Raw genomic sequence first — 72,089 nt, 5'->3', positions numbered from 1 at the left:
TGCGAACCTGCCAGGGATGCCACCGGACAAGGATATTGATTTTGGTATTGACTTGGTGCCGGGTACTCAGCCCATCTTTATTCTGTCGTACCATATGGCGCCAGCGGAGTTGAAGTAGTTAAATGAGCAGCTTCAGGAAATCCTTGATAAGGGGTTCATTCGGTCTAGTGTGTCGCCTTGGGGTGCTCCGGTTCTATTTGTGAAGAAGAAGGATGGAACTATGAGGATGTGCATTAATTATAGGCAATTGAAAAAAGTAACAGTCAAGAACAAGTATCCTTTGCCTCGCATTGATGATTTATTCGACCAGCTTTAGGGAGCGAGAGCATTCTCCAAGATTAATCTTCGTTCAGGTTATCACCAGTTGAAGATCAGGGACTCGGATATTCTTAAGATAGCTTTCAGGACCCGATATGGTCATTATGAGTTCTTGGTGATGTCTTTTGTGCTGACCAATGCCCCAACAATGTTCATGCATTTGATGAACAACGTGTTCCGACCTTATCTTGACTCGTTTGTCATAGTCTTCATTGATGATATTTTGGTTTATTCGCGTAGTTAGGAGGAGCACGCGGAGCATTTGAGAGTTGTGTTGTAGAGATTGAGGGAGAAGAAGCTTTATGCAAAATTCTCCAAGTGAGAGTTTTGGCTTAGTTCAGTGGCTTTCTTGGGGCACGTGTTGTCTAGAGAGGGTATTCAAGTCGATCCGAAGAATAGAGGCAGTTTAGAGTTGGCCCAACCCATCTTCAGCCATAGAGATTCGCAGCTTTCATATTTTGGTGGGCTATTATCGCCAGTTTGTTCAGGGATTTTCATCCATCGCATCGCCCTTGACCAAGTTGACTCAGAAGGGTGCTTCATTTGTGTGGTCGGATGAGTGTGAGGAGAGCTTTTAGAAGCTCAAGACAGCCTTGACCACGACTCTAGTGTTAGTTTTGCCATAAGCTTCAGGTTCATATACCGTGTATTGTGATGCTTCGAGATTTGTATTGGTCGTGTATTGATGCAGGAGGGTAGAATTATTGCTTATGCTTCTCATCAGTTGAGGACCCATGAGAAGAACTACCCCGCCCATGATTTGGAGTTGGCCGCCATTGTGCACACATTGAAGATTTGGAGGCATTACATGTATGGTGTGCCCTGTGAGGTGTTTACTGATCATCGTAGCCTCCAGCATTTGTCCAAGCAGAAGGATCTCAATTTGAGGCAGCGGAGGTGGTTGGAGTTGGTAAAGGATTATGATATTACTATATTGTACCATCCGGGGAAGGACAACATGGTGGCCGATGCTTTGAGCTGAAAGGCGGTGAGTATGGGGAGTTTGGCATACATTCCAGTTGGGCAGAGACCTCTTTTAGTTGATGTTCAGGCCTTGTCTAATCGTTTTGTGAGGTTAGATATTTCGGAGCCCAGTCAGGTATTGGCTTGTGTGGTTTCTCGGTCTTCCTTATATGATAGTATCAGAGAGCGCCAGTATGATAATCCGCACATGATTGTCCTTAAGGACAGAGTTCAGCACGATGATGCTAGAGATGTGACTATTGGTTATAATGGGGTGTTGATGATGTAAGGCCGGATTTGTGTGCCCAATATGGATGGGCTTCGGGAGTGGATTGTGGATTAGGCCCATAGCTCGCAGTATTCCATTCATCCGGGTGCTGCAAAGATGTATCAGGATCTGAGATAGCATTATTGGTGGAGGAGAATGAAGAAAGACATTGTGGGATTTGTGGCTCGGTGTCTCAGTTATCAGCAAGTGAAATATGAGCATCAGAGACTGGGTAGACTATTTCAGCGGATGGATATTCCAGAGTGGAAGTGGGAGATGATCATCATAGACTATGTAGTTGGGCTCCCATGGACTTTCAAGAAGTTCAATGCTATTTGGGTGATTGTGGATCGGCTGACCAAGTCCGCGCACTTCAATACTGTGTGTACTACTTATTCATCAGAGCGGTTGGTAAAGATCTATATTCGGGAGATTGTTCGTTTGCATGGTGTCCCATTTTCCATCATTTCAGATAGGGGCACTCAGGTTACTTCGCGGTTTTGGAGGTCTCTGCAGCGAGAGTTGGGTCCTAAGGTTGAGTTGAGCATAACTTTTCACCCTCATATGGACGGGCAGTCCGAGCGCACTATTAAGATATTGGAGGACATGTTGCATGCTTGTGTCATTGATTTCGGAGGGTCATGGGGTCAGTTTCTACCGCTTGCAGAGTTTGCTTATAACAACAACTACCATTATAGTATTCAGATGGCTCCATATGAGGCTTTGTATGGGAGGCGGTGTAGATCTCCAGTTGGATGGTTTGAGCCAGGTGAGGCTAGGCTATTGGGTACAGACCTGGTGCAGGATGTTTTAGACAAGGTGAAGGTAATTTAGGATGCTTCGTACAGCGTCAGCGAGATAGAAGAGTTATACTGATAGGAATGTACGGGATGTGTCCTACATGGTTGGCGAGAAGGTTCTATTGAAGGTTTCACCCATGAAGGGTGTTATGAGATTTGGGAAGAGAGGGAATTGAGTCCTCGGTTCATTGGGCCTTTTGAGGTGATTCAGAGGATTAGAGAGGTGGCTTATGAGCTTGCTATGCCACCCATCTTGTCGAGTGTGCATCCAGTATTTCATGTTTCTATGCTCTGGAAGTGTATTGGGGATCCGTCTCATGTTTTTGATTTCAGCACGACTTAGTTGGATGGTGATTTGACTTATGATGTGGAGCCAACAACTCTTTTGGAGCGTCAGGTTCGAAAGTTGAGATCAATGGATATAGCTTCAGTGAAAGTGCAGTGGAGATATCAGCCCATGAAGGAGGCTACCTGGGAGACCGAGCATGAGATGCGGAGCAGATATCCTCACCTATTTGAGGCTTCAGGTATATTTCTTGATTCGTTCGAGGACAAACGTTTGTTTAAGAGTGGGAGGATGTGACGACCCGGCCAGTCGTCTCATGAGTTACCGCTCTGTTTTCCTTATTTCTTCTTCTTATTGCTTTGTTTATTGATTCTTTATGTGATCAAGTTGGTTAGTTTGGGTTCGGAAAGGTTTTGGTAAGGTTTGAGATATTTAGTCTCTTTTGAGGTAGCTTAAGTTGGAAATATTAACCGGATGTTGACTTATGTGTTAGAGGGCTCGGATGTGAATTCCGATGGTTCGGATAGCTTCGGGAGGTGATTTAAGACTTAGGAGCGTGATTGGAATGTGTTATGAAGGTCCGCAGTAGATTAAGGCTTGAACTGGCAAAATTTGGAATTTTGGAATTTTCCGGTTGATAGGTGAGTTTTGATATGGGGGTCAGAATGGAATTCCGGGAGTTGCAGTCGGACAATTATGTCATTTGGGATGTGTGTGCAAAATTTCAGGTCATTCGGACGTGGTTTGATTGACTTTTTGATCGAAAGCGAAATTTAGAAGTTTTTGAAATTCTTAGGCTTGAATCTGATGTAATTTTGGTGTTTTGATATTGTTTTGGGAGTTCCGGAAGTAGGAACAAGTTTGAATGAGGTTATGGGTTATGTTGGTATGTTTGGTTGAGGTCCCGAGGGCCTCAGGTGAGTTTCGGATTGTTGAACGAACTATTTCAAGTATAAGGAAGTTGCAACTTTTGGTTTCAGCTGTTGCATACATTTTGTTCTTCGCGTTCGCGAAGGGTCCGGAAGGGAAGCATCAGATTGGGCCTTCGCGTTCGCGAGGGGGTCCCCCGTACGCAAACGGTCAAAATGGGAAGCATCGCATTCGCGAAATGCCTGACCGCGTCCGCGTAGGAGAATTTTGGTCAATGGAATTTTTTGTGCTTCGTGAATGCGAGGCATTGACCGCGTTCGCGAAGAAGGAATTGAGGCCTGTGCAGAATGTTTAAATAGTCATCTTGTCCGCGATTTTGGGGTTTATTCCCGCCATTTTGAGCGATTTTGGAGTTTTTTGAAGAGGGATTCAAGGAGAAACACTTGGAGGTAAGATTCATGGACTTAATACTCAATTCTAATGTGAATTCTACCTAATTAATCATGGAATTTAAGCTTAAAATTGAATAACTAAGGCTTGTAATTGGAGACCTAGAATTTGGGATTTAAGGGGTCGTTTGTGGTTAGATTTTGATGCTCTTGATATGAATGAACTCGTGGGGGGATAAGGATTCCATTGATATGATTTTTATTGAGTTTCGAGATGTGGGCCCGGGGGTCGGGTTTGGCCAATTTTGATATTTTTGGTATAATTTGATTATTATTGTTTGAGATTCGATCCTTTAGTGTATTCTAATGTTATGATTCTGATATTGGGTAGATTTGGCGCGATTTGAGGCCGAGGCGAGAGGCAAACGCATCGCGAAGTAGTATTTTCATCTGGTTTGAGGTAAGTAACCATTGAAATTTGGAACTGAGGGCACAACCCCGGTATTTCGAATTGTTTTTGATAAATGAGGTGACACACATGCTAGGTGACGAGTGTGTCAGCGTGCAGCGGTAGGTATTGTGGTTTGGTTCGTCCCGTAGCGACTATTAAGCCGCGTATTTGATTTGAAATCTTATAATATTCCATATTTTAGATATTTACACTGTATTATGGGTTGTATGCCATGTTTGGGGCCTTGTGCCGACCTGTTGAGACCATTAGGGGCATTTTTACTGTTTCTCCTCACTCTATTTGTTTGAAAGCATATCCTCTGTCATGTTTTACCTGTTTATTGTGTTGGCCCAAGTTCAGGTGAAGTTTGGAAGAATGACAAATGAACTCAGTCATGGACCAGGTCCATCATGTGAGGCACAGTATTTATCAACCTAGACATGTGAGATACACGTGAAGGAGATAAGTCTGAGTGATCAAGCAGCAATATCTCCTGAACTGATCGAAAAGGTTGCATATTGGATGAGGAGAGAAAGTCTCCTTATGGGAAGAGGACATAATCCGGATAAAGGATAGGGTTGGAGTTTGTATTGTATAAGGACTCAACTTCGATGGAAGATCAGCAATTTAGTCTTAATCAAACACTGATTACTAACTCATTAAATAACAATGATTGTTCTCTTTTACAGGTGTTGCATATACGCAGAAGTTAAACTAAATTGAGAGCAAAGGAGCAAGGCAATTTTGCGAGCAATTTATGTGAGATCTAAGTGTGCACACCTGAAGCTACTTGAACGAGATAGAAGAACCAGTTCCGTTATGTTTATTCTTATTCTAGTTCAATTGTAGTAGGTGGTTTAAACTTGTACCTTTTCAGCATTCATAAAAGCATTTGTAATAGGTACTTTGAGTGTTCAAGTTATAGGCTAACTTGAAGGTGTTGCAACAGTTGAGGTTGTGTGCTACACAGGGATTAGAGTTAATCCTTAGGTTTACAAAGAGGTTTTGTAAATGTTGTTTTGGCTTAGTGATTTTAGTGGATGTTTGGGAAAATCCTACTAAGTAGTAGGTCGTGATTTTTTCACCTTTTGAGACGGGTGTTTTCTACGTAACAATCTTTGTGTTCTTTATTTTCTGTACTTTTAATTCCGCAACAGTAGTAGTTAGAACACCTAGAAGAACCAGGTTCTTCTATATCAAAAAATTGGGTACCATACAAATCACTCGCCCTCTTGTGTGGTATTGACGTTTAGAACATCAATTGGTATCAGAGTAGGTTATCCTTGAAGAGGCTAACACTTTAGGAAAAGATCAAGATGAGTGCACCACTTGGGAACTGGGAAGGGCAATCCACTGCCAGGCCTCCTTTGTTAAATGGACAGTACTACTCTTGGTGGAAGAACAGGATGAAGGATCACATCATCGGAGAAAACTATGAACTCTGGGACATAGTCACTGATGGTCCTTTGGCAACTACAATGAAAAATGAGGAAGGAGTGGATGTGCCAAAGACAAGGGCTAACTGCACTGCTGAAGACCTAAGAAGTGGAAGAAAAATGCTAAATCCAAGAAATAGCTTGTGTGTGGACTAGGTCCAGATGATTACAGTAGGATCCAAAGTTGTACTACTGCTAAGGAGATATGGGACACTTTGCAAGTGGCTCATGAAGGAACACCACAAGTGAAAAGATCTAGAGGAACATTGTTGTATTCTCAATATGAGAATTTTACTATGAAGGAAGGAGAAACTATCCAAGAGATATATACTAGGTTCACTACAGTAACAAATGAACTTAAGTCTCTTCGAAGGATTATTCTTGAAAAAGACAAGGTTGAGAAAATCCTGACAAGGGTTCTTCTAGTCTCATGGGAAAGCAAAATCACTATCATTCAGGAATCCAAGAATATTGCTACTCTCAGACTGGATGAACTGATTGGAAATCTTACTGCTTATGAACTGAGAAGGAAAACCATGAATATGGATACATCCAAGAAGGAGAGAAGCCTAGCTCTCAGAATTGCTGAAGGTTCAGATCTGGAAGATGATGAGATGGCTATGATCACTAGAGATTTCAAAAAGTACCTGATGAGAGCAAAGGGTTCTTCAAGAGGTACAACCTTCAACAAGTCAAGAGCTCCTGAGAAACAGACCAATGAGGGTTGCTACAAGTGTGGTAAGACTGATCACATGATCAAGAACTGCCCTCAATGGGAAATCGAGTGGAAGAAAGAAAGGGATGAACGAAGGAACATGAAGAAAGAACAAGTTCAACCAAAAAGGAACAAAGGTTCAACCAAGGCTATGGTTGTTGCTTGGGGAGAAACATCAGATGAAGACTCAGAAGATGAAGATGAAGAAGAGCAAGCACTAAAGGCCATCTGAGAATCAGATGATGAACAAGAGGTAAGTATCCTTCATCTTAATGACAAGATTAAATTTTTGTCTAAAGAAAAGTTGGTTGAGCTATTACTAGATTTCATTGATCAGTCTAAGATAATTAACAATGAGAAGGGAGTTCTGTCTAGGGAATGTGTGATCCTAAAAACAAAATACAAAAGTCTAGAGTCTAGGGCTAATGATAGGGATAATACAAATGCTGAGTTGAAGAACTAGGTTCTTGAACTTGATAATAGTGCCCTAGAACTTATGTATGAAAACTTAAAACTGAAACTAGGAACATGAAAGAAGAAAGCTAATCACACATATCTCACTCTAGAAGAAAAATTGGGAAAAATGAAAGATGAATTGTATAAGAAAGATGAATTCATCAAAGTCCTAAAGGAAGATCTAGGGAAGGTGAAACATGAACTAGACAGAACTTGCAAGTGGAACAAGGCTTCTGATGCACTCTCTTGGCTATAAGAGCATCACAGTAGCAACAAAAGAGGACTTGGCTATGGGACTCAAGCTCCAAAATGGGACCCTAAAAGCAAGTACCTCACTCTTCCTAAAGATAAAATCTGAACATACTGTGGCAAGACTGGCCATTACAAAAATGAATATGCAAAAGAAAAGGCCAGTCAAAAGAACAAAGTCTTTGTTCAAGAAAAAAATAAGCTGCCTGGGTGGACAAGAAGGAATTTGATTCATCCTTTTGCCTATAGAAAGGACCCAAACTAGTTTGGGTTCCTAAGACTAACCCTTGATTTCTTTTTGCAGGTCCAAGTGAAAGGGAGGAGCCAAATATGGTATATGGATAGTGGCTGCTCAAAACATATGACTGGGAATAAGGACCAGTTCCTTTCACTTGAGGACTTAAAAGGAGGTAATATCTCCTTTGGTAATGGAAAGAAAGGTGAGATCATTGGGGTTGGAAAGGTAGGCAAAATAGATTCTCATTCCATAGATAATGTCTACTTGATAGATGGCATGAAATATAGCCTAATAAATGTGTCACAATTGTATGACAGAAGTAATCTTGTAGCTTTTACCTCTACCAAATGCTTTGTGATTAACCTTACCACTAACATGATTGTTTTGCAGGGAAAAAGAGTTAACAATATTTACATTGTAGATTTGTCTACTCTCTCAGAAAATGAACTCACTTACTTAAGTGTGTTGGTTAATGATCCCCTCTTGTGGCACAAAAGACTTGGTTATGCAAGTCTAAATTAGCTAAACATATTAGTCATCAAAGACTTGGTGATAGGGTTACCTAATATCAAGTTCAAGGAAGACAATGTTTGTGAGGCATATGCAAGGGGGAAGCAGGTAAGATCATCCTTGAAAATCAAGAAAATGGTAAGTACAACCAAGTCGTTAGAACTGGTCAATATGGATCTATGTGGTCCAATAAGAACCATGAGTAGAGGTGGAAAGAAATATGTAATGGTGCTTGTTGATGATTATTCTAGATTTACTTGGGTTCGATTTCTAACCTCCAAGGATGAAACATTTGACATGTTTATTGCATTTGTTAGAAAAACTCAGAAACAATTAGGAAATCAACTTGCATCCATTAGGTCTGATCATGGAACTGAATTTGAAAATTCCAAGTTTGCTGAATTCTGTGCTGAAAATGGTATAGATCATAATTTCTCTGCCCCTAGGACCCCTCAACAAAATAGAGTAGTTGAAAGGAAGAATAGAACTCTTGATGGCATGGCTAGAACCATGTTGCTTTCTAGTAAATTGCCTCATAGCTTCTGGGCAGAGGCTGTAAAAACTGCATGTTACATAATCAATAGATGCATGACCAGACCTCTGGTAGAGAAGACTCCCTATGAGTTACTTAAAGGGAGAAAACCAAACATATCCCATCTTAGGGTATTTGATTGCAAGTGCTATGTGCACAATAATGGAAAAGACTCCCTAGGGAAGTTTGATCCCAGAAGTGATGAGGGAGTGTTCTTGGGATATTCTTCACATAGCAAAGCATATAAAGTGTTTAATAAAAGAACTCTATGTGTAGAAGAAAGTGTACATGTAGTATTTGATGAAACTAACTTTCTTTCTGAGAGACAGGAACATGAAAATAAAGCCATTGGATTGGTAAATGAATTGACTGAATCCCCAACACAAGTCAAAGTGGCATCAAAAGAAGGAACAGGTAATGGAATAGGTCCTTCAAATCAGGGCAACCTAACAGGGGAACTAATCAAGGAGAAATTAAATCAAACCCCCTAGAGGAACCTGTTCATGAACCTGTGCCTTAGAAATAGAACATGGGAGAGACATCTAGCAGAAACCAGTTGGTTGTGAAACCTCACAAGTATCAAAGTTCTCATCCCATTGAGAACATTATTACTGATCCAACATCTGGAATCAAAACTAGATCTCAGCTAAAAAATCTCTGTGCTTTTGATGCTTTCCTATCTCTTATTGAACCTAAAAATGTTGTTGAGGTTTTGCAGGATGCAGATTGGGTGAATGCAATGTAGGATGAACTCAACCAATTTGAAAGAAGTCAAGTTTGACATCTAGTCAAGTCAAGGACAGATCAGTCATTACTACAAAATGGGTCTTTAGAAATAAACTTGATGAAGATGGAACAATTACAAGAACCAAAGCAAGACCGGTGGTACAAGGATACATCCAAGAGGAGGGCATAGACTATGATGATACATTTGCTCAAATTGCAAGACTAGAGGTAATCAGACTCCTCATAGCCTTTGCAGCACACATGGAATTTACTCTTCATCAGATGGATGTCAAAAGTGCCTTCCTGAATGACTACCTAAAGGAAGAAGTGTTTGTGAAACAACCTCCAGGGTTTGAGAGCAAGGAATGTCCTGAGCATGTGTACAAGTTAGACAAGGCTCTCTATGGGCTCAAGCAGGCCCCAAGAGCTTGGTATGAACGACTATCCAAATTCCTACTGGATCATGGTTACAAAAGAGGTAAAATTGACAGTACTTTATTTTTAATGGAAAAAGGTAAAGATCTCCTTGTTGTGCAAATATATGTGGATGACATCATATTTGGGGCTACCACTGATAGGCTGAGTAAGGACTTTGCAAAACTAATGGGAGTGAGTTTGAAATGAGCATGATGGGTGAGCTTAACTTCTTTTTAGGCTTGCAGATCAAACAAAGTCCAAATAGAACCATGATCCATCAGCAAAATTATACAAAAGAGCTAATCAAAAAGTTTAAAATGGAAAATTCTAAAGAAATAGACACAACCATTGCAACTGCCACTAAATTAGATATTGATGAACCTGGTTCATCAGTTGATGAAAAGTTGTATAGGGGTATGATTGGTTCACTCTTGTATCTTATGGCAAGCAGACCTGCCATTGTTTTCAGTGTAGGGATTTGTGCTTATTTTCAAGCAAATCCAAAAGAGTACCACTTGACTGCTGTAAAGAGGATACTGAGATATCTGAAAGGCACCACTGATCTGTGTCTTTGGTATCCTAAAGGTAGTAATTTTGGTCTATTAGGATATGATGATGCTGATTATGCAGGTTTCTTAGTGGAAATGAAAAGCAACTCAGTTATGGCACACTTCCTTGGTTCATGTCTTGTGTCATGGGCTACCAAAAAGCAAAATTCTGTGGCCCTATCTACTGCTGAAGCTGAGTATGTTGCTGCTGCTTCTTGTTGTGCTCAATTGCTTTGGATCAAACAACAGCTGGTAGATTTTGGAATTGAAGTGAGATGTATTCCAATATTCTGTGATAACACTAGTGCTATAAGTATGACAAAGAACCCTGTTCATCATAAGAGGACTAAGCACATAGATATTAGACACCACTTCTTAAGAGATAACTATGAGAAAGGATTGATTTCAATAGAATTTTGTGCTACTGATAAACAAATAGCTGACATTTTTACTAAAGCACTAAGTAGAGAAAACTTTGAGAGGAGAAGGTTGGAATTAGGGATGATTAATATCACCTAATAGGTCCAGTTCAGAATGCACAATATTAAAAAAAAATTGGTTAGGAGTTCTAACTTTGTGTAAATATCTAGATCAATTCTTACTCAGTTTCATACTTTAATTAGTATACTCCCGTGACATGTGACTCACTAATCTCTTACAAAGTTTCTTCTATTTTGGCATTTGAGGAATGATTCAAGAGAGTTCTATATAAAGAACCTGGTTCATCAGTATGTGTTCATATGAAAAGCTTAGGTATGTTTTCTATACTCCGCACAATTAGAAAGATTATTTTTCCAATTTTGAGCAGAAGTCCTACATTCATCAAATTCCCAGAAATTCTATCTGTTGAGCATTGAACCAGTTTCGTTCCCCTAGAACTCTAAAAGCCTGGATTTTTGCCTAAAATCTAGTGATGCCTAATAGTCACTAAGAGACCAGAATTACACCTTGATTAGACTTCTAATTGACCTCTGAAAAAGCTGTCGTTACTACATTTAATTCTAATCATCTTTAAATATACACCACACCTCTTCTTCATTAGTCCATAACCGTCAAAACACTTCTCAAGTTCTGATCGCGCTTCTTCTCTCCAAAAATTCTCAATTTTTTCTCAAGAAACAATCCACCATGACTAACCCCCAAGACAATCCTGGTACTCCCCCTCCAGTATCCCCTTCTAATACATCCCCATCTACACCCCCTAGTGAAACCCCAAAACCTAGGTTTTGTAGGCAGAAAATGTTGGCCAGAAAAATTGTAGCTTCTGGAGCTCTAAAAAAAGTTCTAAATGAGAAATTGAAGGCTAGCCAGAGGAAGGAAAGTCCTACTTAAGAATCTGACTCAAGCTCTGAGTCTGAAGCTTTTATTTCTGCCAGCGAAGGTGAAGAACACGGGTCTTCTGACACTGACAAAATTCAAGAAACCTCTGGTGAGGTAAGTTCTTGTGTGGTATTCTCTATTGTGGTTCAAAATGTAGAAAATAGGTTTGTCTTGGTTGGCCCTGTCAAAGATGTAAAGGGGGCTGAATCTAGTAGAAGTGGAGGTAAAAAGAAAGAAAAAGAGAGAGAGGGAGCAAGTGGTGATGACAGAGGAAATGGGAAAGAAACATTTCTGGCTATCTGTGGAGGTGTTGAAGAAGGTGGCAACAAGTCAGGGGGAAGTGGTTCTGGGGAGGCGGCTGAAGGGCTTGTGCATCTAAGCAAGCAACAAGATGAACCTAGTTCATCTGCTGAGGAAACACTGGTTGATCTTCTGAAGAAGGTTGGGGCCAGTTATGATCCAAAGAAGCGTAAAGCTTCCACACAAAAGGCTCCAACTGCTTCCAAGCCAACAAAGAAAAGCAAAATATCATCCCCAAAACCTACTGTACCTTCAGTACCTAAGGGAAGAACCACTAGAAGCAGGGTCAAACAAAGTGAAGCTGAGTTACAGAAAGCTCTGGAAGAAAGCAAGAAGAAAAAGAAGGAGAAGGGAAAAGCAAAGGTTGTGGAGAGTTTTGAGGTTGCAAAAGAAGAAGAAGAGGAGATGGAACTGGTCCATCAAGAAAGGGGAACAATTGTGGAAGTTCCTACACCCAAACCAAAAAGGGCCAAGGCTTCTTCCAAGAAGTCTTCCTCTGAACCTGTATCTGCTGAACCCTCTTTAGCCAAAAGAACTAGATCTGTAGTGAAAGGTAAGTAGGTTAAAATTACTGAGGAAGAAAAGTATGGAGTGGAGAAGAAGAAGAAAAAGAGGAATCTGAAAAGGAACAAGATAGGTTTTCCATCTTTGGTAGAAGAAATTTATTGAAAGGAAGACTGTTGAGAGACCTGGATGAGCCAGGAATGAGAAGACTGGTGGATGCCCTAGCTGCACAAGGTTGGAAGGACATGGTCCTTGAAATGGATGAGAGGGTGGCTAGGAAAGAATTGATTGAGTTTATGGCCAATGCCACAGTGAAGAATCGGGTAGTCACCAATCTGGTGAAAGGAGTAAGGGTGCAGTTTGATGCACTCAAATTGGGTAAGATTCTAGACATACCTAGTGAGGGGTATGATGATTATACAAGGCAAAGGTGGCCATGTCTAGATTCTCTCCCTACTGCTCTTCAAATCACTAGTAATTTTTATGATGCCACAACTGCTAAAGATGTGCCTGAAGCCAGGTATGTGTAGAAAAGTGAGATGAGGCCTGAGCACAATGTCCTGTTTGAATTTATTAACAAGTGCCTGCTACCCATACAGTAGAGGAGGAACACTGCCAACTACATGGACCTGGTTCTTATGGAGTGCCTTGTGAGATGAATGCAGATCAATTGGCCTGTCTTTATTGTCAAATTACTGGACAGGGTCATAAATGGCTCCAGGTCTTATGCCATCCCATATGGGTTCATATTGACTATTGTTCTGGACAGGCTGAATGTACCTTTGAAGAAATGGGAGATGGCATCAAGCAAGGAACAATTTTGCATCAAGACTCTTCTGGCTTGTGACTATCAAGTCAATGCCACCCCAGTTGAACCTGGTTCATCTCTGAAGACACCTGTGAAAAGCAAGGTTAGGGCTTTAGTTCAAGAGTGTGGATCTAAGGATGCTAAAATTGCTAGGCTCCAGGCTCGTGTAGTTGAACTGGAAACTGAAAGAGATGGCCTTAGAACTGAGCTAGCAAAAGAAAAGGAGTAGAGTGATAGGATGCTTCAGAATATGCTCAACCTTCTCCAAACCTAGACCTCTAGTTCCTCCAAGCCTTAGGATGTCCAGTTGTTGTCTTCTGAACCAGTCTAGTACCCCTAGTGACCCAGATTAGGGACTTTTCTGTGTTTTTTGCTCATGTTTTGGAAGTTTTTCTTTCTTTTTGTGGTTTGTTGGTGGAAACATATCTTATCAATGATAAATGTTGTTTCTCTTATTCTGTGAAGATTCTGATCTTAATAGTTTGAATATGTTTGTTGATTATTGATGATTTCATCCATGTTTTCACTTTCAGTTATCCAAGTGGCCATGAGCAATTATTAAAATCTAGGATTCACAATGTATGAAACTTTTCGATGATGCCAAAAGGGGGAAGAGATATTGTGTTTACTCTTTATTCTGAATAATGTGAAATTTATAACCTAATTAAACCTGGTCCTTGATGATAAGTTAAAATTCTAAGTTAATGTGTTGATGGTCAAGCTGAGTTCCTACAGGTTCTTTGATTAGTAAAAGCACAAAGTTTGTCATCATCAAAAAAGGGAAATTTGTTGACCCAAGTTCTGGTGAAGTTTTGAAGAATGACAAATGAACTCAATCATGGACCAGGTCCATCATGTGAGGCACAGTATTTATCAACCTAGATATGTGAGATATACGTGAAGGAGATAAGTCTCAGTGATCAAGCAACAATATCTCCTGAACTAATCGAAAAGGTTGCATATTGGATGAGGAGAGAAAGTCTCCTTATGGGAAGAGGACACAATCCGGATAAAGGATAGGGTTGGAGTTTGTATTGTACAAGGACTCAACTTCGATGGAAGATCAACAATTGAGTCTCAATCAAACTCTGATTACTAACTCATTAAATAATAGTGATTGTTCTTTTTTACAGGTGTTGCACATACACAGAAGTTAAACTAAATTTAGAGCAAACGAGCAAGGCAAATTTGCGAGCAATTTATGTGAGATTTAAGTGTGCACACCTGAAGCTACTTGAACGAGATAGAAGAACCAGTTCCGTTGTGTTTATTCTTATTCTAGTTCAATTGCAGTAGGTGGTTTAAAGTTGTACCTTTTCAGCTTTCATAGAAGCATTTGTAATAGGAACTTTGAGTGCTCAAGTTATAGGCTACACAAGGATTGTAATTAAAGTTATTTGTAATTGAGGTTGTGTGCTACACAGGGATTAGAGTTAATCCTTAGGTTTACAAAGAGGTTTTGTAAATGCTGTTTTAGCTCAGTGATTTTAGTGGATGTTTGGGAAAATTCCACTGAGTAGTAGGTCGTGTTTTTTTCACCTTTTGAGCCAGGTATTTTTCACGTAAAAATCTCTGTGTTCTTTATTTTTGTACTTTTAATTTCGCAACAGTAGTAGTTAGAACACCTAAAAGAACTAGGTTCTTCTAGATCGAAAAATTGGGTACCACACAAATCACCCCCCACTTGTGTTGTATACGTTTAGAACATCATATTGGTTAAACTGGTTTTATCACTGTACTTCTTAAAATGTGAGAACTGTTCGGACTAAATTCCGTGATTCCTACTGTTATGCCCGAGTGGATGTGAGGTTAATGACTGAGAGAGGTGGAGGACCTAACTCGGACCTAATGCCCGAGTGGATCGGGCTGCACGCCGCAGCGATATATATATTGGATCGGGCTGCGCGTCGCAACGATATGACGTTTGGGCTGTAGGAGCCCCTCCGGAGTCTGTGCACCCCCAGTGAGCGTAGTCGACAATAAACTATGGATCGGGCTGCACGCCGCAGCCTTACTATGCTTATTACTATTATTGGATATTATTAAGCCTGAGTGCTGAGAGCGAGTATTGAGTGACTGAGAGGCTGCCCGAGAGGCCATATTATGAGTGATACATTGCCCGAGGGGAACATTTATGATATTTTCACTGATTTCACTCTTCTTTTAAAATAAGCCTCTGTTGAAAATTACTAAGTAAATGATTTCATGTATTCCAATTAAAACTGAAGATTTTATGACGAAACTGGTTTTTAAACTGTGGAGTTTGATCTGTTATTCTGTTGTTTACTCCTTTATATGATTTTTCACTGCTCGTCACTGCTTTCAAGCCTTATTTACTTTAGTTACTTACTGAGTCGGCATACTCACATTACTCCCTGCACCGGGCATTTGGGACCGTGACACTGCTGCTATCAAAACATGACAATGCAGTAACAGTAAAGCAAAGCATTGCTCAATAAAAACCAGTGGTGGAATTAAGTGGCCACAAATAAGCTACTGGCATTATGCCTTCCTTCTCCACCGGGGTTGGCCTCCCAGACCAAGATAGCAACGATATTACTTCTGCTGGACATCCATATATACTGAAAATGGATGGAGCTATCACTCCCTTTCACCCTTAAGACTTGATTATCAAAAGACAACTAAGGAAGATGCACAACATTGGCTAGCTCCGAATCAGAATAAACCTCCAAATATTGGCTGATGGGAAAAGGTGAAAAACAAGAGAAAGGGCTTTCATTATTAAAAAATGTTTTGAGAATACAAATGAAAAGGTAGCTAAGCCTCTAATGTGACACCTTATCAAATATGACTTAACAGTCATTTTATATTGAAAGGGGGTCTGCCACGTGCAAGGTTTATTAACCTTATCCAATAAACTAATTAATTAATTAGATATTATTTCGCTCCCCGATAATTAATAAATTACTTGTATAATTAAAAATTATTTTAAATTACTTAAAATTATATTTAGTTTTAATACACTTTATACACCGTACTATTACAGTCATGTGATACCATGTAAAATAAACTCATACACTATTATTTTATTAAAACATCCACGTAAAAATACATATATTTACTCAAATTATAATTTTTCCTAATTTTCGTACACTTAATTGTTAAAATAGTAAAAAGATAACCTCTTTTTCTTGTAAAAAAAATAACTTCTTCAATAAGGAAAATCTTTTTTATAAACATTCTCATATTATGGGTATAATTTACCATATCGGAAAATAGTAATAATGGTAACTATCCAAAATTATACTTATAAAACTTTTACTAAATTATTTGGCTTAAAAGAAAAGACCAGACTAACATAATACCTAACGATATCAAGGTTGTAAACTTGTAGGGTCTCACGATAATAATGTCTTTAACCCTCTATAACTTCCTAATTGACATAATCCTTTCGAACTCCTGTGGATTTACTACGGCACATCCTAATGCTAAGGTATGGGATGTAACATCCTTCCCCCCTTTAGAACATTCGTTCTCGAATGTTAACTCTTAGAGATTTTCAAATTTTTTACTAGGGTCTCCTCTGTAACTTAAACCAAAACCCAAACTATATCTGAAATCTCGACTATTCACAACCTTTTGTACTTAAGTATCTCGTATCTTTTTCACCATTACTTTACCTACTTTTCAATCTCGCATCGTCTCTTCTGTCGCTTTCATAACCTTCCTTCCACATAGGTAGAAATTACATATATGTTTTAAAGCTCTAATATGGTAGCACCTCTGGTGCAACAAAATTCGGTGGAAGCTTTATACTGACTTCTTACGACTTAGCTCTATGGCACGATTTGGAAAGAAAAGAAGGGTAACATTTCCTTAATGCCCTATAGCCTCTCAATTATAAATTTGGCGTGCAACACACCCATAACCGAGACTCTACTTGGCACAGCTTTGTAGAATCCGTATGACACGGCCCGCTTTGATATCACTTTGTCACGCCCCACTTGGGAGGCGTGGCTGGCACCCGTTGCCGCACTGGCCCGAGCGAACCACTCTAAAACTCATTCATTCCTTTTGTAACTATCATGGACCAACATGGCCACAACTCGTACTGTACAATTGCAAGTGGACAACATTGTATCACTGAACCATTTTTCTTAATATATCAATACATATGGGTTGTCAACGCCTCTGACATACTCTACAAAATGAACCTCTGTCTACAAAGCCTTTAGGATTATTCGACATCAAATGAGATAGGGTACCAGCCTACCCACAAGTCTGTAGAAAAATTATGACACGATAACTCATAGACTTGGCTGTACTCCGAATGAGGTGGAGTTTTACCGATCCTTCGCTGAATGCAAACCTCATTTACTGTAAGGGCTTGTCAAAGTGTTTATCTATATCTTCAGGCATGAATGCAGCATCCCCAAGAAAAGTACGTCAGTAAGAATAATGTACTGAGTATGTAAGATAGAACTGAAACCTAACAATAAGTCAATATTAATTAAAGATATATAAGCATCAACCTCTAAGTCTGGATAACTCTGTAAATCATGAAATATTTATAGTGTCATGCATATGTTTATGCGCATGAATGTTATGTCGTGCATACGTACATGTGCTCATAATATCATCAAGCCTCTGAGGGCATCCCATCATATCATCTCGGCAACTGTGGGCAGAATCATCAACGTATACCAGCTGATCAGGTGGTGGTGCGTATATAATGCCGTAACCTTTTCGCATATCTCATATACATATATATACATATATACGCGTATATAACGCTGTCTGACTCATATTTCAGCCTATATGGGCAACATCATCATCGTATGAGCTAGTCAGGTGGTGGTGCGTATATAACGCCATAACCTTTCCCATATCCCATATACATATATATGCATATATAACGCCATCTGAGTCACATTTCAGGCACTATGGGCAACAACATCATCGTATACCAGCTGATCAGGTGGTGACGCATATATAACGCCATAACCTTTCCCATATCCCATATTCCATATATATATATATGTAACGCCATCTGGTCATAGGTCAATGTACATGTATAAATGTATGGAATGCATATGAAATACGTTAATAAAATTTCTCGGTACATCATAAAACTATTATGTCTCTCTCATTGATATCATCAAAATAAATTTTACTAACTTACGTATTTTTGAGACCCATGAACAGATGATAGAATAATAATTCACATGGGGAATCAAAAATATAGACAACCCTAGTATTTCTATGAATAGAGCTCCACCAAGGCTTGGGCAGATGGGAAGAAATCACCATATTTTTTTGCCTCAGAATTCAAACCTCGATCTCCAAGGAAACTCACTGCATTACCATTAGGCCACACCCTTGAGTGTACTAAAACCAAGTAAATTGTACTCCTCCCATTGGCAGAGTTCAATCATGGAAAAGACCATATATATCTTTATATTTTTCCAGTAAAACCTAGACTTACATAAATTGCAAACCACATGTAAGTTCGTAAATTCAAGTCATCCCCGTGATGATACCTGAGGTTCTTATGAGGTGAAGTGACTTCTAAAACTAGATAACAGTTCAACTTATCAAAATACTAAGCTTGTTTGTTAGGAGGTCAAGAATGCAGCATATTCTAGTACTAGCTTTGTTCATTTTGCAACTCTAGTAAAATGTCATTAAATAATTAACCTATGAACCAATTACTCTACCATCTAATTCAACCCCAAGTTAATGAGTTTATAACTGAATTACTGAAGTTATGACTTTCACTAGAAAAAAAAAAGGAATCGATATTTTTTTCTCCTTTTTAACTTTTTGAAATTTGTGCGTTTGCTCGTTTCATTTATATCGTATGAATCATGTCAAAACGAAAAAAAAAAAATAGCCTTAACATACCTCTAAGTACCATGGTCTTCTCCATGTTTAAACCGAAATTTATTTTAATGTCCATTTTACTAATAATATATGTAGCTTGATATCTCCACTACACTTTACTCGCCCAATTCTAGCCCGTTGTCTCATATTTCCTTTCTTAACTTAGACACCACAAGCATCACCCCTTTGTTTTCCTAAACAAAAAACCAAAAACAATGGATAGCTCTTCACTATACTGTACTATGCTTTCTCAAACAAGAATCATATGTCGCTGTTTTTGGACTATTCTTTCTTCATCTTGGAACAGCGGAAAGAGTCTAAAAAGTGATGAATTCAGCTCTGACTTCATTGTAGTTGCTTTTCATCCATATAAACCAACACAACATACTGGGAAAAGTTGCACGCATCGCTTCCTCCATTGACCTGCTGCTATCAAAACTTGACAATGCAGTAACAGTAAAGCAAAGCATTGCTCAATAAAAACCAGTGGTGGAATTAAGTGGCCACAAATAAGCTACTGGCAGCATGCCTTCCTTCTCCACCGGGGTTGGCCTCCCAGACCAAGGTAGCAACGATATTACTTCTGCTGGACATCCATATATACTGAAAATGGATGGAGCTATCACTCCCTTCACCCTTGAGACATGATTATCAAAAGACAACTAAGGAAGATGCACAACATTGGCTAGCTCCGAATCAGAATAAACCTCCAAATATTGGGTGAAGGTAAAAGGTGAAAAGCAAGAGAAAGGGCTTTCATTATTAAAAAATGTTTTGAGAATGCAAATGAAAAGGTGGCTAAGCCTCTAATGTGATACCTTATCAAGTATGACTTAAGAGTCATTTTATATTGAATGGGGGGCTGCCACGTGCAAGGATTATTAACCTTATCCAATAAACTAAATAATTAATTAGGTATTATTCTGATACCCGATAATTAATCAATTACCTGCATAATTAAGAATTGTCTTAAATTACTTAAAATTCTGTTTTTAATGTACTTTATACACTGTACTATTACAGTCATGTGGTACCATGTAAAATAAATTCATACACTATTATTTTATTAAAACATCCATGTAAAAATACATGTATTTACTCAAATTATAATTTTTCCTAATCTTATATAAAGAGTACAAATTTCGTACACTTAATTCTTAAAATGGTAAAAAGACAACTTCTTTTTCTTGTAAAAAAAATATCTTTTATCTTTACAATAAAGAAAATCTTATTTATAAACATTCTCATATTATGAGTATAATTTACCATATCGAAAATAGTAATAATGGTAACTATCCAAAATTATACTTATAAAACTTTTACTAAATTATTTCACTTAAAAAAAAACACACTAACATAATACCTAACAATATCAATGTTGTAAACTTATAGGGTCTCATAATAATAATGTCTTGAACCCTCTATAACCTCCTAATAGACATAATCTCTTCGAACTCATGTGGATTTACTACGACACATCCTTATGCTAAGGTACGCGATGTAACATATTAGTCAGTAGGCAGCCTGCCTGGTGGTATATTTGCTAAAAAAACTAAAATATATCATGACTCGAGCATGTATATATCGTGTCAGAATAGCTAGTTATGATCTACAAGGCACATGAAGACTAAAATTATCTTCTAGCATGATTAAGAAATCTTATGTAGTGAAACCGATAACTAAAGCATGTCATAAGTAACACGTGTTATCAAATTAAAGCTTATGTAGTCTCTCACCGACCCGATCAAGAATAAACAATGGCACCTGCATATATGTTTGTCATCTCACACATACGTTACTCCCACCACATAGCAAACAACATATTGTCCTGATCAAATATCCCACCGGAGCTGTGATGGAACCTAACACCATTTTCTAGGCAATCCAGCAACGAATAAGTAGAAATGAGCTAAAATGACATTAGTAAATAGTTTCAAATGTGTAATAACATAAATAACTGAAGTCAAAATAACGATACAACAGACAACCATCCCAAAATCTTGTGTCACGAAGTATACGAGCTCTACCAAATAAGTGAATACAAGATCTAAGTCAAATACATTAATGCTCGAAGGACTAAACATCAATAACATGAAATAAGGAAACAAACTCCAAGGCCTGCGAACAGACAACAATGCTACCTCAAAAGCTTCGAATAATTTGGACCCAGCTCACTATCAAGTACCATGATTAGTAGCACCTTGATCTGCACATGAAGTACAAAGTGTAGTATGAGTATAACCGATCAGTTGTACTAAATAGGAAGCAAGCCTAACTTCCAGCTGCATCAACAATAACAATATAATAATATCATAAGGAAAAGCAACTCAACAATATCAACTTCAACTCTACAGCATTAAGAGGAAAATAAACATGCTTATCAACTTTAAAGGCAATAAATATCAAGTAGCATGAGGAAAGTACAAATTTATGTCTGCATGACAAGTATTCATGCTAAAATCAACAAATGTCACAGTGAAATTAACAAGTAACCTCAAAACTCAACACAAACACAATGCCTGGCACAATTAACCCTTTTTTATACTCTCAGCACTTTCACAATGCCTGGCTCGAAGACCCTGAATCATCACACATACTCACATGCAGCACTATATAGGTGCTAGTATAAGTCCCTCACTAAGAACATTTCAAGTGTCTGCACTCATAGGATATACCTGACTCCGGAGGGGCAAATCCTAGCCCATGTACTGATCAGATCAAAATCAATAATCAATGTCACAAAGCTCAATATGGGGTGTGGTATAGCGTCACCTCATAATCAATATCAACACGGCTCAATGGCCCAAGATCAGTCATCAATCCGCTCAAGTCTCAATATGCTCGCTTCTTACTGTACCAAACATTAGAATACAACATGGAACATGACAACAAGCCATAACTCATCTAAACCCAATTCACATAAATGAGGACACTAACAACATATGAGATAACATATAACGAGGGTACATAGACAGTGATATAATATGAAGAGATGATATCATGACTGAAAATATGACTACAATTAGGCAAACAGCTTATCATAAGAAAATAGATCTATTCTGTCTCAAACAGTTAAGTACAAAGCCTAGACATTTCTAACATGAAAAATAACTAACATAGTCATACAAGTGGAGAAAACACAGGAACAACAAGCTATGAGAGCAAAATAAGGCACATAATAGCCTAAGGTCTACCCGAATCATGAATAACTATGGTGCATGCATATACACTCTTCACCTTGCGTGCACGTCACTGATAACATATCTATAATCTTCATCAAATTGCAAAAAGTTAACCAAATAGTCAATTGAGGTTCGCTTTTCGGATTCCGACCAAAGTCACAAATCCTGACTACCCATTAAAATACGAGTCCAAATATACAAGTTTCATCCAAATTTGACTCCGAATAGGGGTTCATATATCCATTTTTTACTCTCAAAAATCATAGTCAAAAATCTAAAATATTTCTTTCAAATCCCATAACATATGTGTAGTAATCCATATGGGAAACAAGATACCTATCAAAATCAAGTAGAAATTACTTACCATCCTGCTTTGTGTGGAAATCCTCTTCAAAAATCGTCCCTTTCCAAGTCTAGGGTTCAAAATATGAGAGATTGGGCCAAATCCCGAAATTAGAACTTCATATAGTCTGCCTAGCAGTACCCTTCGCAAAAGCGGCCCAAGATTCACGTTCGTGAAGCACAATATATACAATGTCCAAAACGACCCTTCGCGACCATGGTCCCCATCCAGTGAACGTGATGCACCGGCTTCCTAAGGCTACGCGAATGTGGTCATCTTCCTGCGATCGCTAAGGCCAAACCTCCTTCTAACTCTAGAAGCCCTTACATCTATGAAAATGTGAGCCAACAAGCGTGAACGTGAAGGCCACTGACCACAAATATCACACTCAACAATAAATTCCACTCAACACAATATGTGCCTGGACGCAAACATCTCCTCACAATCAATATCAACACGGCTCAATGGAGCATGATCAGTCATCAATCCGCTCAAGACTAAATATGCTCACATCTCACTATACCAAACTTAATAATACAACATGGAATATGGCAACATGCCAAAACCCAGTTCAACCCATTTCATATAAATGAGAACACTAGCAACATGTGAGATAACATATAAAGAGTTCACAAAGACAGTCATATAATATGCAGAGATGATATCCTGAAAGTATTACTACAATTAAGGCAAACAACTCATCATAAGAAAAATATATCTATTTTATCTCAAATAGTTAAGTACAAATCCTAGACAAAATTTCTAACATGGAAAATAGTTAACTAGTCATACAAGCGGAAAAAACACGGGAACAACAAGGCATGATAGCAAAATAAGGCACATAATAGCTTAAGGTCTACCCGGATCATGAATAACTATGGTGCAAACATATACACTCATCACCTTGCATGTAGCTCACCCACAACATATCTCAAATATCATAACTAACAGGGAAAATTACCCTCTAGCCTAGTTTAGGAAAGATATTTACCTCAAAGCGCGAGAATCAATACTCCAAAAAGCCTTTGCCTCTCGAATCGACCTCTAAATAGGTCAAATTTAGAAAAAACTTACTCAATAGGGACAAACAAGTTTTTAGGAGTCGATTACAAAAAATAAAGCTCCAATCTTTATCAAATTACACAATGTCAACCAAGGTTCGCTTCTTGGGCCCAACCAAAGTCACAAATCCTGACTACCCATTCAAATACGAGTCCAAATATACAAGTTTTATCCAAATCCGACTTTGAATCGGGGTTCATATATCCATTTTTCACTCTAAAAAATCATAGTCAAAATTCCCAAATATTTCTTTCAAATCCCATAATATATGTGTAATAATCCATGGGGAAACAAGATATAATATTAAAATCAAGTAGAAATCACTAACCCTCGTGCCTTGTGTGGAAATCCTCTTCAAAAATTACCCCATTCCAAGTATAGGGTTCAAAATATGATATAATGGGCCAAAATCCCGAAATTATAACTTCATATAGTTTGCCTAGCGATTACTTTCACAAATGCGGCCCAAGCCTCGCGTTCACAAATCATAATATAGCCATGTAATGACCTGGCTGGTCGTTTCATTAGTTGACACTCTGTTTCCCCCTATTTTTGCTTCTTATTGTCTTGTTCAACTGTATTATGCGTTATCGGGTTGAGTGGTTTGGGTTTGGTGAGGTTTTGGTAAGGTTTGAGATATTAAGTCTCTTTTGAGTAAGCTTAAGTTGGAAATGTCAACTGGACATTGACGTATGTGAGAAAGGGATCAGATGTGAATTTTGATGGTTCAGATAGTTTTAGGAGGTGATTTGGGACTTGTGAGCGTGATCAGAATGTATTTTGGAGGTTCGGAATAGATTTAGGCTTGAATTGGCGAAATTGGAATTTTGGCGTTTTCCGGCTGATAGGTGAGAGTTTGATATATGGGTAGGAATGGAATTCCGGAAGTTAGAGTAGGTGTGTTTTGTCATTTGTGATGTGTGTGCAAAATTTCAGGTTATTCGGATGAGGTTTGATAGACTTTATGATCAAAAGCGGAATTTGGAAGTTTTTGAAATTCTTAGGCTTGAATCCGATGTTAATTTGGTATTTTGGTATTGTTGTGAGCATTTCGAAGGTTGGAACAAGTTTGAATGATGTTATAGAATATGTTGGCATGTTTGGTTGAGGTCCCGAGGGCCTCGGGTGAGTTTCGGGTGGTTAAACGGACAAAATGCATGTATGAGAAATTGCATATTTGGCTTCAGTTCTGTTGTAGACATTTGTTCTCTGTGATAGCGTAGAAGGGTCCGCGATCGCTTAGGCTTTGTGGGGCAGAGGTGGAAGTTGGTCAATGCAATCGCGTAAGTCAGAATGCGATCGCGTTTAGTCGAGAGTTTGTTCTTCACAAAAGCGTGATCAATGTAGCGTTCACGTAGGAGAAAAAGGGCTAGAGTGAGAGGTGAGGTTTGTTCTATGCGGTCACGTGAGTTGGATCGCAATCGCGTAAGGAAGCCAAGGCAGTACTATGCGATCGCGTCAAGTGTTATGTGATCGTGTAGGGTTAATTTGGGCATTTTCCTCGATCGCGATTAAGTTATTTTAAAAGCTGGGCAGAATGTTTAAAAGACCCTTTTCACGATTTTTGGCCATATTTTCACCATTGTTGAGTGATTTGGGAGCTTTTTGAGGAGGATTAAAGGGGGAATCAAGGGAAAACACTTGGAGGCAAGATTTGTGGACTTAATACTCGATCCCAATGTGATTTGTACCTAATTTAACATGGAATTTATGTAATCTAAGGCCTAAAGAATGGAAGTTAGGGCTTGGAAATTGGAGACCTAAACCTAGGGATTTGAGGGGTCTTTTGTAGTCGGATTTTGATGTATTTGATGTGTATGAACTTGTGGGAGTGTAAGGGTTCTAGTTTTGTGATTTTTGTCAGAATCCGAGACGTGGGCCTGGAGATCGGGTTTGGCCAATTTCGGTACTTTTGATGTAAATTGGTTATCGAGTGAGTTTTGTTCCCTTAGCATATTTTGATGGTATACATCTATTTTTGGTTAGATTTGGAGCATCCAAAGGCCGATTCGAGGGGCAAAGGCACCGCGGGCTAGAGTTTGGATCGGATAGAGGTAAGTAATGATTGTAAATGTTGCGCTGTGGGTATGAAAGCCCGGATTTCACATCGTTGTGCCACTTTGAGGTGACGCACACGCTAGATGATGAGCGTGAGCTCATGCACTGTTGGGGATTGCGACTTAGTCCGTCCCGTATGACTGTTAAACTGTGTATTTGATTGAAAACTGTTTGCTATCATTGTGTTTTGGAAAGTATTATCCTGTTATGGGCTGAATACCATATTTGGGCTTCGTGCCTACTATTTTGGACCCTTAGGGGGTTTTTACTACTATTTCTCACTATTTTGACTTTGTATTTGTACTCAGTCATGCTATATTCTACTGTTTTCACAACTCAGCCAGCTTTACTCATTTTTGATATTTTAAATGATATTTTGGGTTGAGCATCATGTTTTACTGTTGCCCGAGTGACTTGTGAGATTTTTGAGTGAGTGAGGCCGAGGGCCTATGTTATGAGGATACTATGGGATAGGGTTGTGCGCTGCAATAGTGTTATACTGATTCATGATTATGAGGCCGATGGCCTAATTTTTATGCCATAAGGTGGCTTGATATGAGGCCGAGATCCTGTATGATTATGCCACGAGATGGCTTGTTATTATGCTTGGGCTGTAAGGAGCCCCTCCAGAAGTCTGTACACCTCTAGTGAGCGCGGGTAGCCAGTGTGAGATGTGATATTGCCCGAGGGGCTGTTGTTGTTTCATGTTATTGGTCGAGGGGCTGATACGAGTGATTGTGAAATAGCCCGAGGGGATAGTTCTGTTGGTATTTATTTAAGTTTCATTACTTACCTCCCTATTTTCATCACTAGTTTGAATTATTAAAAGATGTTTTAAAGAGGTTTTTCTCTGAACTAAGGAGTTTTTACGAGCTTTTACTGTTTTATTGCATTGTACTAGTTTGATATTGTTTTGTTGTAGCATTTTGCTGTGTTTTACGTGTTTTCTCATTGCTCAGCTACCTTTACTTTTATTACTTACTGAGTTGGTATACTCACATTACTCCATGCACCCTGTGTGCTGATTTAGGAGTCTCGGGTCATGCCAACGATCACTGATTTTCTTTCTAATAGGCTTGTTTAGAGTTGACTAGGTAGTTGATCGGCGTTCGCAACTCAGTGCTTCTCCTTCCTATCTTTACTTTCCTTTGTACTAGCTCTGTATTAAACTGTGTAGTCTTTTCATACTCATAGATGGACTTTTAAATGCTCATGACTGGTGACACCCCGATGTCGGGTTGTGTTTGTATCCGCATTGTTCTATTCTACTCTATGTGTTGGGATTTATGGCTTCTTAATGACTTAAAAATGAATTATTATAACTGTTTAATTGGTTTGGGGGGTTTGTGTCGGTTGGACTTGTTTCACGATAGGCTCCATCACGATCAGGTCCGGTTTAGGGTTATGACAAGTTGGTATTAGAGCCTAGGCTACATAGGTCTCACGAGTCATGAGTAGGTTTAGTAGAGTCTCGCGGATCGGTAGGGAGACATTTGTATTTATCCTCGGGAGGCTACAGAACCCTTAGGAAAACTTCATATTCATGAAATTCTTGTCGTGCAAATCTGTTGATCCGAATACTAAACTTCTTTTATTTTATTGTCTCACAGATGGTGAGGACACGTGCTAACGATCAAGATGGACGACCACCAGTACCACCAGTTGGGGCCACTAAAGGTCGAGGACGCGATCGAGTCCATGGTAGGGGGAGGGGCACAGTATCTAGGGCAGCACCTGCAGATCTACCAGTCGCCCCAGTTCATGATCAGGCCCCAATTGTGGACTCTCCAGCAGAACCAGCTGTGCCCATTGTGATTCAAGATCATCAGGAGGCCCTGGCCCAAATTCTATCAATATGCACTGGCCTAGCTCAGGCGGTCACAGTTACTACAGCTGCAGCTATATCTCAGGCCGGGGGAGGTACTCAGACTCCCGCCGCTTACACACCTGAGCAGGTCGTACAAGGACTTCAGACACCGGCGGCACCTCCAACCCAACCGGTTTCAGCTGTTCAGGACTATGTACCTCCTACTATACCAGAGGACGAGCAGCGCATGTTGGAGAGGTTTGGTAGAGTTCAGTCTCCGACTTTCAGTGGTATAGAAGGCGAGGATGCCCAGGGTTTCTTGAACAAATGTTAGAGGATTCTTCGTACAGCAAGTATTCTGGATACCAGCGGGGTTGCATTTACCACTTTTCAGTTTTCGGGAGCTGCCTTCACTTGGTGGGAGGCTTATGAGAGGCGTAGGCCTGTTGATGCAGCACTCCTTACTTGGAAGCAGTTCTCCGTTCTCTTTTGGAGAAGTATGTGCCATAGTCCCGCAGAGAGGAGTTGCGTAGGCAGTTTGAGCAGTTGCGTCAGGGAGATATGACTGTGATGTAGTATGAGATGAGGTTCTCGGATTCCTATGGAGAGAGATAGGATTAGATGGTTCATTTATGGCCTCACGTATCAGCTTCGGATTCTCATGACCAGGGAGAGGGTGTCTGGTGCTACTTTTGAGGAGGTTGTTGACATTACTCACGAGATTGAGTCAGTTCATTGCTAGGAGTGAGATGAGAGGGAGGCCAAGAGGCCTTGGGGATTTGGTAGTTATGGTGGTGCTCCTTCGAGAGGTCAGTTTTAGCACGGTAGAGGCCGTCCATTCAGACATGCTCAACCAGCTCGCTCAGGTTATCGTGGGGCATCATCGGGTCATCGTTCTCATAGTTCTCATAAGGTTATTCATGAATCAGTGCCCTTCCAGCCTAGAGTTTGTCTCGTGCTCCATCAGTTTAGGGTTTTTCTATGCTAGGTGCATCTGCTAGTCATTCCGGTGTTAGGGGTTCCCTTCAGTCCCCGTCTCCAGCACTAGGGAGTTGATATGAGTGTGGAGAGTTGGGTCATATGTGGAGGTAGTGTCCTCGTCGTCTTGGGGGTTCATCTCAACAGAGGAGTCAACCATCGACTTTAGTGCCAGTTACTTCACCACCACCCTCCTAGCCAGCTAGGGGTAGAGGTCAGTCAGCTAGGGGTTGCTTTAAAGGGGGAGGTCGATTAGTTGGCGGTCAGGCCTATTTCTATGCACTCCCAGTTAGACCCAATACTATTGCTTCAGATGCTATGATTAAAGGTATTGTCACAATCTGCCACAGAGATGCCTTTGTGGTTTTTTGATCCCAGATTCACTTTTTCATATGTGTCATCGTATTTTGCTCATTATTTGGATACGCTCCGTGAGTCTCTTATTTCATCTGTTCGTGTATCTACTATAGCGGGCCATACTATTGTTGTGGATTGTGTGTACCGGTCATGTGTGGTGACTATTGGGGGTCTGGAGACCCGAGTGGACTTGTTATTGCTTTGTATGGTGGACTTTGATGTGATATTGGGCATGGATTGGCTATCTCCGTGTCGTGCTATTTTGCACTGTCAAGCTAAGACAGTGACACTGGCTTTGCCGGGTGTGCCACGGATTGAGTGGCAAGGTTCGACTAATTTTGTCCCAGTAGGGTGATTTCGTTATTGAAGGCCCATCGAATGGTTGGGAAAGGTTATCTTTCATACTTAGCCTTTGTGAGGGATGTTGGTGCAAAAACTTCTAGCATTGATTCTGTTCCTGTTGTGAGGGATTTTCTAGATGTGTTTCCTACAGACTTGTCGGGCATGCCATCAGACAGGGATATTGATTTTTGTATTAATCTGGTACCGGGCAGTCAGCCCATTTCTATTCCACCATATCGTATGGCACCAGCAGAGTTGAAGGAGCAATTTTAGGAACTCCTTGATAAGGAGTTTATTTAGCCTAGTGTGTCGCCTTGGGGTGCGCATGTTCTATTTGTGAAGAAGAAGGATGGCACGGTGAGGATGTGCATTGATTACAAGCAGTTGAACAAAGTCACAATCAAGAACAATTATCCTTTGCATCGTATCGATGATTTGTTTGACAAGCTTCAAGGAGCGAGAGTGTTCTCCAAGATTGATCTCCGTTCCGGTTATCACTAGTTGAAGATCAGCGACTCGGGTATTCTTTAGACACCTTTAAGAACCCGATATATTCATTATGAGTTCCTGGTGATGTCTTTTAGGCTAGCCAAAACCCAACAACATTCATGCATTTGATGAACATCGTGTTTCGGCTTTATCTTGACTCATTTATCATAGTTTTCATTGATGATATTCTGGTGTATTCGCATAGTTAGGAGGAGCACGCAGAGCATTTGAGAGTTGTGTTGCAAAGATTGAGGAGGAGAAGCTTTATGCAAAGTTCTCCAAGTGTGAGTTTTGGCTCAGTTCAGTGGCTTTCTTGGGGCACGTGGTGTCCAGCGAGGGTATCCAGGTTAATCGAAGAAGATAGAGGCATTTCAGAGTTGGCCCAGACTGTCCTCAGCCATAGAGATTCGCAACTTTCTTGGTTTGGCGGGTTATTACTTCCAGTTTGTTTAGGAATTTTCATCTATCACATCACACTTGACCTAGTTGACTTAATAGGGTGCTTCATTCAGTTGGTCAGATGAGTGTGAGGAGAGCTTTCAGAAGCTAAAGACTGCCTTGACCACAACTCTAGTGTTAGTTTTGCCATCAGCTTCAGGTTCATATACCATTTATTGTGATGCTTCCAGAGTTGGTATTGAGTGTGTGTTGATTCAGGTGGGTAGAGTTATTGCTTATGCTTCTCATCAGTTGAATCCCCATGAGAAGAACTACCCTATTCATTATTTGGAGTTGGCTGCCATTGTTCACGCGTTGATGATTTGGAGGCATTATTTGTTTGGCATGTCTTGTGAGGTGTTTACTAATCATCGTAACCTCCAGCACTTGTTCAAGCAGAAGGATTTGAATTTGAGGCAGCGAAGATGGTTGGAGCTGCTAAAGGAGTATGATATTACTATTTTGTACCATTCGGGGAAGGCCAATGTGGTGGCGGATGCCTTGAGTAGGAGGGCGATGAGTAAGAAGAGTTTGGCATATATTCCTGTTGGGGATAGACCTCTTGCAGTTGATGTTCAGACCTTGGCCAATTGGTTTGTGAGGTTAGATATTTCGGAGCCCAGTCGGGTATTGGCTTGTGTGATTTCACGGTGTTCCTTATTTGATCGCATTAGAGAGCGCCAGTATGATGATTCTCATTTACTTGTCCTTATGGATAGAGTTCAGTACCACTATGCCAGAGATGTGACTATTCAAGGTCGGATATGTGTGCCCAATGTAGATGGACTTCGAGAGTTGATTCTAGAGGAGGCTCATAGCTCGCAGTATTCTATTCATCCGGGTGCTGCAAAGATGTATCAGGATCTAAGACAACATTATTGGTGGAGGAAAATGAAGAAAGACATTGTGGGATTTGTAGCTCGATGTCTCAATTGTCAGTAGGTGAAGTATGAGCATTAGAGACAGGGTGGCTTGCTTTAGCAGATGGATATTCCAGAGTGGAAGTGGGAGCGGATCACCATGGACTTTGTAGTTGGGCTCCCACGGACTATGAAGAAGTTCGATACTATTTGGGTGAGTGTGGATCGGCTGGCCAAGTCCGCGCACTTCATTCTTGTGCGTACTACCTATTCTTAAGAGCGGTTGGCAGGGATCTATATTCGGGAGATTGTTCGTTTGTATGGTGTCCCAGTTTCTATCATTTAAGATAGGGGCACTCAGTTTACTTCACAGTTTTGGAGGTTTGTGCAACAAGAGTTAGGTACCCAGGTTTAGTTGAGTACAACTTTTCACCCTTAGACGGACGGGCAGTCCGAGCGTACTATTCAGTTTTTACTGCTCGCAAATCTTAGATAGATCTGAAAGAAAATTAAAAGATCTTAAAGCTAGGGTTTCAAAGAACCCAGCAAAGGTGAGAAAGACTTTGAAAGTTACCGATCTAACCAGAAAAAGTCAAGGATCTGACTTGAACGGCCAAGGGTGACCGGAGAGAGGCCGAGGATGGCCAGAGAAAGGCCATGAATTGAAGTTGAGCAAGGACTGGACCAGATTTCTTCGAGGTCTGGCCATGAAATCACACAAACTGGCCACCAGAAGATGTAGGAGGCCGATATACATCTCAATCGGCCATGGAAAGCCATGGATTAGGCAGGGATTGAGGTGGATTAGGGTGGAATTAGATGGCGGCGGCTAGGGTTCATGTGAAGTTGCAGAGAAAATTGAGAGGTAAGGGATTCAGAGGCGGCGGGTGGTGGAAAATGAGTTAGGATAAGGGGTCATTTGGGGTTAAAAATGGAAAGGGGGAATGGTGGCCATTGATCTGAATGATCAACGACCCAAATTTAAAAAGGTAGGTGGGGAATCCAGGTTAGGTTTGTTTAATTGGGTTTAGGTTCAAGTTAAAATTGAATTTGGGCTGGGGAAATTGGGGCCTGATTTGGGTTATAATTGAAACCCAATTTGGGCTAAAATTTAAATAACCACTTTTCCCTTTTAATTTTTTAAAAATAGTAAATAAATTTTTGAAAACAAATTGAAAGCACTAAAATGATTTGTAATATATAATTAAACATGAAACAAATTTAAACCTAAAAATGGCTAATATTGCAATTGTGTGCAATTAGCTTTAAGAAATACAAAATAAAACTGTAAACTTACCTTAGCCATATTTTGGCATAAATATAAGAATAAAATAAATGAAACATCAAAAATAATAATTTTGGAAATAATTATTGGGATTTTATGGATGAAAAAAGGGGAATAAATTGATTTTAAAACCTTTTAAAATTATGGAAAAATAATAAAACATTTGGACATGCTTATGTATGCATTTATATGCTATTTTGAAGTTATTTTGTAAATTAAAAATATATAGGGAAAAATTAGGTATCAACAACTGCGTTTCTTTACCCGGGAAGGATGAAAGAGTTGTCGGGTAAAGATATGATTGCCAATTTTGACCGAGCGAAATGGTTTGAAGAGGTTTAGGCCGCACCCTGGCTTCCGAGATACCTACATATCCCTGGTTTTACAGGAATCAGGTTGTATGTAGTTCATGATCCATCAACGGAGTATGCCGATGGAGACTTTTCAAGAACAGACGCAATATCTAGGGCGGGGTAAGTGGATGACTTACGGGAATGGTTAGGTTTGATATGGCTGCGGGAACTGGAGTGGGATTGCTCCTTCCAAGATGGCCATTTGTCACCGGTTTACCTGCAATTACACAATACAAGTGTATTCTGTGCATAAATTTAAACATGATGCAAATTCCCGTCGGACCATGAATGTTGTCTTTGGACGGTTAGGATGACGTCCTGGGCCATGAAGTGTATGATAAAGGATTCACAGGCCATGAAATGATCCTCTCGGGCTATGCGAATGGTGACTCCGAACTATGACGCCTTTGAATAATGATATGCAAAAAGATTGAAAGGGATCCTCAGGCCATGACATGGTGTTCTCGGGCTATGAAGATGGTGTCTCGGAATGATGACGCCTCCGGATGAGTTGGCGATATTTCAGCCCATGAATGATGTAGTAGCATGATGCAGAGAAGACAGAGCTTAGTCTTGCGAATTGAAGGGCAAAGCTTAGCCCGCAATTAAAGCAAAATAAATAGTGCTTGGGATAGTTCTTAGTTCCAAAGAAAGTAGGAGGCAAAGGTTAGCCTCGGAAGGCAAAATGATAGCCTTATGCAAAGGTGCGAATGCAGATGGAGGTAGATCTTAACCTCGGAATGCAGAATGGCAGAGTTATGCAAAAATGCAGATGAAGGCAGCGTTTAGTCTCAAAATATAGAACAATAGCCTTATGCAAGAATGCAGATGGAGACAACGTTTAGTCTCAGAAGGTAGAATGGTAGCCTTATGCAAAAATGCAGATGGAGACAGCGTTTAGTCTCGAAAGGTAGAATGGTAGCCTTATGCAAGAATGCAGATGGAGACAGCATTTAGTCTTGGAAGGCAGAAAGGTAGCCTTATGCAATGCAAATTCAGATGGAGATAACGTTTAGTCTCGAAACGCAGAAATGTAGCCTTATGCAAGAAAAATAAAATAACGAATGACAGTAGAGTTTTCTTAGCTGATAGTAGATTGCAGCATTGTGATTACTAGGAGCATTGTGACTGCGGAGCATTACTTGTGTGTTGATAGCAAATGTTGGCAAGTGCAACAGTTCAGAGAGTCGTACTCAAGGGCGTACAGTATGTTTAATGATTTTGCGATTCTAGTACCTGCATCCAAAAAAAAATCGTGAGTTTTGTAAAGGGGGAAGGTTAGTTTGTATCCCCACTGGCTCTGCTTGACCTGCTCAACTTTGATCTGGTGATATTGTATGTATCATTGGGGTAGTGTTGATAAACAAAGCAGTTTCGATAATAAACATGCATAGTATTGTAAATATATGACATAAATGTATAATTAAAAATAGCTTCTAGATGAATCGATGACTGTGACGTGGTTCGGGACATTGCAACCTTTATTGAATTGTGACCGAACCCATAGGGCTGCCTACGTATCCCCTCTTAAATGGGAATCAGGTCAGGCGTAGTTCAATTTACATCATATAAGGAAAACATAAAGATTACACATAGTAACGCTTGACTACATATGAATTGATTGGCTTTGGCCAGACTTCTCCGTCCATTTCCACAAGTATTAGGGCTCCTCTTTTCAGAACCCGGTGAACCATGTATGGACCTTTCCAACTGGGAGAGAACTTCCCTTTGGCTTCATCTTGATGCGGAAAAATTTTCTTTAACACCAGCTACCCCGGTATGAACTGTCTTGGCTTGACTCTTTTGTTGAAGACTTTGGACATTCTGTTCTGATAGAGTTGACAAAGGCAAACTGCATTCATTCTCTTTCTGTCTATAAGAGCTAGTTGCTCATAACGACTTTTTACCCACTGTGCGTCGTCGAGCTCAGCTTCTTGTATGATACTTAGGAAAGGAATTTCTACTTTAGCGGGAATGACAGCCTTCGTAACATAAACCAGCATATAGGGGGTTACGCTGGTTGATGTGCGGACTGTGGTGCGATACCCCAATAGAGCAAATGATAACTTTTCATGCCACTATTTATGCTTCTCTATCATTTTCCTCAATATCTTCTTGATATCCTTGTTGGTGGCTTCTACAGCTCCATTCATTTAAGGCCTATAGGCTGTGGAATTCTTGTGTCTGATCTTGAAAGTTTCATACATAGCTTTCATCAAGTCATTGTTGAGGTTGGAGCCATTATCAGTAATGATTGGCTCTGAAATCCCGAATAAACAAACAATGCGGTTGCGGATAAAGTCTGCCACAAATTTCTTAGTTACTGCTCTGTAAGATGTTGCTTCGACCCATTTGGTGAAATAGTCTATGGCTAGCAAGTTAAACCTGTGTCCATTGGAAGCGGCAGGTTCGATTGGTCCAATAACATCCATCCCCCAAGCGGCGAACAACCATGGTGAGCTTGTTGCATTAAGCTCTTTTGGAGGTACCTTTATCATGTCTGCATGTATCTGACAACAGTAACATTTCTGGACATATGGGATGCACTCCGTTTCCATAGTCATCCAAAAATAACCAACCCGGAGTATCTTTTTTGCTAAGATAAAACCGTTCATATGTGGACCGCAAGTCCCAGCATGAATTTCCTCTAGTAGACTGGAAGGTTCCTTTGCGTCGACAAACCTTAGTAGTTCCAAATCGGGAGTCCTCCTATACAGGATTCCTCCACTATGAAATAAGTTGTTGTCCAATCTCCGAAGTGTGCGTTTCTTAGTAGGATTTGCAAGCTCTAGGTACTTTCCTTTTGCCAAATACTCCTTGTTATCATGAAACCAAGGCTTTTCGTCTGCTTCATCTTCAACATGGGCACAGTAAGCTGGCTAATCATGGATCTTTACTGGAATGGGATAAATGAAATTCTTGTCTGGATGCTGTAGATGACAGGGTAGCCAGTGCATCGGCGAATTCATTCTGGACTAGGAACATGCTAAAATTCCGTCTTCGTGAACATCTTTCTTGATTCCTGTAAATGATGCAGATACGGGAGTATCTTGGAGTACTTAGTTGGCCATTCTTCTCGCACATGATGTATAAGTAGGTCTGAATCTCCAATCACAAGCAACTCTTGAACGTTCATGTTAATGGCCATTTTGAGTCCTATGATGCAGGCTTCATACTCGGCCATATTGTTGGTGCACGGGAACCTGAGTTTGGCAGACACCGGATAATGCTAACCGATTTCTGATACTAGGACTGCTCCTAGGTCAACTCCTTTGAAATTTGCTTCTCCATCGAAAAACATTCTCTAGCCGTCATAGGATTCTGAATGTCCTCTCCTATGAATGATACCTCTTCGTCTAGAAAATACGTTTTCAGGGGTTCGTATTTTCCATCCACGGGATTCTCAGCGAGGTGGTCTGCCAGTGCTTGTCCCTTGACTGCTTTTTGAGTTACGTAGACAATGTCAAACTCACTCTGCAGGATTTGCCACTTGGCTAGCTTGCCAGTAGGCATGGGCTTCTGAAAGATGTACTTTAAAGGATCCATCCTTGATATGAGATATGTAGTATAGGCACATAAGTAATGCCTCAGCTTTTGAGCTACCCAGGTCAAAGCACAACAGGTGCGCTCAAACCGAGAATACGGAGCCTCGTACGGGGTGAACTTCTTGCTGAGATAATAAATGGCCTGCTCCTTTCTCCCCGTTTCATCATGGTGCCCCAGAACATAACCGAAAGCTCCATCCAATACTACAAGGTATAGTAATAAGGGTCTACCTGGCTCGGGTGGGACTAAGACTGGTGATGTTGATAGGTACTCCTTGATTCTGTTGAAGGCCTTTTGGCAGTCATCAGTCCATTTGGTAGCGGTGTCCTTCTTCAACATCTTAAAGATTGGCTCACAAATAACCGCATACTGTGCTATGAATCGGCTGATGTAATTGAGCCTTCCCAAGAAGCTCATCACATCTTTCTTGTTCTTTGGTGGTGGAAATTCTTAAATAGCTTTGACTTTCGATGGATCCAGTTCTATTCCTCGATGACTCATAATAAACCCAAGCAATTTTCCAGTAGGAACTCCAAATGCGCACTTTGCGGGATTCAGTTTCAGGTTGTACCTTCGCAATCTATTGAAGAACTTCCTCAAATCTTCCATGTGATCAGTGGCCATCTTGGACTTGATGATGACATCATCAACGTATACCTCAATCTCCTTGTGTATCATATCATGAAAAATGATAGCCTTGGCCCTCATGTAGGTGGCCCTTGCATTCTTCAGGCCGAACGACATCATCTTGTAATAGTACATTCCCCACGGCGTAATGAAGGCCATTTTCTCAGCATCTTCTTCATCCATCAAGATCTGATGATAACCAGCAAAACAATCTACAAATGACTGCAGCTCATGCTTGGCACAATTCTTAATCAGGATGTGTATATTCGGCAAAGGGAAGTCGTCTTTTGGACTGGACCGGTTGAGATCCCGGTAGTCGACGCTGACTATGACCTTCCCATCCTTCTTTGGCACTGGTACAATATTGGCTAACCATGTCGGGTATTCTACTATCCTGAGAACCTTAGCTTTGACCTACATGGTGACTTCTTCCTTGATCTTCAGACTCATATCAGGTTTGAACTTTCTGAGCTTTTGCTTTACCGGTGGGCACATCGGGTCGGTTGGTAGTTTGAGAGCTACAATAGACGTTCAGCCCAGTCATTTCATCATATGACCAAGTGAATATGTCCTCATATTCCTTTAGAAATTCAGTGTATTCTTCCTTTTTTGATGGCGGTAGGTGAATGCTAATTCGTGTTTCCTTGACGTTTTCTACATCTCCCAGGTTAACAATTTATGTCTCGTCCAGGTTGGACTTAGGTCTGTTCTCAAAGTTCTCAACTTCTTTGAGAATCTCATCTGGTATGTAATCTTCCTCTGAATCAATATCCGTTTGTTGTGTTGTCTTATTGCATGTCACAATCATTGATTCATCAAGATAAGTAATAGTAATGTTGTATAAGTAAAGTAATGAGAGAAAATGATTATGAGTGTTGATTCAAAAGAAAAGTCAAAATGATTTGATAAATTGCATAACCATTTTGAACATTGAAGATCTTATTGCGGGAATAAAAATGCGAAAAGAAAATCATTTAGTAAATAAAAACAGTGCATGATGCTTGTTTTAGCCTTGCTACCCTGAGGCTTGTCGGGCTCTGGTTGTTCTGATGGTCCAATTGTTGAGGCGTGCCCCTCTGCTCACAGCCTGTATAGAAGGGCCTTCCTCCCCCTCCTCCTCGAGAACAACATGACAATCCATGTCATTGTCTTCTAGGAATAAGTTCTTCACCGCTGTAAGTGCTTCTTCTTCATCTGACCCATAAGAAATGTCACCCTGTTGGAAAGTCTGCTCCAGATGCAGTATTGGTTGCTCTAATAGATAGTAAGGACTGCGCCATGGGAGCGACCAGTTGTTGAATTCCTCCCACGTATATTCATATCCCAAACCAAAGGTAGTGCCATGCTTCTTGAGTTTTATGGGCTTAGAGATTCCCTGGAGGTTCTTGCTGAGCCCCTTGCCAGGTTCGTACCCACTCCAATTCATTATACTCTTGATTTTGTTATCCCACCATTTGTCCTTGTCAACAACGTTTACCCGTTCAATGTGATGGTAAGTCTCTCCATATAGCTTCCTTATTCCCTCGATTGCCGGAATGTTCTGTAGACTGTATATAGGGTTCATACCATTGCCATGAATGATCACCTCTTGGTGATTCCATTCGAATTTTACTTCCTGATGCAGAGTTGATGGTACGACACCAGCAACATGAATCCATCGCCATCCCAATAGCAGGTTGTAAGATGCTGGCGCGTCTATCACATAGAAATCGACATCGAACCATGTTGGTCCCATCTGCAAGCATAGGACAATCTCACCAATGGTGGACCTCTGATAACCATTGAAGGCTTTCACATTGATAGTTTCATATTTTATCTCGTGTAGCCCATTACCCAACTTCTTAAGTGTTACAAGTGGACAAATATTTAGACTGGAACCTCCATCGATCAGGATTCTGGTGATGAAATAGTCCTCGCATTGCAGGGTGATGTGTAGTTCCTTGTTGCGCTCCAACCCTTAAGGTTGCAGCTCGTCCTCATAAAAGGTGATCTTATGGCTCTCCAAAACTTGTCCTACCATGTTAACCATTTCCCCGCCAGTAATGTTGCTTGGTACGTACGCTTCACTCGGCACTTTTAATATAGCATTTTGGTGTGCCTCGGAGTTTTGCAGCAAGGAGAGGATGGAGATTTGTGCTAGCGTCTTATTTAACTAGTCTATGACCGAATACTCCTTAGCATGTATCTTTCTCCAAAGGTCGTCTGGACCCGTCTCAATGAGGGGTGGCCGATTGGATGCCTGTTTACTTGACTCAGCTATATGTTCAGGGGTATAGACTCTACCAGTTTTTGTCATACCCTGTGCTGCAACAGTTTCTTTGAACCTAACCTTGCCTTTCCTTCTCGCTTCGGCCATATCGTCCCAGGGTACAGCCTTTGTATGGAATGGTGCCATGGTCGACATTGCCACTGGGATCAGCGTGGCTATCCTCACTCCAAACGGAGCATGTGCCTTGGGTGGTAAAACTGCAACCTCAAATAGTGCGGGTGTATTTGCTGGAGACATGATTTCAACCTCAATCGGTGCTGGTGTCTTTGTGGATGATGTTGCTTCAAACTCAAGTGGCATAGACATATTCACCTCAGCGCCCTCAGACAGTTGAATCTGGACTATGATTGGATTGAGGGTAATTATTGGCTTCTTTGGGTCATCACCTTCTATGATCAAACCGATTGATCCCTCGGGATCATAGTCATCTTCTATTTCAATCATGTGGATACCCCCACCCTTGTGGTCTGGTAGAGGGTTGTTGCGGATATTTGGAGTGGGTTCCTTTGCTACAATAATCTTCTTATCAATTAAGGACTGTATTTTGTCCTTCAAGGACTGGCATTCATCGATGGTGTGCCCTTTCATGCATGAGTGGTATGCATATGATTTGTTTGGATTAACCCACTGAGAAGGGTTCTCAAGGGTTGCAGCAGGGATAGGGGTGACATAACCAGCGGCTTTGAGTCTCTCAAACAACTGGTCAATGGGTTCAGCAATGGCTGTATATTATTGTGGAGGTCTGCGATCAAAATTAGGTCGGGGTCTAGGGATGTTTTGGCGTGTATGATTTGATTTCTAGTGGGATGGTTAAGCATTATAGGTTTGGTAGACATTTGCGGGTTGGGAATATCTAGGTGAAGTAGGCTGATATGTAGGAGGTGGAGGTGACTAATAAGTTGGCGGTGGAGCTTTGTATGAGGGTGAAGGTGCTTGGTAATTTGGGGTTGGCTGATATATCAATGGAGGTATTAGGCAAGTTTGGTATTTGAGGGGAGACTTGGTCTTTTGTGCAACCATCACGGCCCCTACGTCCCTTTTCTTGGACACACCACCGGATTGTAAGGCCTTATTTATAGCTTACAAGGCCTCGAATTTTGTAAGCATACCACTCTTGATACCTTCTTCAATTCTTTCACCCACTTTGATAATGTTGGAGAATTTATTGTTCTCAATCATCATCAACCGTTCATAATACTGCGGGTCCTGAGCCCGAACAAAGAACTTGTTCATCTGTTCCTCTTCTAAGGCAGGTCTAACCTTAGCAGCTTCGGACCTCCAATGAGTAGCATACTCGCGAAACATCTCTATGGGATTCTTCTTGAGATTCTGAATATAGAACACATCTGGCATATTCTTTGTATTTAACCTGAACCTGTCCATAAAGTCGAACGCCAGGCTTACCCAGTTTGACCACTTCTTTAAATCTTGGTTGATGTACCAAGATAACGTATCTCCTTCCAAACTCCTCATGAATGGCTTCATGCAGATTCTCTCATCTTTCCCTACTCCAACTAGCTTGTCGCAGTATGTCCTTAGATAGACCCTTGGATCACCTGTACCATCAAACATTTCGAACATAGGAGGTTTGTACCCCTCGGGAAGTTCGACATCAGGCTGTATGCAAAGATCATCATAGTTTAGCCCCTCGATTCCTTTACTTCCTTCAACGCCCTGAATTCGGCTAGTCAATTTCTTAATTTCCTCAGCCGGGTTTCTAATAAGAAGATTTTTTTCATCAAACTCGGGTGTGCTTGAGATAGGTTGGGTGGAGTGTGGCATGGTCTCCATGTAGATAGGGGTGTTATGGTGGGTGTGAACTTGTCATTTGTGGAGTTTTGGGGTTCTGGGATGAGTAGTGGAGTGTTGTTTGGGATATGGAAGGTGTTTCATTGGGCCTTTGGTGGAATAGTGTCATGGTGAAGAACAAGATGATTCTATTGCTTTAGGATATTTTGAGGAGGTGTAGAGTTTTGAGTGTGGGGAAAGTTGATATCTGGGGTGCTGAGGGAAAATGACAGGCTTTCCAGATTCCGAACCAGATCGAGCTCTTCTTAGAATTTCAGCAACTTCTATTCTAGTTGTGACACATTCTCCTTAGGAACCTGAGTGCCATGGCCATTAGTGGCCTCTATCCATTCAGTTGAATTCTCCTTCCTGACGTTGTTTAGATCTTCCATCTTGCTTTTGTTCTTATTTTTGATGGGACAAAGAGGCGGAGTGGGTGGAGGGCCCCTGGATCTGGTTGAATAGGATAATGATGCCAGAATATACGAACTAAACTTTGGGGAGGGGAATAATAAAAACAAAAACAAAGAATAAAACAAAAAGGTAACAAAGTTAGTGAAGATCATAAAAAGTATTGCAATATTTAAACACATAGTGCGGGAATGTAAATCATGTCCTAATTTGGGGACCTTTTTGTGCCCGAGGTAGGCCTAGCGACAAATTGATTTGGAGAACTTAGAATGTTAAATTCCTCATTCTATTGATAAAGAAATAAGACGAATCCCAAATTGATACTAAATAAACAGGAAATAAAAGTCACTAATGGCCATTGGCCTTATTACATTTATAAAATGAAAAGATAAACTCCTATCTACTTGGTCCCTGAAGGACCTTCCCCAGATTCGACATCCTTGGCTCTGTCGAACAGCTTCCCCAACTCGCGAAGTCCCAGCAATAGGTATGCTCTGGCTAGGTGTCCACCTTTGGTCCCTTCAGCACTTTGACAATCTTTGACACTCTTGAGAAATTTTCTCTCTAGTTCCACTATGCCTCGCTCCAAGTATCCTAGCCGCTTGTTGGAACTGATAGCCATGTCCTTCCATTCCTCAATCAGCTTCTGGTTGGACTCTTGTATCTCGTGGTGTTCGCTTTCGTGCTCCCGGATTCTTTTGCACAGCTGGTTGTTCTTGACCTGTGCCTCGACCATTTCATCTATAATTCTGTGACCTCGAGCAAACCTTGGCTGGCCTAGACCATCATGATTGTCTTCCAAACAACCCTAGTATAAAGGAGCACAACCTACATGATACCTGTCTGGCTCAATGGTATCTCTCCCCATTATGATCTTGCAGTGCCACATATGCTGAGCTTGGCACTTGTAGGGACTATCATCCTTTTGGAAGTCAGCCCGAAAATGACTCATCTTGTCGACCCTGGATATAACTTGTTTCCTACTAGCTTGCCTCAGAACTCGAAGAGGGACGTAAGGGTAGGTTCCTCTCAGACCGATCAGTATCAGGAAAGGTGCATCTCTGGATCGGGTGATGAATTCCTCGGTTGGAAACCACTTGAACATCCATTGAACATGTTCTTCAGTCAGGTTATCAAATAGCTCAACCCATCCTTTGGCATTCTCAGGCTGAGCGAACATATCGGGGATGTAATTCATTTTCTTTGGATGATAGAAAGGGATGTGATCATCCCAGTCCCTTCGTTGAATCTCTTGTCGGTATTCGCCCTTTTGGAGATGTTCCATAAGCCAGAGTCGGAGTAATAAATTGCATCCTTCGAAGTGTTTTGCTCCTCGTTGACACTTCTCCAAAGCTCGACATATGTCTGAAATGATCATGGGCACGATGTTGAATGGCTGCCCACCAATCCCTTCCATTAGGGTCTTAGTTACCATAGCCATGCTGGTATGGATTCTCCCTTTCTTCATCGGAAAACGATTAGCTCCAGGAAACAAAGCATGAAGATGAAAACCCTTCGATGGATGTGCCCCAAGGATGTGATGGAAAACTCGTCAGGGTAGGTACGATAGGATTTGTTGTGACCGTACCTTTCATACAAGTAGTCAAAAGGGATGTATGACTCCTTCAGGCATGTCAATTCTGTGCTCTTCTTCAGACCCATCATTTTGAGGAAACCCCTGCCTTTGCGATTCTCAGGCATTAGCTATCCCGGAGTCTCTCATACTAGACCGGCTAGTCCTCTTATCTCCTCCAGTAAGGGAATCATTTCAATGTCCCCAAAGCGGAACATGACCCTCTCAGAATTCCAGAACAGTGTGGCAGCTTCTATGATCATGTTGTTAGGTTGGATCTCCAGGAGGGATAGTAGATTTACCAGATATTTGCGGACGAGAGTTTGGTAGCTAGAGGGTAAATCCCTCCACCAACTTAGTAGTCTTGGGTGGATTTTGGTGACTATGTCGAATCTAGGGACTTCCTACCTCATATTTCTGCAAAACAAATGATGTTAGGCCCTTACCCCCAACAGACTCGACTATTTAATACCAACAATTAGCATGAAGCATTTAGTTCTCCAAATAAATGCACAGAACATGGTAATGTCCGTTTGGGTTCAGGGAAACCCGATGGATTTTGGACAAGGCTATCTTAAAGGATCATTATGTGGACAACATAACTGACCCGGATAGGTTTGACCATAATGCATGCACAATTTGAACAGAGTGAGGTTTTTATGGGGTTTTAGACTAGTACCCTTGAGCTGACAACTCAAGGGGGGAGGCATGAAACTGTCGACTGTACCGCTGATCGACTAGTTTTACCGCAAATATGTCTTTCCGAATTTAGGGGGTAATGATATAGGAAGGGCACAACCACTCATTATAAGCATTACTATAGTATTTGTTTGGCACGAGGGGAGTATGATGTTTAGCATGATTACGCAATAATTAAAACACATGTTGACATGTATTTGCATGTTAAGAAAGCAATAAATACAGCAGTTTTATAATTTAAAGCGGCAATAAAGGAAAAAAACAAGGATGACATGTCAGTTTTGCAGTTTGAAAGGAAAATTAAATGTTTAAAGAAATTTAAACAAGTAATTGCACATAAGGGAGGTACAAATTCACAATAATAGTTTGAAATGGTAAAATCCTAAAGATACCCAACAGAGTTGCCATGTTGTCGTGCCCCCTTTTTTCCCCTTCCGGACGGAGAGGAGTTTCCGAGTTTTGACATTCATGGGGTGTAATGACACATTTCCTATTTGGGAATTGGGTATTTTGACGGGTTGCCACTGTCAACGTCCCCTTTTTCTCTAACCATGGGGTCAGAAATCGGGTATACGACATTGGGAAGAACAACTCTATTCCCTTTCGAGAATTGGGTTTCGGAATTTGAAGAGTCGCCACCTAATAATTATAGTGCATTAAGACACTTTTTAGAAGAGTTTGAGTTGGATAACCAGAGTTCGGGTAAGGGCTAGAAATTGTCTCGAGGGGAAGGTGTTAGGCACCCCTCAAGATCCACTAGTGTGGTTCCCGGCCATATTACAATTGTGACTTTACAAATAAACAATCAAGGCTCAAATAAGGATTCGCGTATAACATTGCAATCAGGTTGAAAACTTTCGAAGGTAAGTGGAGAGGGCAGAAATTTATAAAAAATCGATTTGAATAGTTTTACAAGAAGAGATCAAAGCAAATAAAGGGAGGGGAGTCCTAAGTTTATAATCAATATGGATCACTTCAATGCAATACCCAGCAATCACTCCTCAGAAGAGGGGTCGCACGTGATATTAGCGCATCGGTCATCATATCCATATCTACCCTTCCCACCTGTTAAGGTGTTAAAGCGTAGAATGGTATCGTTACTTATTGCATGCTATTACCCGTCCCAATCCTATTAGTCCCGGAGGCATATGGGACTACTAATCCTAAAGGGGAGGGAGTTGGGCTTTTGCGGAGTTTTCAAAAGGATAAAAATCTAGGCGACAAGCAATAACAGATAACAGTTTAAAGGGAAACAAATAGAAGTTAAGGCTTAAGTCGGCCTCCTCATTCAAAGCAACAAATTATTTAGCATGACTTACAAATACTGGTTTGGTCTGTATTAAACTTAACGTATGAAGGGTGGCTAATTTATCACATATTTTTCAGATAAGAAGTCCGAATTAGGCCTGCCTGCTGGTTGTAATTATCAAAACTGATGCAATTATAAAATTTTACCCTAAGGCTTGCCTAGGCGTTAAACAGAACCTACAGGCATGATATCTATTAGTTTTGGAAATAAAGAAGTAAACTGATTGCAGAAAAAGAATTTTCAATTACAGGGACATAAGATCTGCAGACCTTAAACATTATTGCTACTGATTTTAGGCTTATAAGCGAGTTGACGATTCAGGTTTAGTTAAGAACTCCTATAGACATGCTTTCTAGGTGTTTCTGATTTGAGCACTATTATTGCTTATGCAGGAATCTTATAGGCAGGTTGTCTACATTCAATTGATTAGGTATTTAAATCCTATAATAGGTTTGCCTAATGACAGATGCAAAATGCAGAAAGTCCTATAGGCATGGTGTCTATATGAAGATGCAGAATTTCAGAAGTATAGTAATTCCCTATGAACATAGTATCTATATGAGAATGCATAGTTTCAGTGATTTGCAGAACTTTAGAGAAAAAAAAAAGTAATCCCTATGAACATGGTATCTGCATGAGTGCAGAATTTCAGAAGTATAGTAATTCCCTATGAACATGGTACCTACATGAGTGCAGAATTTCAGAAGTATAGTAATTCCCTATGAACATGGTATCTACCCATTGCATGCACAGTACCCTACCCTTTTCCACTAGCCGACCCCAAATGTTTATTACAAGATTATTACAGACCAGAATGAACAAGAAAAAAATATATTAGAAATTAAAGATTCCAACCAAGGAGAGCCTAGTTCAGACCCCATTTTTGAAATATGAAATAAACCAACTTCCAAAGATCACATTCCAAAGCCTTTCTCTTATTTGGGATGTGTCAAAGTTCCAAGGAGCTTCAAGAAATCCAGGCAATGCTTACACCCCAAATATATTGCAGAATTAGATTATAGTGTAGTGTGGAAGTGCCAACCCTCAAATGTCCAAGTTCAGAGGGAACACAAGGTCCCAAAGCAAGGCTCAAAAGTGTTACAACCCATATCCACATGTGTTATTTCATGCCATATATTAGTTAACATAAATCCAAGAAGGAATTATCATTGAGATGATAAGATGTCAATCATATTGGTCTTAAGTGATACAAGAGTGTATAAGGGTGATTAACAAGTATTAGAAGTTAAACGAATCAAGGATGTTGTAACTCGTATTTTCAGGTAATCTAGCGGTGCTTAATACACTCAAGAGGTCATTTATTAAGTTATTTTAATCATATAATATCCGTATCATAAGTCTTGAAGTCAAACGAGTTATGAAACAAAAGTCGACAAAAGTTGTCGCAACTTAGGTTCATAATTTTACTTAAACATTAGGTCAAATGTTTCTAATCTTTTCTCATAATTTACAAGGAATTATGGGGTGATCTACCAACCAAATTAAATATCTAGGAGTCTAGTTTCCAACGCATTAAACCGTTCATCGATACGATCTCGGAGTAGAGAGATATTAGCGTTTTCGCGAGACTGCGCCAAGCACCTCTCTATGGGGCCCACTAAGGCGGTTTAAGATATTTGGACCTATATAGGATGCCTCCAACCCGTTTTAGGTCATTTATTCTCACTATTTTCAGACAATAGAACCCTAGGAACATCCTCTCAAGGTTCTCTCAAGATTCAAGACCCAAAAAAGAGGCAAACAACACAAATCAAGTGTCGGGAATTCCGTGGCGCTAGTAATTCTCTTGTTCTTCTTGTTGTTACTCATTTTTTGTGTCGTTCCAGCTCGTGTGGGAGATTGTTTTAAAGGGTTTATGTTCTGTAAATACTCCCTCATGTTCTTAATATCAATCCTAGGTGATTTCAAGCCTTCTAAAGTGATTCTAGTGCCGAAAAACACTAATTGATCGCTAGTTTCGCTTTTTGTTGTTGTGGCAGCATTGGAGGGATATTTCATGGAAATTTAAGGTCAAATTGGAGTTGTTCTTTCTGTATAAAGGTAAAGAACCTCTTACTCTATATGTATTTAAGATTATCCAAGTTGCGGCTAAGACATTGAAGCTAGAACTTGTGAAATATATATCGAAAGGCTTGGTAGTAATGTTATTATTTTGTGGACTGTTTTGCGTTGTTGTTGGGATGCGTATTTTGCTACTATCTTGTGGAATTTTGGAGGAGGAAGGGTGTGGAGAAACACCATATATATGTAGGGTTATGGGCTGATAGTTATTCATAACATTTCTAGGTTGTTTGACACGACTACGGTGGTCATCGTATGTATGGAGTGATTAGGCTGTGTGTGGACTATTTTGGGAGGCTCAATATGTTTATTATTGATGTTGTTTGGGCTGTTTGGTGACTGTTTTGAATGGTGTGAGGTCATATATATAGGGGAGGTGTTGTCCGTTTCATCGTAAAATAGGTTGTGGTCGATACATAATAGTTATGACGCTTAAATGATAACGATAGTATCGTTTCTCTTATTGTAGACTAAGGAGTTTTGACAATTGCATAGCTTGAGATTGGGGCAGTATATACAAGGTATGTGAGGCTATCCCTTTCCTTCTTTTGCACGACTCCGATTGTACATAATGTAATGAACGAGCTTCCAAGATACTCTACTCTTAGAAGCTAGCAGTACTTACATTGTTTTCCCTCTTATGGAACGATTGATGTTAATGTTGCTTCTCTTATTCTTATGTTATCAATGTTGTTCGTACTTCCTAAATCTTATAAGGTTCATAGTGAAGAGTTAGTCCTAATAACGTGTACAGAGGATACCGACCTTACGTCACTCCGAAAGGTTTAGAATGTGATTCCATGAGTCGAGCATGCATTATATATATGTATCTATTTTACTCTACCGAGCCACGCTATAGTTGGCCGGGTACGACACCTATTGTGCAACCACTGATCAGTTGGGTTTTACCGAGCTCCACGTGGCCGGGTACGATTCTACCGAGCCTATTATGGCCGGGTACGATATGATGATGATGATGCCCACAGAGGCGAATGCTTTAAAGGTTTATGATGCCCACAAAGGCGAATGTTTTAAGGGTTTATGTATTTATACATATGTATCATGCATTTCATATAAGTAGCCCTCAGAGGTACTAAGATGTTACAGGTTGTATATTCTCTATCCTTGCTTACATTACTGATCGTATTTATGGTTCCCTGCCTTACATACTCAGTACTTTATTCGTACTGACGTCCTTTTATTTGTGGACGCTGCATGTCGTGCTGCAGGTCCTGATAGACAGGCAGGTGCAGCTCCCCACCACAGTAGGCTGTCCAGTTCAGCGGTGATTGGCGAGATCCCTTCTCCGGACTTGCCTTGGTCTTGGTATGCATTTTTGTTATAGACATTATGGGTATGTCGGGGCCCTGTTCCGGCTATGTTGCAGCACTTATGTTCTGTTAGAGGCTCATAGACAGGTGTCGTCTCATGTATAGTTTGGTATGCCTTGTCGGCTAGTTTTTGTTGTATAGTCTTTCATAGTAGCGAGGTAGCTCATACCTTATACGTAGTTTCTTGATTGTCTGGTCATCCCCTGCTATGTATGTTCATGCCGTCATATTTTATTGCTGGTTGTCCATGATCTAGGTCTACCATTTATATTGATCTCGTCAGCCTTAAAAGATAATAATGAAGGTTAGATGAAATGTACGTTGGTGCTCGGCAAGTGTGGTCGGGTGCTAGTCATGGCCCTTCAGTTTGGGTCGTGACAAACTTGGTATCAGAGCAAGTCTGTCCTAGGGGTTGTCTATGAGCCGTGTCTAGTAGATTCTTGATTATGGATGTGTAGCGCGCCACATTTATAATCAGGAGGCTACATGACATCTAGGGTTGTTACCTTCTTCCTGAATCTAGATCGTGCGTAGAGTTGAGTCGTAAGTGTTCGTCTCTAATATTCACCTTGTTTTTTTCAGTGATGCCTTCGACTAGGAAGCAAACGATTAGTAGACGGCTTGATACAGCAGCGGGAGAGGGTACCAGTCAGGTGCCCCAAGTCAGAGCAGGACAAAGTGAGGCTCAGAGTGAGATGCCCTCTCATACCTCATCTACTCCATCTCCTCCAGAGGATATTAGAAGGCACCCAGCGCCTCCAGTTCCTCCGTCTGGCACTCCAGACCAGGATATGCGGAGTGCTTTGCAGTTATTGACTAGCTTGGTAGCTGCTCAGGATCAGAGGCAGAATACAGGTGCTGCTGAGAAACCAGTTAGTACAAGAGTTCGTGATTTTATTAATTTAGACCCTCCAGTGTTTACCGGATCAGACCCGAAGGAGGACCCACAGACTTTTATTGACCAGGTTCATCGTACACTTCGGGTTATGCATGTTAGTGATACAGAGGCAGTAGAGTTGGCTTCTTATCGGTTACGGGATTTAGCGGTTCTCTGGTATGATAGTTGGGAGAGATCCAGGGGTCCGAACCCTCCTCCAGCTGTGTGGAAGGAATTTTCTGAGGCCTTTCTTCGTCACTACTTGCCAGTTGAGATACGACGAGCTAGAGCTGATAAGTTCTTGAACCTTAGACAAGGTAATATGAGTGTGCGAGAGTACAGTATGCAGTTTGATTCTTTGGCAAGGTATGCTCCCCATATGGTGGCCGAGATGAGTGATAGGGTGCATATGTTCGTGAATGGGTTGGGACCACATCTGATAAATGAGTGTACGACAGCCTCCTTGGTGGAGGGCATGGATATTTCCCGTATTCAAGCTTATGCCCAGACCCTAGAGGATCGTAAGCGCCAGCAGAGGGCAGTTAGGGAGCAGGATAGGGGCCAGCATAAGAGGGCGAGATTTGCAGGGTATTCTGATGACTTCAGAGGCCGCATCAGGCCACAGTTTTCGAGGAGTTCGGCGCCACCTGTAGCTAGTGCTCCTCCACAGTTTCAGAGGCCTCGATATGATCGATCCTATTCTGGTCCAGGTCAGAGTTCGCGGGCATCTGGCTCGCAACATCACAGGGATACTAGTCAGATGAGACCCCCAACACCACATTGTGATCAGTGCGGCAAGGCCCACTTTGGACTGTGTCGTCGAGGTTCTGATGCATGCTATTCGTGCGGGCAGCCTGGCCATATGATGCGGGATTGTCCTAATAGAGGAGGTGATGGTATGGCTCAGCCGACTGGATCTGTGTCTGGTTCTTCCTCATCAGTTCGACCTCCAGCACGGGGTTTTCAGCAGTCGACAGGTCGTGGTAGGGGTAGAGGTGCAGTGCCGAGTTCGAGTGGTGCTCAAAATCGAACCTATGCTCTAGTAGGTCGACAGGATCTCGAGTCGTCTCCAGATGTTGTTACAGGTATTATATCTGTGTTTTCTTATGATGTATATGCGCTGATTGATCCGGGATCTACATTATCATATGTTACACCCTTTGTGGCTAATAAGTTTGGCATTGAACCTGAATTGATAAGTAAACCCCTCGCGGTATCTACTCCGATAGGAGATTCTGTGATTGCTAGAAGGGTATATAGAGGTTGCACTGTGATGATTTGTAGTCGTCAAACCTCGGCAAATTTATTTGAGTTAGAAATGGTTGATTTTGATGTGATAATGGGAATGGACTGGTTGGCCTCATGCTATGCAAATGTTGACTGTCGTACGAAGATGGTTAGGTTCCAATTTCCGGGTGAACACGTCATTGAATGGAAAGGGAACATTGCTACACCGAAAGGTAGGTTTATTTCCTATCTTAAGGCAAGGAAAATGATCTCAAAAGGTTACATTTATCATCTCGTTCGCGTTAGGGATGCGGAGGCGAAACCACCTACTTTACAATCAATCCTTGTGGTCAACGAATTCCCAGATGTTTTCCCAGATGAACTCCCAGGCCTTCCTCCTGAAAGGGAGATTGAGTTTAGCATTGATGTGTTGCCTGACACTCAACCGATCTCTATTCCTCCATACAGAATGGCCCCGGCAGAGTTGCGAGAGTTGAAGGTGCAGTTGAAGGACTTGCTAGATAAGGGCTTTATTAGGCCTAGCACTTCACCTTGGGGTGCACCAGTCCTATTCGTGCGGAAGAAAGATGGGTCGTTACGGATGTGTATCGACTATCGACAGTTGAATAAGTCTACTATAAAGAACAAGTATCCACTTCCAAGAATTGATGACCTGTTTGACCAACTCCAGGGTGCCAAGTATTTCTCTAAGATTGATTTACGTTCAGGGTATCATCAGGTGAGGGTTAGGGAGAAGGATATTCCAAAGACGGCCTTCCGGACAAGATATGGGCACTTTGAGTTCTTGGTGATGTCGTTCGGGCTAACAAATGCCCCAGCAGCTTTTATGGATCTCATGAATACTATATTCAGGCCCTATCTTGATGTGTTCGTGATTGTATTCATTGATGACATTCTAGTATATTCTCGTTCGGAGGCGGAACATGCGGGCCACTTGCGGATAGTATTACAGATGCTTCAGGATCGTAAGTTATATGCTAAGCTCTCCAAATGTGAATTCTGGCTGAACTCAGTAGCATTCCTTGGCCATGTGATATCTGATGAGGGTATTAGTGTCGACACTCAGAAGATCGATGCAGTAAAGAATTGGCCGAGACCTACAACACCATCAGAAGTCCGCAGCTTCCTAGGACTAGCAGGATATTATAGGCGGTTTGTAGAAGGATTTTCCTCTATATCATCACCATTGACTAAGTTAACACAAAAAGCTACCAAATTCCAGTGGTCTGACACTTGTGAACGTAGTTTTCAGGAGCTGAAGAATCGATTGACATCTGCACCAGTGCTCACTCTTCCTGAAGGAACAGAAGATTATGTGGTATATTGTGATGCCTCAGGTATAGGTTTGGGGTGCGTATTGATGCAGCGTGGGAATGTGATTGCTTATGCATCAAGACAATTGAAGAAGCATGAAAAGAATTATCCAACCCATGATTTGGAATTGGCTGCAGTAATATATGCTTTGAAGATATGGCGGCACTACTTATACGGCATCCATGTTGACATCTACACAGATCACAAGAGTTTACAATACATCTTCAAGCAGAAAGAGTTGAATTTGAGGCAGCGTAGGTGGCTTGAATTATTGAAAGACTACGACGTCGAGATATTGTATCATCCCGGTAAAGCCAATGTTGTGGCAGACGCTCTCAGCCGTAAATCAATGGGAAGCTTAGTACATATTGAGGCAGGTAGATGGGGGTTGATTAAAGAGCTTCATCAGCTAGCCAATATGAGAATCAGATTGTTAGACTCTGATGACGGAGGTGTTACTGTACAGAATACATCAGAATCATCTTTGGTAGCCGAGGTAAAAGCACGACAATATGAAGATCCTATCTTAGTACGATTAAGAGAAAGCATTCAACAGTGTAAAAGTATGGCTTTTGGGATCGGAAAAGACGGGGCACTGAGATACCAGAGCCGATTGTGTGTGCCTAATGTGGCAGGGTTGCGAGAGAAGATTATGAATGAGATTCATCAATCCCGATATTCCATCCATCCCGGCTCGACAAAGATGTATCATGATGTCAAGGAGCAGTATTGGTGGGATAATATGAAGAAGTCTATTGCAGAATTTGTAGCCCAGTGTCCCAATTGTCAACAAGTAAAGATAGAACATCAGAAACCCGGTGGATTGCTTCAAAATATAGAGATTCCGACCTGGAAGTGGGAGGTGATTAATATGGACTTCATTATTGGATTACCTCGCTCTTATCATAAGTTTGACTCCATCTGGGTGATAATTGATCGACTTACAAAATGTGCCCATTTTCTGCCAGTGAAGACAACTTACACGGCTGAAGATTATGCGAAGTTGTATATCAAGGAGATTGTTAGGCTTCATGGTGTGCCCGTATCTATTATATCAGATCGAGGAGCTCAATTTACGGCTAAATTTTGGAGGTCTTTCCAGAAGGGTTTAGGCACACAAGTAAATCTCAGCACTGCATTTCATCCGCAGACTGACGGACAGGCTAAACGTACCATTCAGACACTGGAAGATATGCTACGAGCATGTGTTCTAGATTTTAAAGGGAATTGGGATGATCATCTTCCGCTCATAAAATTCGCCTATAACAATAGCTACCATTCCAGTATTAAAATGGCCCCATACGAGGCACTATACGGGAGGAGATGTAGATCACCAGTTGGATGGTTCGAAGTCGGTGAAACAGAATTATATGGGCCAGATTTGATTCACCAAGCTATTGAGAAGGTGAAAGTGATACAGGAGCGATTGAGGACGGCACAAAGCAGGCAAAAATCTTATTCTGATGTCCGACGTCGTGATCTAGAGTTTGAGGTTGGTGATTGGGTTTTCCTGAGGATCTCACCAATGAAGGGTATTATGCGTTTTGGGAAGAAAGGTAAGCTGAGTCCAAGGTATATCGGGCCGTATAAAATTCTTCGACGGATTGGACAGGTTGCTTATGAGTTAGAATTGCCATCCGAATTGGAATTTGTCCACCCGGTATTCCATGTATCTATGTTGAGAAAATGTATTGGAGACCCTTCTCGAGTCATCCCTATCAAAGATGTACAAGTTACAGAGGACCTATCATATGAAGAAGTGCCAGTGGCGATATTAGATCGGCAAGTCCGCAAGCTGAGAACAAAAGATGTAGCTTCCGTCAAAGTATTATGGAGGAACAAAAATATGGAAGAAATGACATGGGAAGCAGAAGAGGAGATGAAGTCTAAATACCCTTACTTATTCCAGAATGAAGATAACAAGGATGCTGGTGGAAGACAGGATACATTGGAAGAAGAAACGGCTCTATGAGGTAAGCAATAATTTGAGAATACTCCTCCTTAATACAAAATGGTGATATGTAGATAATGTAAATACGCATAATGCTTTGTGTAGCCTTGTGAAGCCATATGTTGGGCTTAATTACTTGCAAGTTTTGCTAGTGACCATTTTATAGGGGAAAATTGATCGGAAATTTCCATTGGAATCCACGATGATTTAAACTCCCCATAAACCCTTACATTCGAGGACGAATGTTCCTAAGGGGGGGAGGGTGTTACAACCCATATCCACATGTGTTATTTCATGCCATATATTAGTTAACATAAATCCAAGAAGGAATTATCTTTGAGATGATAAGATGTCAATCCTATTGGTCTTAAGTGATACAAGAGTGTATAAGGGTGATTAACAAGTATTAGAAGTTAAACGAATCAAGGATGTTGTAACTCGTATTTTCAGGTAATCTAGCGGTGCTTAATACACTCAAGAGGTCATTTAGTAAGCTATTTTAATCATATAATATCCGTATCATAAGTCTTGAAGTCAAACGAGTTATGAAAAAAAAGTCGACAAAAGTTGTCGCAACTTAGGTTCATAATTTTACTTAAACATTAGGTCAAATGTTTCTAATCTTTTCTCATAATTTACAATGAATTATGGGTTGATCTACCAACCAAATTAAATATCTAGGAGTCTAGTTTCCAACACATTAAACCGTTCATCGATACGATCTCGGAGTAGAGAGATATTCGCGTTTTCGCGAGACTGCGCCAAGCACCTCTGTATGGGGCCCACTAAGGCGGTTTAAGATATTTGGACCTATATAGGATGCCTCCAACCCGTTTTAAGTCATTTCTTCTCACTATTTTCAGACCTTAGAACCCTAGGAACATCCTCTCAAGGTTCTCTCAAGATTCAAGACCCAAAAAAGAGGCAAACAACACAAATCAAGTGTCGGGAATTCTGTGGCGCTAGTAATTCTCTTGTTCTTCTTGTTGTTGCTCATTTTTGTGTCGTTCCAGCTCATGTGGGAGGTTGTTTTAAAGGGTTTATGTTCTGTAAATACTCCCTCATGTTCTTAATATCAATCCTAGGTGATTTCAAGCCTTCTAAAGTGATTCTAGTGCCGAAAAACACTAATTGATCGCTAGTTTCGCTTTTTTGTTGTTGTGGCAGCATTGGAGGGATATTTCATGGAAATTTAAGGTCAAATTGGAGTTATTCTTTCTGTATAAAGGTAAAGAACCTCTTACTCTATATGTATTTAAGATTATCCAAGTTGCGGCTAAGACATTGAAGCTAGAACTTGTGAAATATATATCGAAAGGCTTGGTAGTAATGTTATTATTTTGTGGACTGTTTTGCGTTGTTGTTGGGCTGCGTATTTTGCTACTATCTTGTGGAATTTTGGAGGAGGAAGGGTGTGGATAAACACCATATATATGTAGGGTTATGGGCTGATAGTTATTCATAACATTTCCAGGTTGTTTGACACGACTACGGTGGTCATCGTATGTATGGAGTGATTAGGCTGTGTGTGGACTATTTTGGGAGGCTCAATATGTTTATTATTGATGTTGTTTGGGCTGTTTGGTGACTGTTTTGAATGGTGTGAGGTCATATATATAGGGGAGGTGTTGTCCGTTTCATCGTAAAATAGGTTGTGGTCGATACATAATAGTTATGACGCTTAAATGATAACGATAGTATCGTTTCTCTTATTGTAGACTAAGGAGTTTTGACAATTGCATAGCTTGAGATTGGGGCAGTATATACAAGGTATGTGAGGCTATCCCTTTCCTTCTTTTGCACGACTCCGATTGTACATAATGTAATGAACGAGCTTCCAAGATACTCTACTCTTAGAAGCTAGCAGTACTTACATTGTTTTCCCTCTTATGGAACGATTGATGTTAATGTTGCTTCTCTTATTCTTATGTTATCAATGTTGTTCGTACTTCCTAAATCTTATAAGGTTCATAGTGAAGAGTTAGTCCTAATAACGTGTACAGAGGATACCGACCTTACGTCACTCCGAAAGGTTTAGAATGTGATTCCATGAGTCGAGCATGCATTATATATATGTATCTATTTTACTCTACCGAGCCACGCTATAGTTGGCCGGGTACGGCACCTATTGTGCAACCACTGATCAGTTGGGTTTTACCGAGCTCCACGTGGCCGGGTACGATTCTACCGAGCCTTATGATGGCCGGGTACGTTTTTTTTACCGAGCCTATTATGGCCGGGTACGATATGATGATGATGATGCCCACAGAGGCGAATGCTTTAAAGGTTTATGTATTTATACATATGTATCATGCATTTCATATAAGTAGCCCTCAGAGGTACTAAGATGTTACAGGTTGTATATTCTCTATCCTTGCTTACATTACTGATCGTATTTATGGTTCCCTGCCTTACATACTCAGTACTTTATTCGTACTGACGTCCTTTTATTTGTGGACGCTGCATGTCGTGCTGCAGGTCCTGATAGACAGGCAGGTGCAGCTCCCCCACCACAGTAGGCTGTCCAGTTCAGTGGTGATTGGCGAGATCCCTTCTCCAAACTTGCCTTGGTCTTGGTATGCAATTTTTGTTATAGACATTATGGGTATGTCGGGGCCCTGTTCCGGCTATGTTGCAACACTTATGTTCTGTTAGAGGCTCATAGACAGGTGTCGTCTCATGTATAGTTTGGTATGCCTTGTCGGCTAGTTTTTGTTGTATAGTCTTTCATAGTAGCGAGGTAGCTCATACCTTATACGTAGTTTCTTGATTGTCTGGTCATCCCCTGCTATGTATGTTCATGCCGTCATATTTTATTGCTGGTTGTCCATGATATAGGTCTACCATTTATATTGATCTCGTCAGCCTTAAAAGATAATAATAAAGGTTAGATGAAATGTACGTTGGTGCTCGGCAAGTGTGGCCGGGTGCTAGTCATGGCCCTTCAGTTTGGGTCGTGACAAAAAGAGAGGTGCAGAACTTAAGGTTCTAGGAATAGGTGTAGGTGCAATAGAGGGGAATTAGGGAATGCCTAGGCAGGTTGGTGGTCATGCCCAGCAATTAAGAGTGCTGGCACACCCCTGACCAGCATGTCAGCTAAAAATTAGAGAGTTAGGACCTATTGAAGGTCAGGTTTAGCCCTGGACAGCAACTTGGATGCTGCCAGGCTATACCTCAACTCAACACACCTGAGGGAATGGAGTATGGGAAATTGAAAGAGCCTAGGATCCAGCTTTAATCCATGGACAATAACTTTGTGTATTTCCATGTCTTAAACCACATCTAAAGCACATAAAGAGGTATGGGGAATGGGATTCATTGCAGTAACAGATAGCAAGACATAAGCATACTATCATTGAAATTGAACTCTACAAAGTAGTAAAGTAGGCATGGACATAAAAACGGGTAAGTAAACACATTGGGGTTGATGCTAGAATCAAAACTAGCACATACCAGTTTTAGGAAAAACAAATAAAAGCAGAAGGCTTGAGAAAGCCAAAGTACAGAAAGTTTTAGAAGGGGTTGTGAGAATTAAGTGAAGCTCTGAAAATGTATTCCGTCCCGTGAAAAGAAAAAGAGTCGAGTATTTATAGCTTGGAAAACAGGTAGAGAGTAAATGAAGAATCATCGTAATTATGGAACTATGTATTAATTATAATCAATCAACATAAGAACTTCCTTTAATTAAGGAGTTCAAACTCAAACGGTAATGGACAACAATCAGTTAAGGGAAGAGAATCAAGTAAACATCTTGTGTAAATTAGGAAATTAGGGGTAAATACATAGGGGTTTAACTAGGGAAAGAAAATTTTAAAATACGCGGTTAGCCCAAATAAGGCAAGAACACAGTAAATCAATTAGTACCTAGTAAATCAAGGAATTAGGGATTCGACATTACCAATGAACCAAGTCAGAAAGAGAGGAAAGATTTTAACTTAAGGAAAATCAGTAGCAATCAATTAGACCTATTAAAAGGGATTCTCAATCAATCACAAGTTGGAAAGCCCTTTTACAGAAAGGTTCATCACATATAAAGAGCATACAGACACGTTAAGTATGAAAGAAAAATTGTCATGCCATCGCAAAATCAGTGGAAAATCCAATAACAGCGTTTAGAAGAGTTCAAAGAAACAGAGTAAAGAAACTAATTCGAAGCGTGACGAGAAAAAACTGATAAGAACAGTAGAAGGAAGCATGCTTAAGAAGATCCTTTTAGAAGAGGCTTAAACAAAGTCCAGTAGAAGGGAAAAATACTAAGAGCACTTAAGAACACGATAGAAGAATATAGTAGGTGAAACATACCAGAACATAGTAGAAGAAAATAGTAGACCATAGTAGAAAAACATACAAGGACTTAGTGTAGAAAACACAATAGCAGAACATACAAGAACGGAATATAGAAAGCACGGTGTAGGAACATACGTGGTAGAAGGAAAACATAAGAACACAGAAGAGGCAAATACATACAAAAGAAAAGGAGAAGAAAGTCAGATAAACACTTACGTATTTTTAGAAAATCCTAGATGGTAAAAGAGGCTTCAGAAAGTAATTTTTGAAAGAAAAGTTAGGGAAATCGTTTGAACACTCAAGTAGAGCATAGATACACAACAGATCTAAAAGAAAAAATCTGGGAAAACCTCGACGGGTTAGGGTTTCAGAAGAACCCTAGAAAAAGCTTTGGAAAGGTCACCGATCTGAGTCGGAGAGGTCAGAATCAGGCTCAAAACACCATGGTATGCCAGAGCAAGGCTGGAGATGGCTGGAATCTTCGAATCGGTGAAGGTTTGAGTGAAGACCTTCGAGGTCTGGCCTCGAACCTTCGAGCATCAGGCATGCCAGAGCCGGAGGAGGTGAGTGTAGGTTGTCCATGGCCTAAGAAGCCATGGACTCCGGTGAAAACATGGTGGAACAAGGTAGGAGGAGGATAGGGTTCCGAAGGACCTTGAGAGTCTTGAGAGAGTTTAGGGATTCAGAGGCGGCGTTATAGTGCAAATGGGGTTAGGGGATTAAAAAAGGAAAGGGTGAATCAGGGCCGTTGATCAAAATGATCAACGGCCAGGATTTAAAAGGAAAACCGGACGGGTTTGAAAACGGGTTAAGGGGTCGGGTAAAAATAAGAACTGGGTCTTCTGAATTTGAGTTTGAAATTGGGTGACTTCTAGGCTAAAATTGAAATGTAATGGGGCTATAATTGAAATGAACTGAGGCTACATGTTAAATAGCCAGTTTTACCCTTTTTTTATTTTAAAAACAAATTAAAAGCACAAAGCTACTTAATAATATATAAAAATTAATCTAAAAATGCTGGAAATGATTTTTTGATTGCAAAACGCTATTAATTGTAATATAGGCCATAATTGCAATTTTATGTAATTTAACTTAAAAAATATCAAATGAATTTGTAAAAATATGCAAAAATCACGTTAATTATGTTTTGGTGTAAATATGAGGATAGAAATAAATTATTCACCAAAATGATAATTTTGAAAATAATTATTGGATTTTGTACTATTAAAATAGACAATAAATTGGTTTTGAAAATCTTTAAAAATTTGGAAAAAATACCAAAATACTTGGGCATGCTTATATATGCATACACATGCTATTTTGAAAGTATTTTGAGTATAAAAAATATATAGAGAAAAATTGGGTATCAACAGCTGCCCCTCTTTACCCGGGAAGGATGAAAGAGTTGTCGGGTAAAGATAAGATGACCAATTTTGACCGGAAGTGGCGATTTGAAAGGAGTTTTGACCAAGATCTGGTTTCTGAGCCGCCTACATATCCCTAGTCTTACAGGAATCAGGCCATATGTAGTTTAGGAACCATTGACGGAATCTGCCGATGGAGATTTGAAGCAAACGAACACGATGTTTAGATTGAGAGAGGTTTCTGAAAATCGATAGGCTGCGGGAAATGGAGCGGGATCGCTCCTGCTGAGGCGGCCGTTGCCAGCCGGTGTACCTGCAAGTAAGAAATACGAGCGTATATCGTGTGTAAATTTAAACGTGATGCAAATTCCCATTGGACCGTGAATGTTGTCCTCGGATGGTTAGGATGACGTCCTCGAACCATGACGTCCTGGGCCATGAGGCCTATGGTAAAGGATTCATAGGCTATGAAATGATGTTCTCGGGCTTTGAGAATGGTGCCTCTGAACCATGATGCCTTTGAATAATAATGTGCAAAAGATAAAATGGGTTCCTAAGGCCATGGCATGGCATTATCGGGCTATGAAAATGGTGCCTTCGAACAATGATGCCTTTGGACAATTTGACGATCTTTCAGCCCATGAAATGCAGTAGGTAGCGATCTTTCAACTGATGCAAGACGTAAATAAAAGGTGGCGATATTTCAGCCATGCAAGAAAAATAAAGTGGCGATATTTCAGCCATGCAAGAAAATAAAGTGGCGATATTTCAACCATGCAAGAAAATAAAGTGGCAATATTTCAGCCATGCAAGAAAATAAAGTGGCGATATTTCAGCCATGCAAGAAAATAAAGTGGCGATATTTCAGCAATGCAGGATGGAGACAGAGCTTAGTCTCAGAAGGCAGAAAGGTAGCCTTATGCAGAATGCAGATGGAGACGGAGTTTAGTCTCGAAAGGTAGAAAGGTAGCCTTGCGCAATGCAGGAAATGTAGATGGAGGTAGAGCTTAACCTCGAAAGGCAGAAAGGTATCCTTATGCAAAATGCAGATGGAGACAAAGATTAGTCTCGAAAGGCAGAAAGGTAGCCTTATGCAGAATGCAGATGGAGACAAAGCTTAGTCTCGAAAGGTAGAAAGGTAGCCTTGTCAATGCAGGAAATGTAGATGGAGGTAGAGTTTAACCTCGAAAGGCAGAAAGGTAGCCTTATGCAATGCAGAGAAATGCAGATGGAGGTAGAGGTTAACCTCGGATGGTAGAAAGGTAGCCTTATGCAATGCAGAGAAATGCAGATGGAGGTAGAGCTTAACCTCGGAAGGTAGAAAGGTAGCCTTATGCAAAATGCATATGGAGATAGAGCTTAGCCTCGAAAGGCAGAAAGGTAGCCTTCTGCAATGCAGGAAATGCAGATGGAGGTAGAGCTTAACCTAGGAAGGCAGAAAGGTAGCCTTATGCAATGCAGAGAAATGCAGATGGAGGTAGAGCTTAACCTCAGAAGGGAGAAAGGTAGCCTTATGCAATGCAGAGAAATACAGATGGAGGTAGAGCTTAACCTCGGAAGGCAGAAAGGTAGCCTTATCCAAAATGTAGATGGAGACAGAGCTTAGTCTCGAAAGGCAAAAAGGTAGCCTTATGCAATGCAGGAAATGCAGATGGAGGTAGAGCTTAACCTCGGAAGGCAGGAAGGTAGCCTTGTCTAATGCAGGAAATGCAGATGGAGGTAGAGCTTAACCTCGGAAGGCAGAAAGGTAGCCTTATGCAATGCAGAGAAATGCAGATGGAGGTAGAGCTTAACCTCAGAAGGGAGAAAGGTAGCCTTATGCAATGTAGAGAAATGCAGATGGAGGTAGAGCTTAACCTCGGAAGGCAGAAAGGTAGCCTTATCCAAAATGTAGATGGAGACAGAGCTTAGTCTCGAAAGGCAGAAAGGTAGCCTTATGCAACGCAGGAAATGCAGATGGAGGTAGAGCTTAACCTCGGAAGGCAGGAAGGTAGCCTTGTGCAATGCAGGAAATGCAGATGGAGGTAGAGCTTAACCTCGGAAGGCAGAAAGGTAGCCTTATGCAATGCAGAGAAATGCAGATGGAGGTAGAGCTTAACCTCGGAAGGCAGAAAGGTAGCCTTATGCAGTGCAAGAATGTAAAAGGATGATTAGTAGTAAGATCTCTTAGCTGATAGCCGATTACGACAATATGACTACTGGGTAGATTGTATATGGATAACAATTGCGGGCAAGTGATGATTCTGGAAAGTTGCATTCTTGGGAAAGTATGCGTACATAAATATACCTGACGATATTGCAAGTTGAGTGCCGACATCCAAAGAAAATCATTAGTTCTGTGAGGGGAAAGGTTAGTTCGTCTTCCCCGGGCTCTTGACGTTGTGTGTCATTGGGGTAGCATCGCTAAACAACAGCAATTCGGATAATAGTTATGCATGATTTAGTAAATATAACGTATATAATCGAAAATAGTTTTCTTTAGATGAACCAACGACTGCGACGTGGTTCAAGACATTGCAACTTATTTTTCTCCGGAATTTTGAGGGTCCTCCTTAAAATTCTGCCCCAGTTTGCTGAGCGGACATTTCTGACGGCTGTGCTGAATGACTAAAAAAACATCTTTGGAATTTTGAGGGTCCTCCTCAAAATTCTGCCCCAGTTTACTGGGTTGGCGCTTCTGGCGATGCATGAACTAAAATTAACTTCGGAATTTTGAGGGTCCTCCTCAAAATTCTACCCCAGTTCCAATAGCGGGAAAAATGGAATTTTTATTAAATTTTGACTGAACCCATAGGGATGCCTACGTATCCCCTATTAAGCGGGAATCAGGTCAGGCGTAGTTCAAATTACATCGTTAAGGGAATCATAAGTGGTTACACATAATATCGTTTCACTGCATCTGAATTGATTGGCTTCGGTCAGACTAATCCATCCATCTTTGCAAGAATAAGGGCTCCTCCAGTTAGAACCCGGTGAACCATGTACGGACCCTGCCAATTGGGAGAGAACTTCCACTTGGCTTCATCTTGATGTGGGAATATTTTCTTCAACACCAGCTGCCCCGGTGTAAACTTCCTTGGCTTAACCCTTTTGTTGAAGGCTCTGGACATTCTGTTCTGATACAACTGACCGTGGCAAACAGCATTCATCCTTTTCCCATCTATAAGGGCTAACTACTCGTAGCGACCTTTTACCCATTCTGCATCAACCAACTCTACTTCTTGTCTGATCCTTAAGGAGGGAATTTCTACCTCGGCGGGGATGACCGCCTCTGTACCATAAACCAGTATGTAGGGAGTTGCTCCGGTCGATGTGCAGACCATAGTGTGGTATCCCAATAAGGCGAATGATAACTTCTCATGCCATTGTTTACGCCTTTCGACCATCTTCCTTAGTATTTTCTTGATATTCTTGTTGGCTGCTTCCGCAACTCCATTCATCTGAGGTCTGTAGGCTGTAGAGTTCTTGTGTTTGATCTTGAAAGTTTCACACATTGCTTTCATCAAGTCGCTATTGAGATTGGAACCATTACCGGTGATGATTGATTCCGGAACTCCGAACCGACAAACAATGCGGTCGCAGATGAAACCCGCCACAACCTTCTTAGTGACCGCCTTGTATGATGTTGCTTCGACCTATTTGGTAAAATAATCGATTGCCACTAAGATGAATCCGTTCCCATTTGATGTGGCAGGCTCGATAGGTCCGATAACATCCATTCCCTAAGCGGCGAATGGCCATGGTGAACTTGTTGCAGTGAGCTCGTTTGGAGGCGCCTTTATCATATCTGCATGTATCTGACAGTGATGGCATTTGCGAACATACTGGATACAATCTGTTTCCATAGTCATCCAAAAATACCTGCTCGGAGTATCTTCTTTGCTAAGACAAAACCATTCATGTGCGGCCCGCAGGTCCCTGCGTGCACTTCGTCCAATAGCCTGAATGCTTCTTTTGCTTCGACACACCTCAATAAACCCAAATCGGGATTCCTCCTATACAGGATTCCTCTACTGTGAAATAAGTTGTTGGATAGCCTACGAAGTGTGCGCTTCTGAGTAGCGTTGGCAAGTCCTGGATATTCCCCTGTTGTCAAGTACTCCTTGATGTCGTGGAACCATGGTTTTCCATCCGCTTCTTCATCAACGCGGGAACAATAAGCTGGCTGATCATGAATCTTTATTGGGATGGGATCAATGAAATTTGTATCTGGATGCTGGATCATTGACGATAAAGTAGCTAATGCATCAGCAAACTCGTTTTGGACTCTGGGGACGTGCTAAAATTCTGTCTTTGTGAACCTTTTCCTCAACTCCTATATATGATGCAAGTAGGGGAGTATCTTAGAGTTCTTGGTTGCCCACTCTTCTAGAACCTGATGTATGAGCAAGTCTGAATCCCCGATTACTAGCAACTCCTGAACGTTCATGTCAATGGCCATTTTGAGCACCAAGATGCAGGCTTCATATTCGGCCATATTATTAGTGCAAGGGAACCTGAGCTTGGCGGATACCGGGTAGTGATGGCCGGTTTCTGATACTAGGACTGCTCCTATGCCAACTCCTTTGAAATTTGCAGCTCCGTCGAAAAACAACCTCCAACCATCATAGGACTCTGCAATATCTTCTCCTATGAAAAATACCTCTTCATCGGGAAAATACGTTTTTAGGGGCTCATATTCTCCATCCACGGGATTCTCGGCGAGATGGTCCGCCAAGGCTTTCCCTTTGATTGCTTTCTGGGTCACGTAAACAATGTCGAATTCACTTAGCAGGATCTGCCACTTGGCGAGCTTGCCAGTGGGCATGGGCTTCTGGAAGATATACCTCAGAGGGTCCATTCTGGATATGAGATAAGTAGTGTAAGCACAGAAGTAATGCCTCAACTTCTGCGTGAACCAAGTCAGAGCACAACAAGTTTGTTCTAAAAGAGAATACCGGACCTCGTACGGTGTGAACTTCTTACTGAGATAGTAGATGGCTTGCTCTTTTCTCCCTGTTTCATCATCTTGTCCCAGAACACAACCAAATGCTCCATCCAATACCGCAAGGTAAAGCAATAGGGGGCTTCCTGGCTCAGGCGGAACCAAGATCGGCGGCGTTGACAGGTATTCCTTAATTCTATCAAAACGCTTTCTGACAATCATCAGTCCACTTGGTAGCAGCATACTTTTTCAACATTTTTAAGATAGGTTCACAAATGACAGTGGACTGAGCTATGAACCGGCTGATATAGTTGAGTCTCCCCAGGAAACTCATCACGCCCTTCTTGTTCTTTGGCGGCGAAAATTCTTGGATAGCTTTGAACTTTGACGGATCCAATTCTATTCCTCGACGACTCACGATGAAGCCCAATAATTTTCCAGCAGGAACCCCGAATGCACACTTGGCAGGATTTAGTTTTAGATTGTACCTCCTCAGTCTGTTGAAGAACTTTCTTAGATCTTTCATGTGATCCCTGGCTTTCTTGGATTTGATGATGACGCCATCCACATATACCTTGATCTCCTTGTGTATCATTTCATGAAAGATGGTAGTCATGGCTCTCATGTAGGTGGCACCAGCGTTCTTCAAACCAAATGGCATCATTTTGTAACAGTACATTCCCCACGGTGTGATGAAAGCCGTTTTCTCTGCATCTTCCTCATCCATCCATATCTGATGATACCCAGAGAAATAATCAACAAAAGACTGCAACTCGTGCTTGGCGCAGTTGTCGATAAGAATGTGTATGTTAGGAAAGGGGAAGTTTTCTTTGGGACTGGTCCGATTAAGATCCCAGTAGTCAACACAAACTCTAACTTTCCTATCCTTTTTTGGTACTGGCACGATGTTGGCTAACCATGTCGGATACTCTACTACCCTGAGAACCTTGGCTTTGACTTTCTTTGTAACCTCTTCTTTAATTTTCAAACTCATGTCGGGTTTGAATTTCCTGAGCTTCTGCTTTACCGGCGGGCATGTTGGATCCGTTGGCAATTTGTGAGCTACAATGGATGTGCTAAGACCAGTCATATCATATGACCAGGCGAATATGTCTTCATATTCCTTTAGGAACTCAATGTACTCTTTCTTTTCTTATGGTGACAGGTGAACACTGATGCGCGTTTCTTTGACATTCTCTGCATCTCCCAGATTAACGACCTCAGTTTCATCCAAGTTAGACTTAGGACTATTTTCAAAATTCTCAACTCTTCTAATGACCTCTTCTGGTATATCATCCTCTGCTGAGTCCATATCCGTTTGTTGCGTTGTCTCGTTGCAAGTCACAATCGTTGGTTCATCGTTAAGGCAAGTAATAGTAATGCTGTGTAAAATAAAATGAATGATAGAAAAATAATAAGAGCGAGATATATAATAAACTGAAATGCTTCGATTAAATTCGCAATTGTTTTGAGTATCAGAGCTTTTTTCAGAATTAAAGACAATGCGGAAATAAAATCAGCTAGTAAAAAGTAAAATGTGATGCATAATGCTTTTGTTTAGCCTTGCTACCCCGAAGCTTTCTGGGTCCTGGTGGTTCTGATTGACCAATTGCTGAGGTGCCAGAATGCACGAACTAACCTTTGTGGAGGGGAATACAAAATAAAGAAAAAACAAAAAAGGTAACAAGTTAGCGCGAATTATGAGGAAAAATATTGCAGTATTTAAACATATTGTGCAAGAATATAAATCGTGTCCTAATTTGGGTGCCTCGTTGTGCCCGAGGTAGGCCTAGCGACAAGTTAATTTGGAGAACTTATAATGCTAAATGCCTCATTTTATTGACAAAAAATAAGACGAATCCCAAAACGACACTAAAATAGCGGAAAGCAAAAATGTCACTAATGGCCATCGGCCTTATTACATCATTAAAGAAAAATGAAAGACTCCTAACTACTTGGTCCCAGAAGGACCTTCCCCCGATTCGGTATCTTTATCCTCCTCGAATAGCTTCACCAACTCGCGCAGTCCTAGCAGCAGATAAGCTTGGGCCAAATGTCCGCCTGCATTCCCTTCAGCGTTTCGACAATCTTCAATCCTCTTGAGGAACTTTCCTTCTAGCTCCACTAGACCCCGCTCCAAATACCCTGGTCGCTTGTTGGCGCTGACAGCCATATCCTTCCATTCCTCGATCAACTTCTGATGGGCTTCTTGTATTTCCCGATGCTCACTTTCACACTCTCGAATTCTCTTGCGCAGTTGATTGTACTTAACCCGTGATTCAGCTTTCTCGTCGAAAATTCTGTGTCCGTGAATGAACCCGGGCTGACCCATACCATTGTGATTATCTTCCAACCAACCCGAATAGTGTGCCACGCAACCAGTATGATACCTGTCTGGCTCAATAGATTATTTCCCCAAAACGAGCTTGCAATGCCACATGTGTTGAGCTTGGCATTTGTGAGGGCTATCATCGTCTTGGAAATCTGCCCTAAAGTGACTCATTTTGTCGACCCTTGGTATGATTTGCTTTCTTCCCTCCTGCCTCACGGCTCGGAGGGGAACGCAGGAATAAGTTCCTCTTAGACCAATGAGTATGAGAAATGGTGCGTCTCGAGATTGAACAATGAATTCTTCCGCAGGAAACCATTCGACCATCCACTGTACCTGGTCTTCTTTTAGATTCTCGAATAGCTCCACCCATCTTCTAGCGTCCTCTGGCTGAGCGAACATGTTAGGCGTATAATTAATATGCCTTGGCTAGTGAAAGTCAATGTGATCATCCCAGTCTCTGCGTAAGATCTCTTGTCGGTATTCTCCTTTCTAGAGGTGCTCCATGAGCCACAGCTGAAATAATAAATTGCATCCCTCAAAATGACTGGCCTTTCGCTGATAGTTGTCCAGAGCCCAGTATATCTCAGCAACAATCATGGGCACTATACTGAAAGGCTGTCCACCAATTCCTTCCATCAGAGTCTTGGTCACCATGGCCAGTCTGGTGTGGATCCTAGCCTTCTTCATAGGGAACACTATCATCCCCAGGAAACAAAACATGAATACGAAGACCCTTTTGTGAATATGCCCTAGTGAGGTGAGGGAAAATTCATCTGAGTAGGTGCGGTATGACTTGCTATAGCCGTACCTCTCGTACAGATAGTCGAATGAGATGTAGGAGTCTTTCAAATAGGTCAAGTCTGGGTTCTTCTTCAGTCCCATCATCTTAAGGAAACCCCTACCCTTGCGATTCTGTGGCATAAGCATACCCAGAGTCTCCCAAGGAATACCAGCTAAGCCTCCTATTTCTTTGAGCAAAGGAGTCATTTCAAGGTCCCCGAAGCAGAACACGGACCTGTCACTATCCCAGAACAGAGTTGCAGCCTCTATGATTTTGTTGTTAGCCTGGATTTCTAGAAGAGAAGGCAGATTCCCTAAGTATTTGCGGACGAGTGTCTGATCACTGGAGTGGAGATCTTCCCACCAATTTAGCAACCTTGGATAAATGTTGGTTACCATGCCAAATCTGGGGACTTCGTGCCTCATTTTCTGCAAAACAGAGTGTTAGACCCTTACCCCGCCAGACTCGACTATTTAAACCAATAATTAGCATAAAAACATTTAGTTCTCCAAATAAATGCACAGAACATGTAGGTGTCCGTTTGGGTATCAGGGAAACCCGATGGACTTTGGACAAGGCTATCTTAATGAGTCATTATGTGAACATAACTGACTCGGCTAGGTTTGACCATGATGCATGCACAGTTAGACAGAGTAAGGTTTCTATCGGGGTGTTAGACAGGTACCCTTGAGCGGACAACTCAAGAGGGAAAGGCACAGAACCGTCGACTGAACCGCTGATCGACTGGTTTTACCGCAAATACACCCTTGCCGAATTTAAAGGGTGATAATATTGGAAGAGCGCAACCACTCATTATAAGCGTTTCTATGGTATTTTTTTGGCACGAGTGGAATATGATGTTGAAGATGCAGTTTACAAGAATGAAACAAATTGACATATATTTTCATGTTCATAAGATAAATGATTACAATAATTGCAGTAATTACAATAGTATTGAAATAAAGAAGTAAAGGAAAGCAGCTAAAGGAAAGAAAAGACATGAAGAGCCAAGTCAGTTTCGTAGTGAAAGAATAAAAGACAGTAAGTAAAGCAATTAATGATATAGTAAAGTCACAAGCAACATGCAATGGTAAAAGCCTAAATAAAATCCCCAGTAGAGTCGCCATGCTGTCGACGCCCCCTTTTTCTCCAACCGTGGGGTCAGAAATCGGGTATACGACATTGGGAAGGACAACTCTATTCCCTTTCGAGAATTGGGTTTAGGAATTTGAAGAGTCGCCACCTAATGATTATAGTGCATTAGGACACTTTTTTTAGAAAAGTTTGAGTTGGAAAACCAGAGTTCGGGTAAGGGCTAGAAACTATCTCGAGGGGAAGGTGTTAGGCACCCCTCAAGATCCACTAGTGTGGTTCCCGGCCATGTTAAAATTGTGACTTTACAAGTAAACAATCAATGCTCAAATAAGGATTCGCCTATAACATTGCAATAGGTTGAAAACTTTCGAAGGTAAGTGGAGAGGGCAGAAATTTATAAAAAAAATGATTTGAATAGTTTTACAAGAAGATATGAAAGCAAATAAAGGGAGAGGAGTCCTAAGTTTATAATCAATATGGATCACTTCAATGCAATACCCAACAATTACTCCTCAGAAGAGGGGTCGCACGTGATATTAGCGCATCGGTCATCATATCCATATCTACCCTTCCCACCCCGTTAAGATGTTAAAACGTAGAATGGTATCGTTACTTATTGCATGCTATTACCCATCCCAATCCTATAAGTCCCGGAGGCATATGGGACTACTAATCCTAAAGGGGAGGGAGTTGGGGCTTTTGTGGAGTTTTCAAAAGGATAAAAATCTAGGCGACAAGCAATAACAGATAGCAGTTTAAAAGGAAACAAATAGTAGTTAAGGCTCAAGTCGGCCTCCTCATTGAAAGCAGCAGATTATTTAGCATGACTTACAATTACTGGTTTGGTCTGTATTAAACTTAACGTAGGAAGGGTAGCTAATTTATCACATATTTTTCAGATAAGAAGTCTGAATTAGGCCTGCCTACTGGTTGTAATTATCAAAACTGATGCAATTATAAAATTTTACCCTAAGGCTTGCCTAGGCATTAAACAGAACCTATAGGCATGGTATCTATTAGTTTCGGAAATAAAGAAGTAAACTGGTTGTATAAAAAGAATTGTCAATTACAGTGACATAAGATCTGCAGGCGTTAAACATTATTGCTACCAATTTTAGGCTTATAAGCGACTTGACGATTCAGGTTTATTTAACAACTCCTATAGACATGCTTTCTAGGTGTTTCTGATTTGAGCACTGTTATTGCTTATGCAGGAATCTTATAGGTAGGTTGTCTACATGCAATTATTTAGGTATTTAAATCCTATAATAGGTTTGCCTAATGACAGATGCAGAATGGAGAAAGTCCTATAGGCATGGTGTCTATATAAAGATGCAGAATTTCAGAAGTATAGTAATTCCCTATAAACATGGTATATATATGAGAATGCAGAGTTTCAGTGATTTGCAGAACTTTAGAGAAAAAAAAGTAATCCCTATGAACATGGTATCTACATGAGTGCAGAATTTCAGAAGTATAGTAATTCCCTATGAACATGGTATCTACCCATTGCATGCATAGTCCCCAACCCTTTTCCACTAGCCGACCCCAAATGTTTATTACACGATTATTACAGACCAGAATGAACAAGAAAAAAATATATCAGAAATTAAAGATTGTAACCAAACAGAGCCTAATTCAGACCCTAGGTCTGACATATGAAATAAACCAACTTCCAAAGATCAGATTCCAAAGCCTTTCCCTTATTTGGGATGTGTCAAAGATCCAAGGAGCTTCAAGAACTCAAGGCAATGCTTACAACCCAAATATATTGCACAATTAGATTATAGTGCAGTGTGGAAGGGTTAAAATGTCCAAGTTCAGAGGGAACTCAAGGTCCCAAAGCAAGGCTCAAAAGAGAGGGGCAGAACTTAAGGTTCTAGGAATAGGTGTAGGTGAAATAGAGGGGAATTAGGGGATGCCAAGGCAGGCTGGTGGTCATGCCCAGCAATTAGGAGTGTTGGCACACCCCTGACCAGCCTGTCAGCTAAAAATTAGAGAGTTAGGACCTATTGAAGGTCAGGTTTAGCCCTAGACAACAACTTGGATGCTGCCAGGCTATACCTCAACTCAACACACCTGAGGGAATGGGGTATGGGAAATTGAAAGAGCCTAGGATCCAAAGGATCCAGCTTTAATCCATGGACAATAACTTTGAGTATTGTCATGTCTTAAACCACAGCTCAAGCACATAAAGGGGTATGGGGAATGGGATTCATTGCAGTAACAGATAGCAAGACATAAGCATACTATTATTGAAGTTGAACTCTACAAATTATTGATGCTAGAATCAAAACTAGGACATACTAGTTTTAGGAAAAACAAATGAAAGCAGAAGTCTTGAGAAAGCCAAGGTGCAGAAAGTTTTAGAAAGGGTTGTGAGAATTAAGTGAAGCTCTGAAAATGTATTCCGTCCCGTGAAAAGAAAAAGAGTCGAGTATTTATATCTTGGAAAACAGGTAGAGAGTAAGGGAAGAATCATAGTAATTATGGAACTATGTATTAATTATAATCAATCAACATAAGAACTTCCTTTAATTAAGGAGTTCAAACTCAAACGGTAATGGACAAAAATCAGTTAAGGAAAGAGAATCAAGTAAACATCTTGTGTAAAGTAGGAAATTAGGGGTAAATACATAGGGGTTTAACTAGGGAAAGAAAATTTTAAAATATACGGTTAGCCCAAATAAGGCAAGAACACAGTAAATCAATTAGTACCTAGAAAATCAAGGAATCAAGGATTCAACATTACCAATGAACCAAGTAAGAAAGAGATTTTAACTTAAGGAAAATCAGTAGCAATCAATTAGGCCTATTAAAAGGGATTCTGAATCAATCACAAGTTGGAAAGCCCTTTTACAGAAAGGTTCATCACATATAAAGAGCATACAGACACATTAAATATGAAAGAAAAATTGTCATGCCATCGCAAAATCAGTGGAAAATCCAGTAACAGTGTTTAGACGTGTTCAAAGAAACAGAGTAAAGAAACTAATTCGAAGCGTGATGAGAAAAAACTGATAAGAACAGTAGAAGGAAGCATGCTTAAGAATATCCTTTTAGAAGAGGCTTAAACAAAGACCAGTAGAAGGGGAAAATACTAAGAGAACTTAAGAACACGATAGAAGAATATAGTAGGTGAAACATACCAGAACATAGTAGAATAAAATACTAGACCATAGTAGAAAATCATACAAGGACTTAGTGTAGAAAACACAATAGCAGAACATACAAGAACGGAATATAGAAAGCATGGTATAGGAACATACGTGGTAGAAGGAAAACATAAGAACACAGTAGAGGCAAATACATACAAAAGAAAAGGAGAAGAAAGTCAGATAAACACTTACGTATTTTTAGAAAACCCTAGATGGTAAAAGAGGCTTCGGAAAGTAATTTTTGAAAGAAAAGTTAGGGAAATCGTATGAACACTCAAGTAGAGCATAGATACACAACAGATCTAAAAGAAAAAATCGGGGAAAACCTCGACGGGTTAGGGTTTCAGAAGAACCCTAGAAAAAGCTTTGAAAAGGTCACTGATCTGAGTCGGAGAGGTCAGAGTCAGGCTCAAAACACCATGGTATGCTGGAGCAAGGCCGGAGATGGCCGGAATATTCAAATCGGTGAAGCTCTGAGTGAAGACCTTCGAGGTCTGGCCTTGAACCTTCGAGCATCAGGCATGCCAGAGCCGGAGGAGATGAGTGTAGGTTATCCATGGACTGAGAAGCCATGGACTCCGGTGAAAATACAGTGGAACAAGGTAGGAGGAGGATAGGGTT

General features: G+C 40.9%; 2 protein-coding genes across 2 annotated transcripts; both read right to left on the bottom strand.

Moving 5' to 3' along the window:
* Window positions 1–33,731: 33,731 nt before the first annotated feature.
* On the bottom strand, window positions 33,732–35,060 carry LOC138875210 (uncharacterized). Its single transcript, XM_070154034.1, has 2 exons — window positions 34,708–35,060; window positions 33,732–33,738 (listed from the first exon to the last, which is right to left on the bottom strand). Exons 1-2 carry the CDS (start codon window positions 35,058–35,060, stop codon window positions 33,732–33,734), a joined length of 360 nt encoding a protein of 119 aa, XP_070010135.1.
* Window positions 35,061–37,351: 2,291 nt separating this feature from the next.
* On the bottom strand, window positions 37,352–41,879 carry LOC138875209 (uncharacterized). The gene is made up of 5 exons (XM_070154033.1): window positions 41,654–41,879; window positions 40,054–40,500; window positions 38,840–39,624; window positions 37,763–38,446; window positions 37,352–37,462 (listed from the first exon to the last, which is right to left on the bottom strand). The coding sequence occupies exons 1-5, from the start codon at window positions 41,877–41,879 to the stop codon at window positions 37,352–37,354; spliced, it is 2,253 nt and encodes a 750-aa protein (XP_070010134.1).
* Window positions 41,880–72,089: the final 30,210 nt, after the last annotated feature.

This window comes from Nicotiana sylvestris, chromosome 8 (genome assembly GCF_000393655.2).
Source record: "Nicotiana sylvestris chromosome 8, ASM39365v2, whole genome shotgun sequence".
Taxonomy (NCBI): domain Eukaryota; kingdom Viridiplantae; phylum Streptophyta; class Magnoliopsida; order Solanales; family Solanaceae; genus Nicotiana; species Nicotiana sylvestris.
The sequence above is the reverse complement of the archived record's forward strand: the minus strand, read 5'-3'. Positions and strand labels throughout refer to the sequence as shown.

Excerpts from the sequence above, each read along its gene's own strand:
- LOC138875210 (XM_070154034.1), bottom strand. The coding sequence starts at position 35,060 with ATGGAAACGGAGTGCATCCCATATGTCCAGAAATGTTACTGTTGTCAG.
- LOC138875209 (XM_070154033.1), bottom strand. The coding sequence starts at position 41,879 with ATGGTCGAGGCACAGGTCAAGAACAACCAGCTGTGCAAAAGAATCCGG. Across the intron at positions 40,501-41,653 it reads AAGTGCTGAAGGGACCAAAG|GTGATCCAAGGGTCTATCTA; the intron begins GTGGACACCTAG and ends TTGATGGTACAG. Across the intron at positions 38,447-38,839 it reads TACATGCTAAGGAGTATTCG|AGGTCCACCATTGGTGAGAT; the intron begins GTCATAGACTAG and ends AATGGTTATCAG.